The sequence below is a fragment of the Pongo abelii genome, chromosome 7, assembly GCF_028885655.2.
Source record: "Pongo abelii isolate AG06213 chromosome 7, NHGRI_mPonAbe1-v2.0_pri, whole genome shotgun sequence".
Lineage (NCBI taxonomy): Eukaryota > Metazoa > Chordata > Mammalia > Primates > Hominidae > Pongo > Pongo abelii.
In genome coordinates, this window is record NC_071992.2 from 68,089,893 (window position 1) to 68,161,981 (window position 72,089).

Sequence of the window (72,089 nt, forward strand, 5' to 3'; positions counted from 1 at the left end):
GAGCCCATCTGTACTAAGGCAGCAGACGAGCCTTCGGCAAATTCATTCTTCCAAGACCAGCTGCCAAAGCTAATTTCCTCAGTCCTCCGTCTGCTGGAAAGTGGCACTGACTTTGTAGATGTTGCTTATATTATAGACTCTCAGCTATCTATTCTTTTTCCTTTACTATGGCAAAACCTGCATGATTTCTAATTACTTTCTGAAGAAAACTCTCCAGTGAAAAATGAATCAAGTTGTTCGAGATGATATGTTGAGCTAGGGTGCTTTGGGTTTCACAGTCAGTACCTTCATAAAAGTGTAAATGATATACTCTTTCTCCCACTCCCCAAAGAGGCTAGAATAATAGCCTCCCTGGTAGACCTGGCCCGGATTCCTAATGAAGGCATAAAGCCTCATTTTTCTTCTTTGGGAAACCTACTGAATCTTTGAAGTAGCCCATAATGATCTTAATTGGCTACAAATCTTAATTATTTCTATACTTAAGTACATTCCATGATATTTTTCTCGTTGCTCTTAATGAAAGCTATTTTCCCCAATGGACTTCAGTTCCTCAAGTCTAGCTCCAAAAAAGTCAGTAAAACTGATCTTTTAGTTACCATTCCTTACATGGCAGCAAATGAGATATTAAAAAGCAATGTTAGGCTCATTATTTTTTATATTATAGTGTTTATAAGCAAACAGTTTTAAGTCTGTTTGCAGAATAAACCATTATTTTAAGTGGTCCCCAAATTTGCAAAAATGTCAGTCTGCCCTCAGCTCCTAGCTTTGCCACATTTACTAACTTTCTGAAATAAGCTTTGTATTGTTTATTTATAAAGAAAGCCAAGTACATGTGCAAATATCACCCTTGAATTATAGAAAATGGTTTCAAAAGGTTAAACAATTCACCATCAGTGTCAGCAAATACAGCTGCCAGATGATTGAAGAATATCTCAACAAAAGAAGGGGTATTGAATTATGTGATCCCAGGAGGCTCTTACAATAAAAGATTTGAGATTATTATTTACAATTAACCTCAACTAACCAGAACCTGAGGCCTTTAAATAATTGCAGGCTTATACCAACTCCACCATCTTTAGGAAGAAAATATTTTTCAATAACAACTGTTGACATAAAAATGGCTTTTTAACTGCTCTCAGCCATAAATTTCAATTAAACAGAATTACTATCACCAGTTAATTATGCTTCCTACTCATAGCAATGATGAATTCCTTTCAAATGAGTAACTGTGTGATAGTTAATTTTAGGTGTCAATTCGCCTGGGCTAAGGGATCCCCAGATAGCTGGTAAAACATTTCTGAGTGTGTCTGTGAGGGTGTTTCCAAAAGAGATTTGCATTCAAATTGGTACACTGAGACAAGAATATCCACCCTTGCCAACATAGACAGGCATCATCCAATCCACTGAGGGCCTAAATAGAAAAAAAAGGTGAAAGAAAGGGAAATTTGCACTCTCTGATTAAGTTGGGACATCCACCTTCTCCCATTCTCAGGCTTGGGCAGGAATGACAGCAGCAGCTTTGCTGGGCCTCCAGCTTGCAGAGGGCAGATTGTGGGATTTCTCGACTTCTATAACCACAGAGCCAATCCCTCCTGACACGCCTCTCTCTGTATATCTATATATGTCCTATGGGTTCTGTTTCTCTGGAGAACTCTAACAAAAAGTGCAATAATAAAAGTGTATTCATGATGACTGTCTTTCTCAAAAAATCTAGAAGACAGGTTTATCAGTTAGGCGCAAGTGACAAAAATCCCAATGCATAGTGTTAAGCAACAATGATAATTTATTGGTTCACATATTTAGCAAGTCTGGAAGCAAATATGCTGCTTCAGGTTAAGCTTCATCTGCAGCAGCTGAAATGATATCACCAATGGCCCTGGACTCACCATCCTATGTTGGGTCTATCCTCAGGCTGCTTAAGTGCTCCTCTGGCAGCCCTGGGGATCCCTCCACTGGCTGGGAATGGCTGCAGAGGCTTGGCCCCTCACACCTCACACCTACCTTCCAAAACAAGTGAGTTTCTTCTGATGGCTGCCCCAGAAGATGAGAAAGTTGTTCTTTCCCTGAAGCCAATATTTCTTCATACTCTATGATTCTGACTGGATCATATGCCCATCTCTGAGCCAATCCCTGTGACCAGAGAGACTGGTTATCTAGTAGGCTTAAGCCAATCTCAGACCAGCCTTGGAATTAATTAGACTAAGACATCATGGCTTTTGGGAGAAAGTAAAACAGGAGTTGATACTAGAGAGACAACAAACAAATGTCTACTATAACAACAAGCAAGGAAATCTCAAATTTCAAAAAACAGAAAGGGCACTGAAGTCAGAAGAAAGACAGGAGTGAGAGCAGAGTTAATGGCATTGGCTACTCTAGTTTTACAACTGATTGAGGCAGGAAGATACTTTTTGCCACATTTTCCCAAGCACTCCAGCTCAGTTAAAAAAGTCCCTGGATGCTTGAAGATTGAGTGGTTGTGGGTCCACATAGAAATACCTAAAAATAAACCAAACATCAAAAACTCTGGAAAATAACCACATTCACTTGAGAGGTCTTTGGAGGCAGACAGGTCTGAGATTGCCTCTAAACTGCACTACTTATTAGCTCTGTGGCTTTTGGAACATTACTTACACTCCTGAATACAGTTTTCTCATCTGTATAGTAAAAATAATAGGACTTCAAATAATACGTAATTCATACAGGTGTGAGAATGAAAATAAGAGTTTGTAAGCAAAGCATCTAGTAAGGGACTCAGTGCATGGCATGTTGGGGTATAGGATTCCCACCACTGAGGCTTTCTAAGGAGTGGTGGAACCATTTCTCTCCTTCCCAACATCACAAGGCCACATCAGTGCCTCTAGGGCCATTGGACAAAACTAGAACATTGCCAAGAGGTCTGTTTTCTTGTTATTTGGTCAGAAGCCATTTTCTGATTGTTGCTTGCTTTATACATTCTTAGATGGCAAATTTCTCATGCAAAGACACATGCCTAGGATTATTCCTTTTGTCTAAAATAGATCATTTTACACAAAAAACAATTTTTGTAATGATAAAGAGAAAATTGAGGAAAAGAAGGAGATGGAGTGGACAATTCTTATCACCTTCTTAGTTGAGAAAGTAACCAAACCACCCACTTCCATAAAATAATCACAGCATTTTTGAGAAATTAGTTCAGCTTCCTGGTTCTTCCATCACTCCTAGTAAAAACCTCATTTTATCAATTTTCTTTTCAAAGAAAGGTAAACATCCTCTTTCTTCTCAGGCCTTTATTTAACTATCATCACATAGCAATTAAGATCAAAGCACAGCAGCAATTTGCAAAGTGCGTTGAGATTTCGATGGGAAGTATTATGCATGGACTAGAAAACAGGAAAAATAAGAGAAAATGCAAAACCATGCAAGGCTATATATGGTGGTGGCCTTCGCACAATGGCATGAGTAGCACTGAGTGTAAGTGGTGAGTGTTTCCAACACGGCATTTTCTTTGTTCCCTGCTGCTATCAGAGATTATTCTAAGTGAACACTCCTGTTGGGTGACCAGTGACATGTATTTGACACTTCAGTGTCTAACAAAGTTGCAAAGGAGGTAACAATATTACCAAACTAATCAGTGCTGAAGGCTAAGAGTGAGCGGGGAAGGACCTTGTTCAGCATTCTTCTCCCCAGCCAAGAGTGTCCTGCCCTTTCCAGGAGACAAGTGTCTAATTTGACTGTGACTGTTTGGACCTTAATTAGAATTCTAGTATAAACATTTTTAAACCAATTGGAAGAGGAAGGTCATTAAAACGTCAATACCCCTCAAGCTTTGCTATAATATAGTTGACTGCTTACTCAGATGATAGATTGAATAGCAATTTATAATCCATTAAGAGTAGGTATGAAATTTTTCTGGTACAGGCACTCGCTACTCTGCTGCTAGATTATTCTGAATGTATTATTTTTTATGTACCTCTGACATATTCCAGTATGGTCTCTAGGAAAAAATTCATGTCTTATATATTGTTTATTTTCCCTTCTGTAATGCACAAATTTTTATCTCAAAGACATAAACTCAATTGAACAACATTTCATGATAGAATTACTAAACTAGATTCATTATTATCTACCCAGTACTTAAATGAACAGTCATGACTATGAATAAGTAGTGTGTACTGACTGGCCTGTGGTCCAGAAAAGCCACATTCAGAAACATAAGTTTAGACCAGATGCGGTGTCTCACACCTGTAATCCCAGCACTTTAGAAGGCTGAGGATTGCTTAGGCCATCCTCAAGTGAAGGAGGATTGCTTGAGGCCAGGAGTTCAAGGCCATCCTGGTGAACATGACAAAACCCCATCTCTATTAAAAATACAAAAATTAGCTGGGCATGATGGTGCGTGCCTGTAATCCCAGCTACTTGGGAAGCTGAGGCAGGAGAATTTCTTGAACATGGGAGGCAGAAGTTATAAGATCATGCCACTGTACTCCAGCCTGGGTGACAGAGTGGGGCTCCATCTCAAAAACAAAACAAAACAAACCCTAGAAGTTTATTGTGTTCTGATTACAAGAACCTCTAGTTTCATTTGATGTAAGTAAAAAACACCCATAACTTAAAAGATAGCTAACTCAAGCTCTTGCTATCTGAACTATATGTTCACTCTAATTGTTGAAACCTATATGATATGCACTGTTCCACATTATAAATGTCAAAATATAAATAAGACTGTAGGTGAAGGTGTTGAAAATCAATGTTGAAAAATTTTTTGAAACCAAAGTATTTTTTCTGTGAATATATCTTTCAAGGAATTAGATGTAAGGGTAAAAAAAGACCAAGCTGACAAATTCTGCCCTGTTCTCAGTATTTCATGGTAAAGTTCTTGTTTTTGTTTTTGTTTTTGTTTTTTGAGACAGAGTCTTGTTCTGTTGCCCAGGCTGGAGTGCAGTGGTGTGATCTTGGCTCATGGCAACCTCTGTCTCCTGGGCTCAAGAGATTCTCCTGCCTCAGCCTCCTGAGTAGCTGGGATTACAGGCACCTGCCACTGCATCCAGCTAATTTTTGTATTTTTAGTAGAGATGGGGTTTCACCATGTTGGCCAGGCTGGTCTCGAACTCCTGACCTCAGGTGATCCACCCGCCTTGGACTCCCAATGTGCTGGGAATACAGGCATGAGCCACCATGCCCAGCCTTCATGGTAAAGATGTTTATTTGCATCATCCTTGAAGAGTATACATCAAAAACAATCCAAAACTTCAATATTTTGATGCCGAATGTTGTCTAGAAAGATGCAGAAACATATTTTTCAAATTGTTAAAATTACTATAAAAATATCAACAATCAGACATTTCCCTGGTTCTGAAACAGGTTTTTCATAGTAAAAAGTAAAAACACTAAAATGTGGCTAAATATAGAAGTCAGATTACCAGTGTTTTTGTTTACAACAAAAACTAATATGAAGATAGGATCAACCAAGTACAACTGACATTGGAGGAAAATCAAAAGCATCAAGGAGCAGCCCAAATTAACAAGTGAAAAAAACAACCTTGGAAGAAGAGAAATAACCCAGAATTTAGAAAAAAAAATTAAACATCTTCTAATTAGTATACTGTGAGCGAGTCAAGAGAATATTATATCACAAAAATATTGTTCTGTGAAAAAGAGCTAGCTATCCCAGGAGCAGAAAAGTGCTCTTACTCCTTCAAAAATAACCATCAAAATTAAAATGTCAGTGGACATGTTGAATAATAGAATGAACATGGCTGAAGATCTAATAAGTGGTAAAGTGAATCTTCTAAAATATAGAATGAGTAGGCAGAGACTTTTGTTAAATGAGAGGAGAGTCAAAAAGCATGAGGACCAATGTATGTGACATTAAGTACATCCAAAGGGGATGTGAGAGGGAATAGAAGGAAAATTAAAAGTTCATTTTTGCAATGTGAAAACCAAGAAAATTAATTTTTTAAAAGCATGCACACACACACATACACATAAACACACACACATTAACAACACTCACGTCAACACATCCTAGAAAAAATTGGAGACTTCAATGTAAATGCAAATTCTAAACATTTGTCTCAGAAGCTGAAAATTAGACTGACAGCAAGTTTCTAGTATCCATTCTCTATTGAATACCAGAGTAATATATAGATAGTATATATAGAAAGAGTACTATATATACCCTACTGAATACCGAGTATCTAATGGACAGCCTGCTAGGATGTAGGATTTTAGGCTTGGTGATCAGCCCAAGATAGACAGAGATTATTGTCCGATTTGTTCACTGCTGTAATTCCAGCACCTAAAACAGCTCTTGATTTATTAAATTCTCATTTAGGATTTGTTGAACGACTAAAAGTTAGAAGAACGAAACAATTTTCAAAATAGAATGCTATTATGCTCAGCCAATAAAGCATTTAAATATGAAATTTTTGGAGCATGCAAGACTTTAAATATTATCACTCATATATTAATATCACCCTCTGGAAGAAAATTCAAGTAAGAACTACAAAGGAAGAAAAAGACTGGGGGGACAAGGAGGAGGGGGTAGAAAAGGAAGAGGAAGAAGTCAAGGAAGAGGAAGGCATGAAATACAAGAAAGAAGGATAAGTAAACACAACAGTAAAATGTAATCTTTCTTTTTCTTTTTTTCTTTTTCTTTTTCTTTTTTTTGAGATGGAGTTCCACTCTTGTTACCCAGGCTGGAGTGCAGTGGCACAATCTCAGCTCACTGCAACCTTCACCTCCCAGATTCAAGCAATTTTCCTGCCTCAGCCTCCCGAGTAGCTGCGATTACAGGCGCCTGCCACCACACCTGGCTAATTTTTGTATTTTTAATAGAGATGGGGTTTTACCATGTTGGTCAGGCTGGTCTCAAATTCCTGACCTCAGGTGATCCACTCACCTCAGCCTCCCAAAGTGCTGGTATTACAGGCATGAACCACCATGCCCAGCCTCTAAAATGCAATCTTAAAAGGGATCATACACATAATGAAGGGAATATCCCATCAAGAGAAGAGAATTAGAAAACACCTGATAACACGAAACTGGGAGAAACTCAGGAATAAATCAGCAAACCTACAACCATAATCACTGGTGGTAAGAAGAATTTTATTACTTTACCAGAAATTCATCAGTTAGGAATTAGTTGAAGTTTGGTTCTTCTAATTTCAATAAAGAAACGAATCTGAGCTGTTGGTGCCAAGGGAGCAAGCTATCCAGAACACATTGCAATATACCTAGTGCAGAACACGCAAGTGCACTTCAGTGCAAGAGGGCAATTCAATTTATTTTTTAAGGCTCTTGCACATTTTATGTAAGTTCACATAAATGTTTGGAATGACTTGCACCAACCTGCGAACCTCTGAGGCACAATGTGGCATTGCCAAGAGCAGGAGAAGAATATGATAAAGAGAAATTTATTTCTCACACACTGTATATTTCTGTTCTATTTGACATATTTACAAGCAGATGGTTTTATTCTACTACCTGTGTAAAACAAAATGAACAGATGTTTTTAAGTGTCATACATACACATAAGAAAAGAGAATTAACAAGCTCAGACGCAAAATCTTAGGTGATAGTAGGCTACAGGACAGTAAAATTAAAAGTTTACTTGTTTAAAAATTTTAGAGACAGGGTCTCTTTGTCCCTCAGGCTGGAATATAGTGATGTTGTGTCCAGAATTTGTTCCTTCCAGTGGGTTCTTGGTCTCACTGACTTCAAGGATGAAGCCAGGGACCCTCATGGTGAGTGTTACAGCTCTTAAAGATGGTGTGTCCAGAGTTTGTTCCTTCAGATGTTCAGATGTGTCGAGTTTATTCCTTCTGCTGGGTTCGTGGTCTTGCTGACTTTAGGAGTGAAGCTGCAGACTTTCACAGTGAGTGTTACAGCTCTTAAAGGTAGTGCATCTGGAGTTGTTTGTTCCTCCAGTTGGGTTTGTGGTCTCACTGAGTTCAGGAGTGAAGCCACAGACCCTCATGGTGAGTGTTACAGCTCATAAGGTAGTGCGGACCCAAAGAGTGAGCAGCAGCAAGATTTATTGTGAAGAGCGAAAGAACAAAGCTTCCACAGCATGGAAGGGGACCTGAGTGGGTTGCCACTGCTGGCTTGAGTGGCCAGCTTTTATTCCCTTATTTGGTCCCACCCACATCCTGCTGATTGGTCCATTTTATAGGGTGCTGATTGGTCCATTTTACAGAGTGCTGATTGGTCCGTTTTTACAGAGGGCTGATTAGTGTGTTTACAAACCTTTAGCTAGACACAGAGTGCTGATTGGTGTGTTTACAATCCTTTACCTAGACAGAAAAGTTCTCCAAGTCCCTTCCCGACCCAGAGGCCCAGCCGGCTTCACCTCTTAATCCCCCCTCTAAACAGGACACCTCAACTGCTGCTGGGAATTGGGCAATGACCACTCTAGCTACTTCCTGCTGGATAGGGGTGAAGAAGGGGCCCTGCAGTTTGTGTCCTCCAGAAGGGAACTCTCTAGGCCAGTGAAAGGGCCAGTGGGTCAGTCCAGGGGTCCTTGGTAGAAGTTGTTATTGAGCTCATTTGGGGTTCCATTTGTAAGACCATCTGTAGTTGATGGCCTTGATTCTAGAGGAAACAAATTTTACAAAGAGGTTAAAAATACAGGGCCTGAAGGCAAGTAATAGCAAGATGGCTGCCATGGGACCTAGAAAGGGGAGAAGCCATGTTGCCCAACTCCAGAGGTTGGTATAAGAGTTTGAAATGCATTGTCTGATTTCAGAAGTCTTTTCCTGTAAATGCCAGGCAGCATCTCATACTATCCCTGACTGGTTAGTGTAAAAACAACACTCTTCCCCTAAGAAGCTGCAGAGTCCTCCTTTCTCAGCAGTGAGGGGGTCTAGGCCTCAGTGGTTTTGGAGAGTCACTTCTGCCAAAGAGTCTATTTGGGATCGTAGAGTAAGGATAGATTTTGTTATTTCTTGTAAACTGTCTGAGAAATCCTTTGAGAGTGTGTGGTAGTAGGATAATGAAGTAGATAAACCTGCTATTCTGGTTCCTGTAGCAGTGGCCATTTCTAACCCTATAAGTAGGGGTATTAGTTGTATGGCCCTGGGCTAATGGACTTGAGCTTTAAGGGGCACTGATAGGGCCTGATTTCATGGGGCAATGTTAATGTTGGGACTTAGAAAGACTAAGGTGCAGGTGACTGTCCAGTTAGTGGGGAGGCAGATATATGTTGACATTCCACGTAAGAAGAATATGCCTTGGTGGGGTAGACATTTAGAAATTTACCCTGGCTTTTAAAGGAATATGGTACACTGTTTTTTCTTTATGACTTCTCTCTCTTTCTCTGTCTGACTCCCTCTTTGTCTCTGTCTCTTCCTCTCTCTCTCTGACTTTCTGTCTCTTTCTCTCTCTTTGACTTCTTCTTTGTCTGTCTGTCTCCTTCTCTCTGACTCCCTCTTTTTCTCTTCCTCTCTCTCTTTCTCCATCTGTTCCTTCCTCTCTCTCTTTCTCTTTCTGTCTCTTTCTCTCTTTCCTTTCTGCTGCCTCTGCCAGCTGCTTATGCTGCTGTTCTCCCCTCTCCTTCCCCTTTTGATGGCTTCAGCAGTGTAAGACTGCCACCACCTTGGGTTTTCACACTGTGTGCAATAACTCCATAATTTCCTTGTGATATTTAATGGGGGTTCCCCCGGAGGTTAGGAACTCACTTTCTTTCCATATTGCAGCATGGGTATGTAGGCTTAGATAAGCACCATACTATCTGTATACACATTTATTCTTCTTCCCTTTCCCACTTCTAAGGCTGAGGCAAGTGCCACTTATTCTGCTAACTGGGCACTGTTCGCTGGGGAAAGAGGCTTACTTTCAAGTACTGTTACTATGGCATAACCTGCCCTTCCTTTCTCATTCTCCACAAATGAACTTTCATTGGTATATAGGTTAAGGTCAGCATTAGCCAAGGGAACTTCTAACAGATCATCTCAGGCAGCATAAATCTGTTGGCAGTCAGGCTCAATTGGCTCCCCATCCTCTGGGAGAAAAGTGGCAGTGTTGAGGGCCATGCATGTATGTATTTGCAGAACCACTCCCTCAAGGAGTGGTGCCTGGTATCTAAGTAGTTGGTTGTCTGATAGCCATAAACTTCCTTTGGCACCTAGTATGCCATTTACATCATGAATAGTCCAGACAGTGAGATCCTTTCCTTGTATCATTTTGATAGCCTCTGAGACTAAGAAGGCCACGGCCACAACTGTCCTTAAACAGTGAGGCCAGCCTTTTTCTACTACATCAGTTTCCATACTTACATATGCCGCTGGTTGTGGGGTTGTCCCACAAGTCTCAGTAAGGACTACAAGAGCTATTCCTGCTCACTATGTGATATATAAAGAAAAGTTTCATCTTGTTTGAAGGCTTAAGGCTGGAGCTTGAGTTTGTTCTTTCCAATGCCCAGGCTTCAGGGTTGATTCCCTCCTCAAGCAGAGGACAACAAATGGGTAACTTGTTCCCCATATTCATGTAGATAATAGCTCCAGCTTTGGCTAATATATCCCTCCCTAATAAGGGTGTGGGACTTTCAGGCATAACAAGAAAGGCATGTGAAAAGGGCAAAATCTCCCAATTACAACTGAGGAGGTGGGAGAAATACCTGGTTACAGAATGTCCCAGGATTCATTAGATGGTAACAGACCTTGAGGACAGTCATCTGGGACAGGAGATTAACATTGAGAAGGCTGCACCAGTGTCTAGGAGGAAGTCAATTTCCTGGCCCTCAATGGTTAAACATACCCGGAGCTCAGTGAGGGTGATGATATGAGCTGCTGCTTGCCCTGGACATCCTTAGTCCTGTTGTTGGATCATCTGGTTGGGGGCTTCTGGCACAGAGAACCTTTGCCCTCTGGGGCAGTGTGCCTTCCAGTGATTACCTCAGCATAGTGGACATGGGCAAGGGGGCAGCTTGTTTCTCATTCGACAATCTTTTTCAAAGTGTCCTTGCACACCACACTGACAACAAGCCCTACAGGGTGATTGGCCTGCTCCATTTTCTGTCCCTTCTGAATCACCAAGGTTCATTTGTCTGAGGGCCATGACTAAGGCTGTGGCCTTTCTCTGATCTTGCTTTTCCTTTTGGGCATGTTCCTCTTGGTCCCTGTAATAGAACACTGAGGTTGCCAGGTTCAATAATGCCTCCAGATTTTTTTCAGGGCCCAGGGCTCACTTTTGGAGCTTTCTCCTGATATCTGTGGCTGACTGGGTAATAAACTTATTTTCTAGGATCAATTGACCCTCTAGTGGGTTGGGTGACAGGGGAGTATATTTTCTTAAGGCCTCCCATAGCCACTTGAGGAAGACAGAAGGATCTTCTTCCTTTACCTGAGTTATGGTGGACATCATTGAATAATTCATGGCTTTTTCCTAATTCTCCTTAGTCCTTCTAGAACATGGGTCAACAGATGTTTGTGACTCCAGTCCCCATGATCTCAGATGAGATTCCAGTGGGGATCCATACTGGTGATTGCTTGCTGACTGGTAGGGAATTTGTCCCTTTCTTCAGCTGTCATTCTATCATGTACTTGACTAAGATACCAGGTATCTCCAAACTCTTGGGCTGCAGCTAAAGCCTCATTCTTTTCATTAAAGGCCAGGATATGATCTAACAGTAGTATGACATCTCTCCAAGTGAGATCGAAGGTTTGCCCTAGACACTGTAGGACATCTGTGTACCTATCAGGATCATCTGAAAACTTCCCCAGGTCTGCCTTTATCTGCTTTAAATCAGAGAGTGAGAAAGGCACACGTACCCAGGTTGGGCCAAATTCCCCTCCTCCTACAGCTTGAAGGGGACATAACCAATAGCCCAGGGGTTTTTATGGTCCTTTGGAGATTTCTTTGCTTATTTCCTTCTGGGCTGGGGAGATTAGAGGAGGCTATCATTAATAGGAAGGAGAGCTATGGGGAGGCTAGGATATGGGGATAAGCTGAGAGGTCCTCCTGTGGGATGTAAATTGCAAGCTTTGCATAGTTGTGTATTCTCTTTCAATGAAAAGGAAGCTTTGACATAAGGTATTTCACTCCATTTGCCTTCCCTCTTACAGAAAAGGTCAAGCTGCAGTATAGTATTGTAATTTATACTTCCCTCAGGTGGCCATTTTTCCCCATCAGAGAGATAATGTTGGGGCCAAGCCATGGTGCAGAAAAAAATGAGCCACCTCTTTTTCAGGTTTGTGGGTCAAATTTGTCACAATGTCTTAGGATGCATTACAAGTGTGAGCCTGTTGATGCCTGAGTGTTTCCCATCTGAAAGACAAAACTGCCCATGGTTTTGGTTTGTTTCCTTCTCCCCCTGCCCAATAACCCATGATGGTCCCTGGGCCCTGCTGATTGGAATAGTTGCACTCAGCAATGCAGCAGCAGAAACACCACTTCCCAAGAACCCACAACAGTCCCTGGACCCTGCTGATTGGAATAGTTGCACTCACCGATGCATCAGCAGAAACACTAGTTTTCCTCCTAGACCAAAAAGATGAGCAAGAAAAATCAGATTTAGTGGCACTTCCTGATGCATTCTCAAAAAACCTGCACCCTCGCCTGTCCTCCTAGACCAGAAAGAGAATTGAGAAAAATTGGATTTAGTGGCCCTTACTGACACATTCTCAAAAACCTGTTAGAGTCCTAAGCATTCCATTCTTCTGTTAGTATTGGGACCTTACTACTGTGCTATAAAGATGTTATGCTCCAAAAATGAAGTGGAGGGTCATATCTTGAGGGAGGGAAGGGATCTCCAGAGTTGGAAGAGTGATGCTTTTTGTCCTCACTTATATGAATAGGAAAGATACCATTTACGAAGCTCCCCATATCCTAGCTTCAGGAATAGCTTTTGTTAGGCCTGCTAGTCTGAGGAGGGATCATAAAATTCCAGATAAAATAGTCCACCACCCCCGATGGGGCTTTGGGCAAAAATTATATATTTCTGATGGTGAGCCCAGGTTCCTAAAGAAGGGAATACAGTCCTGCAGTTTATACTAAAAATCATTCTTATAGGAGAAACTAGAAAAGCACCAGAGACAGGGAGTGGTTTTTAGAAGCGGGACTAGCCTCAGAGAAGAGGCAGGAGGAAGTTTGTCTAACAGGCATTAGGACCCAGGAGGCAAGGGTCAGGATATATAGGATAGATGGGTGAGACTTGCTTGGGCAACATGACTTTGAGAGTTCCGTTCATGGCCACAGGGTCAACCAACTTGTTGTTGGGACCCTGGAGCTGAATGGCTTTCCTCTCTGTCAACCCTCAGCTCAGCCCAGAAGTATAGGAAAAGCAGAAGCTGGTTCCAGGAAAACCAATGCTCCAAACTCCGAAGAGTCGGGTGTTGTTAGAGAGCCCTTTCCCAGAAAGCCTGACACCCATGTCTTTAATCTGACAGCCATGCTAGTCACTTTTAACTGGCCAACAGGTGCCTGGTATTTAGCCCCCAAATTCTAAGGAAAAATAGGACAGAATGGCAAGCAAAAGGGGTCCGATGGTACTCACCACTTGGTGACAGTCAATTGTCCCTTCGTGGTCACCAAAATGTGTCCAGAATTGGTTCCTTCTGGTGGGTTCTTGGTCTCACTGACTTCAAGAATGAAGCTGTGGACCTTTGCAGTGAGTGTAACAGCTCTTAAAGATGGTGTATCCAGAGTTTCTTCCTTCAGATGTGTCTGGAGTTTCTTCCTTCCACTGGGTGCATGGTCTCACTTGACTTCAGGAGTGAAGCTGCAGACCCTCACAGTGAGTGTTACAGCTCTTAAAGGTGGTGGGTCCGGAGTTGTTTGTTCCTCCCATTGGGTTCATGGTCTTGCTGACTTCAGAAGTAAAGCCACAGACCTTCGCAGCAAGTGTTGCAGCTCATAAAGGTAGTGTGGACCCAAAGAGTGAGCAGCAGCAAGATTTACTGTGAAGAGTGAAAGTTCAAAGCTTCCACAGCGTGGAAGCGGACCCAAGCAGGTTGCCACTGCTGGCTCATGTGGCCAGCTTTTTTTCCCTTATTTGGCCCCACCCACATCCTGCTGATTGGTCCATTTTACAGAGCACTGACTGGTCCATTTTACAGAACGTTGATTGGTGCATTTTTACAGAGTGCTGATTGGTGCATTTACAAACCTTTAGCTAGACACAGCATGCTGATTGGTGCATTTTTACAGAGTTCTGATGGGTGCATTTACAAACCTTTAGCTAAACACAGAGCACTGATTGGTTCATTTTTACAGAGTGCTGATTTGTGTGTTTACATTTACCTAGACACAGAGTGCTGATTGGTGTGTTTACAATCCTCTAGCTAGACAGAAAAGTCCTCCAAGTCCCCACCCAACCCAGAAGCCCAGCCAGCTTCACCTCTCAATGTCATCATAGCTCATGGTAGCCTCAAACTCCTGGCCTCAAACAACACTCCCACCTCAGCCTCCCAAGTAGCTGGGACTACAGGTACATGCCACCACACCTGGATAATTTTAGTTTTTGTAGAGATAAAGACTCAATATGTTGCCCAGGCCTGTCTTGAACTCCTGGCCCCAAGCAATCCTCTGACCTTGACCTCCCAAAGTGCTGGGATTATAGACGTGAACCACCATGTCCTGCCTACAGCTTACATTTTCAATTGTTTTCTCATCTGTTATTTTAAAACATAAATTTCAGGTAGATAAATAAAAAAAGATGTTTTAATATAAAAATAATTGCAGACACTTTGGAAAATCTAATTAGGAGAAAACCACTTACACTTATTTACTTATTTAATCACTATTAGCAATCTGAAGGCTTTTTTCTATACTACTTTCCCAACAATAATTTATATTGCTTGAATAACACTTTAACAAAATTTTATAATATTTTTGTCACTTCACATAGCATCTTTATAAACATCATGTTTAATAATCTAATTATACTCCATCATAAGGGTATACCATAGCTGCTTAATTATTCCCCTACTGTTGAATATTTTGATAGTTTCCTATTTTATTTTAGGTGGATTAAAAATCTTGCTGTATATAAATTTTCCCACAGTTTGGATTATTACCTGTTAATCAAAAACATAATTCTAAGCTCCCCAATCGTCTGAATGAGCCCCTTGTGTCAGCAAAGGCATTCCAAAGTTAACCTAAGAAACTAGTTCAGGCCATGATGGGAAAGGAGAGCCAGACATGCCTCATGATACTCTCCTCCCCTTTGGAATTACTGACAGAACAGACTCTTTAAGTCTGATAAGAAACATTTACAATCTATTTTCTCTGAAGCCTGCTACCTGGAAGCTTCAACTACATGATAAAACCTTGGTCTCCACAGCCCCTGTTGTAAGACATTCCTTTTTATTGATAATAACTCTTTCAACCAATTGCCAGTAAGAAAACTTTTAAATCTACCTGTGACCTGGAAGCCCCACTTCCAGTTATCCTGCCTTTCTGGACTGAACCAATGTACATCTTACATGTATTGATAGATGTCTCATGTCACCCTAAAATGTACAAAACTAAGCTGTACCCCAACCACCCTGGGCACATGTCGTCAGGACCTCCTTGGGCATTTAATCACTATTAGCAACCTGAAGGCTTTTTTCTATACTTGGCAAAGTACAGAAAACCTTGGCAAAATAAACGTTCTAAATTGATTGAGACCTGTCTCAGATACTTTTTGTTTACATACCTAAGGATAAATTCCCAGAGGTAAAACTGGAGTGACAATGGGCTTGAATATTTTAGTGACTTTTGATAGTATAAATTGCAAAACTGCTTTCCTAAAGGTTTGTATCACTTTATTAAATCTCTGTGTTGCTCTGCTCCGTACAGAAAACTTGAAATGCACACTGGCTAACAGCAATGTCCAAGGGATCCAAGTGTGGTTAAGATTATGCCAAGGTATTTTATGTATTGTAGCTACAATGAAGTGTATTTCTCTTAACTTCTACTGTGTTTTCTAGTTAGTCATTCCTGACATATGATAATAAATTTGATGTTTATATATTAATCATTTTGTTTACCTCTCATATTAACTTTTCATTTTCAATTGATTGCTTTGATGTTTCTAGTCATAAAATATTTTCAGCTAGAAAATAATTCTTTTCCTTCTAAAATGGTTATACTTATTTCTGTTCCATGTCTTATTGTAAAAGATAGAGCTTCCAAGCTAATGTTTGAAGAACAGAGATGAGTGACCATCTTTAGTTTGTTCCTGATTTTAATTGTAATTTCTCTGAAAACTCTGCCTTGCATTTAATTTTGATGTTGTTGTAGAAAGTATATTTCTGTTCAAACTTTCTCTTGTCATTTTTATCAGGATTGTGTGTTGAATTTTAGAAGTCATCTTTTCAGTGTTTATTGACATGATTATATGTTTTGCTTATATTGAGTAATCATTACAGTCTTCTGTTAGTCATGTTTATGCAGACAGTTTTGCCTTTGTATTTTAATATGCAATGGAATCATATTTACTAATAATTTATGTAGGTGTTTCCAGAATTTATTTGTGCATCAACATTTTTGTTTTTGTAGAATAAAAGTAATTTCTCATCTGTTTCTACATTATGAAACCGTTTTATAGCAGGAAATAATTTATCCCCTAAATACTTGAAATAATTTGCCAAGAAAATTTTCTGTGCCTAGAGACTTTTGAACAATAATTCCTTGCTAACTTGACTTCCTCTATGATGATTGGTTTATTTAGAGAGGTAAATAAAAAGGAAATCAAAAAATAATAAGTAGAATAAATGAAATCAAATCCTGGTTCTTTAAAAAAAGACTAAAAAATTAACCAAATTTCAGCCAGACTAAGAAAATAAGGAAAAGATGCAAATAAATAAAATTAGAAATAAAAGTAGATACATTACTACCAACTTTACAGAAATAAAAAGGGTTATAAGAGAACACTATGAAAAATTGTATGCCAACAAATAAGATAACCTAGATGAAATGGATATATTCCTAAAAAGACACAAATTACCTAAACTGACTCAAGAAGCAATAGAAAACCTGGACAAACTTAAAAGATTGAATAAAAGACCTCACAACAAATAAAAGACCATGAGCAGATGGCTTCACTTAGAAATTCTACCAAACATTAAAAAAATTGATTTTAATCTTTTCCAAGTTCTTACTTAAATAGAAGAGGAGGAAATATGACCTAATTCATTCTATGAGGTCACTATTACCCTGATGCCAAAACTAGACAGAGACATCACACAGACACATGAAAAAATGCTCATCATCACTGGCCATCAGAGAAATGCAAATCAAAACCACAATGAGATACCATCTCAAACCAGTTAGAATGGTGATCATTAAAAAGTCAGGAAACAACAGGTGCTGGAGAGGATGTGGAGAAATAGGAATGCTTTTACACTGTTGGTGGGACTGTAAACTCGTTCAACCATTGTGGAAGACAATGTGGCGATTCCTCAAGGATCTAGAACTAGAAACACCATTTGACTCAGCCATCCCATTACTGGGCATATACCCAAAGGATTATAAATCATGCTACTATAAAGACACAGGCACATGTACGTTTATTGTGGCACTATTCACAATAGCAAAGACTTGGAACCAACCCAAATGTCCATCAATGACACACTGGATTAAGAAAATGTGGCACATATACACCATGGAATACTATGCAGCCATAAAAAAGGATGAGTTCATGTCCTTTGCAGGGACATGGATGAAGCTGGGAACCATAATTCTGAATAAACTATCACAAGGACAGAAAACCAAATACCACATGTTCTTACTCATAGGTGGGAAGTGAACAATGAGAACACTTGGACACATGGTGGGGAACATCACACACTGGGGCCTGTCACGGAGTAGGGGGAGAGGGAAGGGATTGCATTAGGAGATATAACAGATGTAAATGATGAGTTAATGGGTGCAGCACACTAACGTGGCACATGTATACATATGTAACAAACCTGCACATTGTGCACATGTACCCTAGAACTTAAAGTATAAAAATAAAAAAAGAAATTCTACCAAACATTAAAAAGTTTGATTTTAATATTTTCCAAATTCTTACTTAAATAGAAGAGGAAATACTTCCTAATTCATTCTATGAGGTCACTATTACCCTAATGCCAAAACTAGACAGAGACATCACAAGAAAAGAAAACTTCAGACCAATATGTCTGATGAATATGAACATAAAACACTACAACAAAATACCAGAAAACTAAATCAAACAATATGCTAAAAGGCTTATATACCAGGATCATGTGGGATTTATCCCAGCAATGCAAGGGTGTATCAATATAAGAAAATCAATCAATGTAATACATCAAGTTGATAGACCAAGTAGAAAACACATGATCATCTCAATTGATGCAGAAAAATGTCTGACAAAATCAAATACCATTTCATGATTTTTAAAAAACATTCAGAAACTAGAAATAAAAGGGAAATTCCTCAACATGTCTAAGGGTATTTATGAAAAATCCACAGCTAACATCCTACTCATGATCAGACTGACAGTTTTTCCTCGAAAGATAAGGATGCTTGCTTTTACCCCAGCTATACAGCATTATACTGTAAGTTCTAGCCAGAGTAAATAGGCAGGAAAAATAAATAAAAGACATACAAATTGGAAAAGAAAAACTAAAACTATCTCTATTTGCAGATGACATTTCTATGTATAGAAAATACTAAAGAATCTACAAGAAAAACTGGAGTTAAGAAATTCAGCAAAGCTGCAGTGGGCATGAACAATACTCAAAAATTAATTGTGTTTCTATGCAGCAGAAATGAAAAATCCATAAGGAAACTAAGAAAACAATTACATTTACAATCACATCCAAAAGAATAGAATGTCTAAAAAATAAAAATAAACAAGGCTGTGAGAGACTTATACATTGAAAACAGCAAAAATGTCAAAGAAATAAAACGTGATTTTAATAAATGGAAAACATCCCAATCCAGGGGTTGGAATAGTAAATATTGTTAATATGGCAATACTTTCCAAAGTAATCTAGAGAATTAATGCAATTCTTATCAAAATTCCAACAGCCTTTTTTGCAAAAACAGAAAATTTGATCTTCAAATGCCTATGGAATTTCAGAGAGTTCCAAATAGCCAAAGCAATATTGTAAAAAAGAACAAAGTTGGAAAATTCACACTTCCTGATTTCAAAACATATTTCTAAGCTACAGTAATAAAAACAGTGGGATTTGGGCCTAAGGAAATAGAATCAAAAGTCCATAAATAAATTCATACATCTATGGTCAACTGGTTTTTTTACAAAAATGCCCAGACCACCTAATGGAGAAAGAAGAGTCTCTTCAACAAATATTGCTGAGTCCACTGCATATTCACACACAAAATAATGAAAGTGGACTCCTAACTCATACCATATGCAAAACTTAACTCAAAATGGATCAATGACCTAAATGTAAGAGCTAAAACCATAAGGGAAATAGAGGAGTAAATCTTCATAGCCTTGGATTTGGCAATAGATTCTTAGATATGACATCAAAAGAATTAGCAGCAAAAAAGTAAATTAATTAATTAAATTTCATTAAAATTAAAACCTTTCATGAAAGACATTACCAAGAAAGTGAGAAGAAAAACTACAGAATGGGTGAAAATGTTTGCAAATCATTTATCTAATAAGGGTCTAATATCCCAAGTATATAAAGAACTCCTACAACTCAGCAAGATAAAAAGACAACCTAAATTCAAAAATGTGTAAAGGGCTTGAAGACATCTATCCAAAGAAGATATACAAATGGCCAATAAGTACATGTAAAGATGCTCAACAACACTAATCATTAGTAAAATTCAAATTAAAACCACAACTTGATACCACTTCACACCAACTAGGATGACTATAATTTTTGTTAAATGGAAAATAATAGTGAGGATGTGGAGAAATTGAAACACTTGTAAATTGCTGATGCTGGAAATGTAAAATAGTACAGCTGTTTTGGAAAACAGTTTGAAAGTTCTTTTAAAAATTAAATGCAGAATTACTGTATGACCCAGAAATTGCAATCCTAAGTATACACTCCAAAAAATTGAAAGCAGAGACTCAAACAGATGTGTGTACATCCATGTTCATAGCAGCATTATTTACAATGGTCAAAAGAGAGAAACAACTCAACTATACATCAATAGGTAATGGATAAACATACTGCAATATATCCATACAATGGAATATTATTCAGCCATAAAGTAAATGATGTGATGCCATATGCTGCAATGTGGATGAACCTTGAAAACATTATGTGAAAAAATTGACTCAAAAGGTCACATATTATAGCATTATATTTCTATGAAATATCCAAAATAGGCAAATCCATAAAGACAGAAAGCTGATTGGTAGTAGCCAGCAGCTGGGAGGAGACAGAAATCTAGGGAGTCACTGCTTAATTAGCATAATGTTTTCATTGGAGATGATGAAAATTATTTTGAACTAGATAGTGGTGGTGGTTGCACAGGATTATGAATGCAGTAATGTCATTGAATTGTTTACTTTAAAATGTATCATTTTATATTATATGAATTTCAGCTTCATTGAATTTTAAAAATGTCTAGAACAATGACAGTTTTCAAAATAGAAGATTTGTTGTGGGGGGAACATTTTGAAACCAATACTTTTTTTAACCTATTACAGACATTTTCTCTTTTTTCACTGTCTTTTTCTGCCATGTTTGTAAAATATTAGAGATGTTTTTTGCAAATATTTCTCCAAGTTTTTGTCTTGTGTTCCTTAATTGTATCTTTAGAAAGAATTAAAGTTTTTAATTTGATGAGGTTTAATGTATTACTTGTTTTTGTTGTTGTATTTATGAAATATATGTCGAACACAAAATTACTTATATACTTTTAAATGTTTTCTTCTAGAAGTTTTATAGAATTAACTTTTACATTTAAGTCTATAATTCATTTTAGCTAGTTTTGTGTATGGATTGAAATAAGGGTATAAAATAAATTAGATGTCTAATTGTAGTGTACCATTTGTTTAAAATAATTACCTTGGCAACTTTGTTAAAACTCAGTTGACTATAAATATGTGAGTTTGTTTCTGTGTTCTCTATTCTGACTCACTGATCTTTATGTCTGTCCTTACATTTATGCCTACACACTGTTTTTCCCTAGCTTTATAGTAGGTTTTGAAATTAGGTCACATGAGAACTTCAAATTTGTTCTTTTATTCAAAATTTTTGGGTATTCTGGATCATTTACATTTCCAAATATGTTTGGGGATTAGGTTTCAAAGTCTACAAAGGCATGCTAAGATTTTGACAGAGATTGCATTGACTCTTTAGGTAAATTTGCAAAGAATTATCATCTTATAAATATTAAATCTTTTAACCCATGGCGTGGACAACTTCTTCATTAATACAGGTATTCTTCAATTTTTATCAGCAATGTTTCATTGTTTTCAGTGTACAAGTCTTACATTTCTTTGTTTAAATTTTTTTCTAAGTATTTCACTTTTTTAAATGCTATTGTGAATACAATTGTCCTCTTAATTTTAGTGTTCAGATTATTTTTTGCTAATACTATGAATACAATTGATTTTGCCTACTGATCTTGTATCCTACAACCTAGGTAAATTTGTTTTTTTTTATCTAATAGGGTTTTTTTTATCTAATAGGGTTTTGTTGTTGTTATTATAAATTCCTTTGGATTCTCTCCACACAAGATGATGTTGTCTGTGAAGAATGAGTTACTGATTCCTTTTCAACCTAGAAATTCCCTTTTTGTCCTTATTGTAATGGCTAAAACCTCCAATACAAAGTTAATAAATGTGGTTGATGCTGACATCATTTTCTTGTTCCCCAGTCTTAGAAGAAAGACTTTATTCTGCAACATTTCCTACCATCTTAGTTGTAGGCTTTTTGTAGCTACTTTGTCAGGCATCTCTCTTCTGTTTCTAGTTCACTGAGATTTTTTATCATAAATAGATATTCAATTATATACAGCTTTTTCTGCATCGATTGAAATAATCATTGGTTTTTAAATGATTAATTTATGTTTAATTTTTAGTTTAAATTAATATTTAGTTGGTGTTTGTTTTGTTTTAAATTATTTTTCTTAACTGATTTTTTGAATGTAAAGTCACCTTTCCATTCTCAGAACAAACTCCACTTTGTTGTGGTATATAATCATTTTAGTCTCCTTTGTGTTGCTATAACAGAATATCACAAACAGTAATATATAAAGAAAAAAATATTTCCCACAGTTCTGGAGGTGGAGAAGTCCAATATCAAGGTTTCAGCATCTGGCTAGGGCCTTTGTGCTATGTCATCCCATAGGAGAAGTCAGAAGGACAAGTGAGGGTAAGAGCAAGAGAAGGTTGAACTCATTTTTATAACAACCCACTCCCACAATAACTAACACACTCCCATGATAATGGCAATCCATGCATGAGGGCAGAGCATTCATGGACTAATCACCTCTTAACAGTCCCACTCTTAATACCATTACAGTGGCAATTCAATTTCAACATGAGTTTTCAAGGGGAAAGTCAAACCATAGCAATAATCTTTTTTTAATGTTGCTGAATTTGGTTTGCTAATAAAACAGAATCCAGAGTGGCTTCAATATACAAAATACAATATCCAGTTTTTAGCCAAAATCTGAGGCATGCAAAGAAATGGAAATATGACCATACTCAGGGAAAACCAGCAGCCAATAGAAAATTACTTTGAATTGGCCCAGATGTTTGATTTGGCAAACAGAGTCTGCAAAGCAACAGTTATTAAAATGTTTAAAGAATGAAAAATGAAACAGAATGATAATAACCCAACAAACAGCAATTCTTAATGAAGAACTAAACATTATAAAAGAGAACCAAATAGATATTCTAAGCTAAAAAGTTCAAAACCAAAATGAAAATTCACTAGTTGAGCTGAACTACAGATTTGAGATATCAGAATACGCTGAAATAAAGGTGGGCAGTGGAATATCTAATTCGAAAAATGGGAAGGAAAAAGACTGAAGAATAATGAACAGAGACTGGGAGACCTATGGATAACATCAAATTCATCAACATATATGTAATTGGTGTCCCAGGAGGAGAGAAGGGACAGTAAGGAGCAGAAAAATACTTGAAGAATTAAGAATTGAAAGTACCGAAAGTTAATGAAAAACATTAACAGAAAAATCTAAGAAGCTCAACAAACCACAAGCAAGATATACACAAACACAAATAGAATCACTCCTAATCGCATCCAATGAAGCTGGTGAAAGTCCAAAGAAAATTCTGACAGTAAGTAATTACATATAAGGTAAATACAATATGATTAACAGTTGACTTCTCATCAGAAACAGTGGGACCAAAAGGCAGTGAAATGACATATTCAAAGTGCAGAAAGAATGTCAATAAGTAATTCCAGATCCAGTACAACTATTTTTCAAAATAAAGGTGAAATAAAGGAATCCAAAGATAAACAACAAATGAGAGAATCCATTGCAAGTAGACTTTCCATACAAAATATATTAAAGTAAGTCCTTCAGACAGCAAGAAAATGTTACTAGACAGGAACTTGGCTGCAGTTTACCACCAGAAATCCTAAGTATATGGGTAAATATAAAATTATTCATGCTTCTGTGAGTGAGTGTGTGTGTGTGTGCATGCCTACTTTTGATCAATTCCCAATGCCCTGAGAATATTGTTTTTCACAATATTTTCCAGTTGACTTCCATATTACCAAATGTCCAGTTGACTTCCATATTACCAAATTCACTGGTCAATGATCAGCCTTCGTCTGATTTGACCTGTCAGCAGTGTTTCATACAGTTAATCACTCTATCCTTGGAACACTTTCTTTGCCTTGCATTCAGAACATGACTATTTCTTGATTCTCAGCCTATCTCAAAGCCACCCCATCTCAGCTTCCTTTGTTGAGTTGCTCTCATCCCTTTCAGATCCTGAGAGGTAAAATACCCCAGAATTCTGACTTTTCTCTGGTCTGTTGATAATCATTCCTTAGAGTAATAAATATATCTATTAATATATGCTGACAACACCCATTCTTATATCTTCAGTCCTAAACACTCCTCTTAAGCAAATTAACTAAGGCACATAATATATATTTTAAAAATTCTTTATTTTTCTTCCAAAATTTTTTTATCCCATATCTTTGCCAAATTGGCACGATCTCCATCCATAATTACTCGTAACTAAATCCTTGACCCATCTTCTTAGACAATATATCTAAATCTGATTTGTAGCCACCACTTACACTGCTTCCGACCTGATCCAAGCCACAGTCATATCTTACCTTCGCCATTACAACAATCTACCAGTTGGCCTTCTCAGTTTTAATTCCTGCCCTGTATAGTCTATTCTTTAGCAGCAAGAGTGGTTTTCTTCTATGTAAATCAAATCACATCACTCTTGCTTAAAATTAGACTCAAAGTAAAAACCAAAATTTTTAGAAAAACCTGTGGGTCCCTGCATAACCTGCACCAACTACACCCACTCATATCCTCCTCCCAGATTTTATGTGCTATCATGCCTTCCTTGATCTTTTGATTTCAGATCCACTGATCTTTCCTTTTCTCAACAAAGCATGCTCAAGATATACATATGGCTCATTTCATTCTGATCTCTGCTAAAATCCCACCTTATCAGGGAGGTTTCTCTGTATCTTAGAAAGCATACTCTACTTTTGTCACTCTCTACTCCTTTGAGATTTCTTCCGTTTTTTTCAATTAGCATAAACCACCATCAATAATCTACTTACCTGTTTGTTTATTGTATGTATCAAACACACATACACACACACACACACACACACACACACACACACAAATGTAAACCCCAACAGAGCTGGGATTTTTTTTTGTTTGTTTTATTTTCTGACTTGTCCCAAGTAACTAGATAAGACCCTAGCTCAAGGTAAACCCTCAATAGATATTTGTTCAATAAATAAAGAAAGCCAATTTTTCCCCAAGTATTTACTAAGTGTCTATTAGGTACCAAACACTGTCCTAAGTATAATAATATGTCCTATAATTTTATAAACAATCCTAACAATTTTTTAAATTAAATATAATTGTCCTTATTTTACTGATGAGATACCAAAAGATTAAGGACTTACTTAAGGTTACACAGCATGTTAGTGATAGAATTGGATTCTTTTTGTTCTTTTTAATTGATATTTTCAGTTATTGTGTTATGTCTATTACATCAGTTCTCAAGAATACTGGGTACATTTCATAACTACAGAAGAATCCATGGAGATAAGATTAGAATTAAGACACAGTGAGAACCATTTTAAGTAGCTTGTAACATCTAATTTTATAATCTTTTATCAAATTTCAATGACCAGTACTCAAATTATATTATTAAACTTCTGCAGAATGTTCTCACTCCTAAGTAGGAGTTGAACATTGAGAATGTGTGGACACAGAGAGGGGAACAACACATGCCAGGGCCTGTTGGGTTATGGGGGGGTGAGGGGAGGGAACGTAGAGGATGGGTCAATAGGTGCCAAAAACGACCATGGCACATGTATACCTATGTAACAAAGCTGCATGTTCTGCACATGTATCCAATTTTATTTTTATATAAGAAATAAGAAAAAATAAAAACAAACTCCTGCAGAAAATGCTTCTTTCTGATGTTCAGGGCTAGTACAGCAGCCTTTCCACCAGAAAGACATGCTCACAATCAGTCTAAACACTAGGGATTTCCAAACAGTTCTGTCACATGTATTGGAATATTTCTGGAGAATTATTTAAAGCAAAGTTATTGGTGTAAAAGCATTCATATGTGTCTGCAGATATTCACATAATTTCTTCCAACTATGCATTTTCTAATTGAGAAATAAATATCGTATATGATGAATGGCAGATATGATCTGCTTATTCCCTTTTGTTCTGCGTTTGGCAGGTCAATTTTCAGAGTGAACAAACAGAAAACACTTCTCTAAAGCAAGACTTTCTTCTTACTCTGCATCCAAGCCTTAAATAACTCAATTCTAAAGAATATTTTTGACAAGGCTAATCCTCTTGTGAGCTTAGCTTAGAAGTCGTTCCATAAAAGGAACAGTGAGTGTATAACAGAAGGTTAAGCATTGTTGGGAATGGTCAGTTTTGCTTCATTTCAGGAAAACCAGGTATACAAACCCAGTATGGAAAACAAAGTTCTTATTTGGCCAGATTGGAATACTCTGACCAAAAAAAACAATTTTTGATGGGGTTGTTTTTTTCTCGTAAATTTGTTTAAGTTCTTTGTAGATTCTGGATATTAGCTCTCTGTCAGATGGATAGATTGCAAAAATTTTGCTCTATTCTGTAGGTTGCCTGTTCACTCTGTTGATAGTTTGTTTTGCTGTGCAGAAGCTCTTTAGTTTAATTAGATCCCATTTGTCTGTTTTGGCTTTTGTTGCCATTGCTTTTGGTGTTTTAGTCATGAATTCTTTGCCCATACCTATGTCCTGAATGGTATTGCCTAGGTTTTCTTTTAGGGTTTTTAAGTTTTAGGTATTACATTTAAGTCTTTAAGCCATCTTGAGTTAATTTTTGTATAAGGTGTAAGGAAAGGGTCCAGTTTCAGTTTTCTGCATATGGCTAGCCAGTTTTCCCAACACCATTTATTAAATAAGGAATCCTTTCCCCATTGCTTATTTTTGTCAGGTTTGTCAAAGATCAGATGGTTGTAGATGTGTGGCATTATTTCTGAGGCCTCTGTTCTGTTCCATTGGTCTGTATATCTGTTTTGGTACCAGTACCATGCTGTTTTGGTTACTGTAGCCTTGTAGTATAGTTTGAAGTCAGGTAGCATGAGGCCTCCAGCTTTGTTCTTTTTGCTAGAATTGTCTTGGCTATACGGGCTCTTTTTTTTTTTTTTTTTTTTTTGGTCCCATATGAAACTTAAAATAGTTTTTTCTAATTCTGTGAAGAAAGTCCATGGTAGCTTGATGGGGATAGCATTGAATCTATAAATTACTTTGGCCAATATGGCCACTTTCATGATATTGATTCTTCCTATCCATGAGCATAGAATGTTTTTCCATTTCTTGTGTCCTCTCTTATTTCCTTGAGCAGTGGTTTGTAGTTCTCCTTGAAGAGGTCCTTCACACCCCTTGTAAGTTGGATTCCTAGGTATTTTATTCTCTTTGTAGCAATTGTGAATGGGAGTTCACTCATGATTTGGCTCTCTGTTTGTCTATTATTGGTGTATAGGAATGCTTGTGATTTTTGCACATTGATTTTGTGTCCTGAGACTTTGCTGAAGTTGCTTATCAGCTTTAGGAGAAGTTGCTTATCAGCCTTGGGGCTGAGGCAATGGGTTTTTCTAAATATATAATCATGTCATCTGCATACCAAGACAATTTGACTTCCTCTCTTCCTATTTGAATACCCTTGATTTCTTTCTCTTGCATGATTGCCCTGGCCATAACTTCCAATACTATATTGAATAGGAGTGGTGAGAGAGGGCATCCTTGTCTTGTGCTGGTTTTCAAAGGAAATGCTTCCAGCTTTTGCCTATTCAGTATGATATTGGCTGTGGGTTTGCCATAAATCGTTGTTGTTATTCTGAGATACATTCCATGAATACCTAGTTTATTGAGAGTTTTTAACATGAAGGGGTGTTGATTTTATCAAAGGTCTTGGCTGGTAGGCCATTAATTAGTGTCTCAATTTCAAAACTTGTTATTGGTATATTCATGGATTCGACTTCTTGCTGGTTTGGTCCTAGGGGGGTGTATGTGTCCAGGAATTTATCCATCTCTTCTAGATTTTCTAGTTTATTTGCATAGAGGTGTTTATAGTATTCCCTGATAGTAGTTTGCATTTCTTTGGGATCAGTGGTGATCTCCCCTTTATGATTTTTAATAGTGTCTCTTTGATTCCTCTCTCTTTTCTTCTTTATTAGTCTGGCTGGCTGTCTATTTTGTTAATCTTTTAAAAAAACCACCTCCTGTATTCATTCATTTTTGAAGGTTTTTCATGTCTCTGTCTCCTTCAGTTCTGCTCTGATCTTAGTTTTTTCTTGTCTTCTGTTAGCCTTTGAATTTGTTTGCTCTTGCTTCTCTAGTTCTTTTAATTCTGATGTTAGGGTGTTGATTTTAGATCATTCCCACTTTCTCCTGTGGGCAATTAGTGCTATAAATTTCCCTTTAAATACAGCTAAATGCTGGTACGTTGTGTCTCTGTTCTCATTGGTTTCAAGGAACTTATTTATTTCTGCCTTAATTTTGTTATTTACCCAGTAGTCATTCAGGAGTAGATTGTTCAGTTTCCATGTAGTTGTGCAATTTTGACTGAGTTTCTTAATCCTGAGTTTTAATTTGATTGGACTGTGATCTGAGCAACTGTGTGGCCAACAAACATGAAAAAAAAACTCATCATCACTGATCATTAGATAAATGCAAATCAAAACCACAATGAGATACCATCTTACACCAGTTAGAATGGTGATCATTAAAAAGTAAGGAAACAACAGATGCTGGAGAGGATGTGGAGAAATAGGAATGCTTTTACACTGTTGTTGGGAATGTAAATTAGTTCTTAACCATTGTGGAAAACAGTGTGGTGATTCCTCAAGGATCTAGAACCAGAAATACCATTTGACCCAGCCATCCCATTACTGGGTATACACCCAAAGACTATAAATCATTCTGCTATAAAGACACATGCATGCATACATTTATTGCAGCACTGTTCACAATAGCAAAGACTTGGAACCAACCCAAATGCCCATCAATGATAGACTGGATAAAGAAAATTTGGCACATATACACCATGGAATACTGTGCAGCCATAAAAAAGGATGAGTTCATGTCCTTTGCAGGGACATAGATGAAGCTGGGAACCATAATTCTCAGCAAACTAACTCAATAACAGAAAACCAAACACCTCGTGTTCTCACTCATAAGTGGAAGTTAACAATGAGAATACATGGACACAGGGAGGAGAACATCACACATCAGGGACTCTCGGGGGGTTAAGGGGGCTGGGGGAAGGGACAGCATTAGGAGAAATACCTAATGTAGCTGATAGGTTGATGGGTGTAGCAAACCACCATGGCACGTGTATACCTATGTAACAACTCTGCACATGTATCCCAGTACTTAAAGTATTAAAAAAAAAAAAAGAAGATTAGGAAGAAGGCAATGAAATAAAAGTAGGAAAGACATAATCGTCAAACAGTACACAGACTTGCAAGAGCCAAACTTTTCTACTTCTATTTCAGTGTGCAACTGCAAAGAGTCTGGGTGGGGTGGGGGAAGCAACCCTGTAAATGAAAAGAGAAAAGTGTGACATTTGCTTAACCAGAAGTGGCTTAAATTGGGAAGATTAAAGTTTAAAGAAGGTTTTGTTTAGTCTCATTATAATGAAGTCAAGGAAAGAAAGATAAAGATTAAGGATAAGCTTTAATCTCTCGTTATTAAAGATATAGTTGTGTTCATATTATTTTGATATATGATAAAAGTAATTTCAACTAAATTTGTATTGCTTACCAATCGATTAGAGTTGGCTTGGATTTCCCAGATTTTATTTCATGAGCTCATTTTTCTTTTGCTGAGTAAATTGTGCTTTTTATAGACTCTAAAATAGATAATTATCTTGCATGAATTATAACAAGGTATATTATGTAACAGCCAAAGATGAAACACAATTGAAATACAACTAGTCCATGACTAAATATGGATCAAAATATTTCTGAAGAAAAAAGCAAGACAAAAATTTATAGGAAGACAAAGGATTGAAATTCTACTTGGAACACATATTAACACAACTTTTTGCCCTAACTTTTTTATTAAAATTTAACAGAAAGTACTTGCTAGTAAAAGAAACAAACGTCAAATTTTGTTCTTAAGTTGACTTCCATCCCACCTGTTTTGGAGTTTTTCTTCCACCAAGATAGTCTTTTTCTGGAAAAAACATAAAATAATCTTATTTAGTTTTCTATCTCTAGTCCTTCATTCAAAGAAATCCTGCACTGTTGTGTGTAGAAATACAGTACAGGAATATTTTAAACAAAAATTAGAATAAGTAGTGTAGTATGAAACATATTTAGCATTTTTCCCCTCTTTCTGTCACGGAACTCCTAAAACCCTTGGAATTTCCAGGGTGATAGGAGTGTCATTATTCATAAGGGGCCAATTTTGATCTGAGTTTATGCTAAGAAAGCATTTTGGGGTGGGGCTCCTAGATAGCCATGGTATGGGGCTGGTCACCAGAAAGACTAGAGGATTGGGTTAGAGGATTGGAACTTTCAGCTTTACCCACTGACCTCTGGGAAAAGGGATAGGGGATAAACATTAAGCTCTATTAAACTCTATGTAAAAACTCTTGAACAACAAGATTTGGTGAGCTATTGGGTTGCTGAACATGTGGAGATGCTAGGAGGGTGATGTGCCCAGAAAGGACATGGAAGCTCTGTGCCCCTTCTCTGTGTAGCTTGCCCTATTTCCTCTTCCATTTATTCACTTGTATCATTTGTAATATTCTTTATAATAAATCAGTACACATAAGTAAGCATTTCTTTGAGTTCTGTGAGCTGTCCTAGTGAGAGGTGAAGATGGCTGGGCTTCTGGGTCAGGTAGGGACTTAGAGAACTTTTCTGTCTAGCTAAAGGATTGTAAATGCAACAATCAGCACTCTGTAAAAATGCACCAATCAGTGCTCTGTGTCTAGCTAAGGGTTTGTAAACACACCAATCAGCACTCTGTAAAAATGCACCAATCAGCGCTCTGTGTCTAGCTAAAGGTTTGTAAATGCACCAATCAGCACTCTGTAAAAATGCACCAATCAGCATTCTGTAAAATGTACCAATCAGTGCTCTGTAAAATGGACCAATCAGCAGGACATGGGAGGGGCCAAACAAGAGAATAAAAGCTGAACACCCGAGCAAGCAGTGGCAACCTGCTTGGGTCCCCTTCCACGCTGTGGAAGCTTTGTTCTTTCGCTCTTCACAATAAATCTTGCTGCTGCTCACTCTTCAGGTCCACATTATCTTTAAGAGCTTTAACACTCACTGCGAAGGTCTGCAGCTTCACTCCTGAAGTCAGAGAGACCACAAACCCACTGGGAGGAACAAACAACTCCGGACGTGCCACCTTTAAGAGCTGTAACACTCACTGTGAAGGTCTGCAGCTTCACTCCTGAAGTCAAGTGAGACCATGAACCCACTGGAAGGAAGAAACCCTGGACACATCTGAACATCTGAAGGAACAAACTCTGGACACACCATCTTTAAGAACTGTAACACGCAACACAAGGGTCTGTGGCTTCATTCTTGAAGTCAGCAAGACCAAGGACCCACCGGAAGGAACCAATTCCACACACATTTTGGCAACCACGAAGGGACTATCACCTATCACCAAGTGGTGAGTACCATCGGACCCCTTTCACTTGCTACCCTGTCCTATTTTTCCTTAGAATTTGGGGGCTAAATACCGGGTGCCTGTTGGCCAGTTAAAAGCGACTAGCATGGCCACCAGTCTAAAGACACTGGTGTCAGGCTTTCTGCGAAAGGGCTGTCTAACAACCCCTGATTCTTTGGAGTTGGGAGTGTTAGTTTGCCTGAAACCAGCTTCCGCTTTTCCTGTACTTCTGGGCTGAGCCAAGAGTCGACAGAGAGGAAAGCCATACAGTTCCGGGGTCCCAACTACAAGCTGGTTGACCCTGCAGCTATGAGTGGAACTCTCAAAGTCATGTCACCCAAGTGAGACTCGCCCATCTATCCTATCTATCCTGACTCTTGCCTCCTGGGTCCTAATGCCTGTCAGACAAACTTCCTCTTGCCTCTCTTCTCTGAGGCAAGTCCTGCTTCTAAAAACCACTCCCTGTCTCTGGTGCTTTTCTAGTTTCTCCTATAAGAATTATTTCTAATTTAAACTCCAGGTCTCTGTTACCTTCTTTAGGCACCCAGGCTCACCAATCAGAAAGACATAATTTTTGCCAAAAGCCCCATTGTAGGGGGGACTATCTGGAATTTTAGGATCCCTCCTCAGACAACCAGACCTAACAAAAGCTATTCCTGAAGCTAGGATATGGGAAGCCTCAGAAATTGTATCCTTCCTATTCATATAAGTGAGGACAAAAGGCATCACTCTTCCAACTCTGGAGATCCCTCCCTTCCCTCAGGATATGGCCCTTCACTTCATTTTCTAGGGCATAACATCTTTATAGGACACAGGTAAGGTCCCAATACTAACAGGAGAATGCTTAGGACTCTAACAGATTTTCAAGAATGTGCCGGTAAGGGCCACTAAATCTGATTTTTCTCTGTCCTTTTTGTGGTCTAGGAGAACAGGCAAGGGTGCAGATTTTTGAGAATGTATCAGTAAGGGCCACTAAATCTGACCTCCCTCAGTCCTCCTTGTGGTCTAGGAGGAAAACTAGTGTTTCTGCTGATGCATCGGTGAGCACAACTATTCCAATCAGCAGGGTCCAGGGACCATTGCGGGTTCTTGGGCAAGAGGTGTTTCTGCTGCTGCATTGGTGAGTGCAACTATTCCAATCAGCAGGGCCCAGGGACCATCATGGGTTATTGGGCAGGGGGAGAAAGAAACAAACCAAAACCATGGGCAGTTTTGTCTTTCAGATGGGAAACACTCAGGCATCAACAGGCTCACACCTGAAATGCATCCTAAGCCATTGGGACAAATTTGACCCACAAACCCTGAAAAAGAGGTGGCTCATTTTTTTCTGCACCATGGCTTGGCCCCAACATTATCTCTCTGATGGGGAAAAATGGCCACCTGAGGGAAGTATAAATTACAATACTATACTGCAGCTTGACCTTTTCTGTAAGAGGGAAGGCAAATGGAGTGAAATACCTTATGTCCAAGCTTCCTTTTCATTGAAGGAGAATACACAACTATGCAAAGCTTACAATTTACATCCCACAGGAGGACCTCTCAGCTTATCCCCATATCCTAGCCTCCCCATAGCTCTCCTTCCTGTTAATGATAAGCCTCCTCTAATCTCCCCAACCCAGAAGGAAATAAGCAAAGAAATCTCTAAAGGACCATAAAAACCCCTGGGCTATTGGTTATGTCCCCTTCAAGCTGTAGGAGGAGGGGAATTTGGCCCTACCTGGGTACACGTCCCTTTCTCACTCTCTGATTTAAAGCAGATAAAGGCAGACCTGGGGAAGTTTTCAGATGATCCTGATAGGTACACAGATGTCCTACAGTGTCTAGGGCAAACCTTTGATCTCACTTGGAGAGATGTCATGCTATTGTTAGATCAAACCCTGGCCTTTAATGAAAAGAATGCAGCTTTAGCTGCGGCCCAAGAGTTTGGAAATACCTGGTATCTTAGTCAAGTAAGTGATAGACAGCTGAAGAAAGGGACAAATTCCCTACCAGTCAGCAAGCCATCACCAGTATGGATCCCCACTGGGACCTCAGCTCAGATCATGGGGACTGGAGTTGCAAACATCTGTTGACCCATGTTCTAGAAGGACTAAGGAGAATTAGGAAAAAGCCATGAATTATTCAATGATGTCCACCATAACTCAGGGAAAGGAAAAAAATCCTTCTGTCTTCCTCAAGCAGCTATGGGAGGCCTTAAGAAAATATACTCCCCTGTCACTCTACTCACTCAAGGGTCAGTTGATCCTAAAATATAAGTTTATTACCCAATCAGCTGCAGAAATCAGGAGAAAGCTCCAAAAGTGAGCCTAGGCCCTGGACAAAATCTGGAGGCATTATCAAACCTGGCAACTTTGTTATTCTATAATAGGGACCAAGAGGAACAGGCCCAAAAGGAAAAGCGAGATCAGAGAAAGGCTGCAGCCTTAGTCATGGCCCTCAGACAAATGAACCTTGGTGGTTCAGAGAGGACAGAAAATGGAGCAGGTCAATCACCCGATAGGGTTTGTTATCAGTGTGGTTTACAAGGACACTTTAAAAAAGATTGTCCAACCAGACACAAGCTGCCCCCTCAGCCATGTCCACAATGCCAAAGTAATCACTGGAAGGTGCACTGCCCCAGAGGACAACATCCAGAGTCCCCAGGCCAGAAGCCCCCAACCAGATGATCCAACAACAGGACTGAGGGTGCCCAGGGCAAGTGCCAGCTCATGTCATCACCCTCACTGAGCCCCGGGTATGTTTAACCATTGAGGGCCAGGAAATTGACTTCCTCCTGGACATTGGCACAGCCTTCTCAGTGTTAATCTCCTGTCCCAGACAACTGTCCTCAAGGTCCATTACCAACTGAGGAATCCTGGGACAGCCTGTAGCCAGGTATTTCTCCCACCTACTCAGTTGTAATTGGGAGACTTTGCTCTTTTCACATGACTTTCTTGTTATGCCTGAAAGTTCCACACACTTATTAAGGAGGGATATATTAGCCAAAGCTGGAGCTATTATCTACATGAATATGGGGAACAAGTTACCCAATCTGTGTCCCCTACTTGAAGAGGGAATCAACCCTGAAGTCTGGGTATTGGAAGGACAATTTGGAAGGGCAAAAAATGCCCACCCAGTCCAAATCAGGCTAAAAGATCCCACCCCTTTTCCTTATCAAAGGCAATATCCCTTAAGGCCTGAAGCTCATAAAGGATTACAGGATATTGTTAAACATTTAAAAGCTCAAGGCTTAGTAAGGAAATGCAGCAGTCCCTGCAACACCCCAATTCTAGGAGTACAAAAACCAAATGGTCAGTGGAGACTAGTGCAAGATCTTAGACTCATCAATGGGGCAGTAATTCCTCTATATACAGTTGCACCCAACCCCTATACCCTGCTCTCTCAAATACCAGAGGAAGCAGAATGGTTCACAGTTCTGGACCTCAAGAATGACTTCTTCTGTAATCCCCTGCACTCTGACTTCCAGTTTCTCTTTGCCTTTGAGGATCCCACAGACCACACATCTGAACTTATGTGGACAGTCTTGCCCCAAGGGTTTAGGGATAGCCCTCACCTGTTTGTTCAGGTACTGGCCCAAGATCTGGGCCACTTCTCAAGTCCAGGCACTCTGGTCCTTCAGCATGTGGATGATTTACTTTTGGCTACCAGTTTAGAAGCCTCATGCCAGCAGGCTACTCTAGATCTCTTGAACTTTCTAGCTAATCAAGGGTATAAGTTGTCTGGATCAAAGGCCCAGCTTTGCCTACAGCAGGTCAAATATCTAGGCCTAATCTTAGACAGAGGGACCAGGGCCATCAGCAAGGAATGAATACAGCCAATACTGGCTTATCCTCACCCTAAGACATTAAAACAGTTGTGGGGGTTCCTTGGAATCACTGGCTTTTGCCGACTATGGATCCCCAGATACAGCAAGATAGCCAGGCCCCTCTATACTCTAATCAAGGAGACCCCGAGGGCAAATACTCATCTAGTAGAATGGGAACCAGGGGCAGAAACAGCCTTCAAAACCTTAAAGCAGGCCCTAGTACAAGCTCCAGCTTTAAGCCTTCCCACAGGACAAAACTTCTGTTTGTACATCACAGAGAGAGCAGGAATAGCTCTTGGAGTCCTTACACAGACTTGTGGGACAACCCCACAACCAGTGGCATACCTAAGGAAGGAAGTTAATGTAGTAGCAAAAGGCTGGCCTCACTGTTTAAGGGTAGTTGCAGCAGTGGCCATCTTAGTGTCAGAGGCTATCAAAATAATACAAGGAAAGGATCTCACTGTCTGGACTACTCATGATGTAAATGGCATACTAGGTGCCAAAGTAAGTTTATGGCTATCAGACAACTGCCTACTTAAATACCAGGTGCTACTCCTTGAGGGACCAGTGCTTCAAATACATATGTGCATGGCCCTCAACCCTGCCACTTTTCTCCCAGAGGATGGGGAACCAATTGAGCATAACTACCAACAAATTATAGCCCAAACCTATGCCACCCAAGATGATCTCTTAGAAGTCCCCTCAGCTAATCCTGACCTTAAGTTATATATTGATGGAAGTTCATTTGTGGAGAATGGGATATGAAGGGTAGGTTATGCCATAGTTAGTAATGTAACTGTTCTTGAAAGTAAGCCTCTTCCCCCAGGGACCAGCACCCAGTCAGCAGAACTGGTGGCACTTACCCGAGACTTAGAACTGGGAAAGGGAAAAAGAGTAAATGTGTATACAGATAGCAAGTATGCTTATCTGATCCTATGTGCCCATGCTGCAATATGGAAAGAAAGGGAGTTCCTAACCTCTGGGGGAACCCCCATTAAATACCACAAGGAAATTATGGTGTTATTGCAAGCAGTGCAAAAACCCAAGGAGGTGGCAGTCTCATACTGCAAAAGCCATCAGAAAGGTGAAGGAGAAAAGGCAGAAGGAAACTGTCAGGCAGATGCTGAGGCAAAAATTGCTGCCAGGCAGAACATCCCATTACAAATACCTATGGAAGGACCCTTGGTATGGAACAACCCCCTCCAAGAGATTAAGCCCCAGTATACCCCAACTGAAACAGAATGGGGACTTACACAGGGGCACAGTTTTCTCCCCTCGGGGTAGTTAATGACAGAAGAAGGAAAGGTACTTATACCCAAAGCCAGCCAGTGGAAAATACCTAAAACCCTCCACCAAACTTTTCATATGGTTATTGAAAACATTCATCAAATGGCCAAATCCCTATTTACAGGGCCAAATCTCCTCCAGACCGTCTGACAGGTAGTCAAAGCCTGTGAGGTGTGCCAAAGGAATAATCCCTTGGTCCATCATAAGGCTCTTTTGGGGGAACAAAGAATAGGTCACTATCCCAGAGAGGACTGGCAGTTAGACTTCACCCATATGCCTAAGTCAAAGGGATTTCAATACTTGTTGGTCTGTGTTGATACCTTTACAAATTGGATAGAAGCTTTCCCCTGTAAGACAGAGAAGACTCAGGAAGCGATTAAAGTCCTAATTCATGAAATAATTCCTAGATTTGGGCTTCCCCAAAGCTTACAGGTGACAATGGTCTGGCTTTTAAAGCCATGATAACTCAGGGAATTTCCAGGGTGCTAGGGATACAATATCATCTTTACTGCACCTGGAGGCCACAATCCTCAGGGAAGGTTGAGAAGGCAAATGGAACACTGAAGAGGCACTTAAGGAAACTAACACAAGAAACTCATCTCCCTTGGCTTACTCTTTTGCCCATGGCCATGTTGAGAATCTGGAATTCTCCTCACAATATGAGGCTCAGTCCATATGAAATGCTGTAGGGATGACCTTTTCTCACAAATGACCTCCCACTTGATCAGGAAACGGCCAACTTGGTCAAAGATATAACTTCTTTGGCAAAATATCAACAAAACCTTAAAAACCTACCTGAAGGATGTCACAGAGAAAAGGGAACAGAGTTGTTTCAACCAGGAGATCTAGTGTTGGTCAAATTTCTCCCTCTACGCCCCATCTATGGACTCTTTGTGGGAAGGACCATACTCAGTAATCCTCTCTATCCCCACTGCAGTTAAGGTGGCAGGAGTGGAATCTTGGATTCACCACACCCAAGTTAAATTTTGGACACCCCCTGTGGAACCTGTGGGGCCATCAGCTCAGGAGTCCCAAGATCAGCCAGAGCTGCCTCAATATACCTGCAAACTGTTGGAGGACTTGCATCTCCTATTTTGGAAGGAAACATCCCAGACTGAAAAGGCTCCTACCACTGATCCTGAAGAAAAACCCCTTCCTCCTTAAAAAAGATAAGTGAAAACCTGCATAATCTTTAACACCTCTCCTTGCCCCTTTAATGGAATCGTTTTACTATTTCATCACATTATTAAGTAGCATACTAACCATACTCTTTGCAATAGGACTATATACTGTAGCTCCTGCCAGGATGAAAATCCTAATCACATCAACCTTTCTATCTTCATTCCTTCTGACAGCAATTTACTCCTACCTTTAACTCAGACTGGATAAAATGATCTCATCTTCCAGAGCACCCTCTTTACCTTCCCATTTACTCTTTGCCTATCTATCCCTCCCACTTCCTTGGGTACCTCATACAATCACCCCTCCCCTTCCACTAGCTCCTAATTACCTCTTCAAGACTCTCAACTTAACCCAATCTCTGTTAAACCAGTCCAATCATTCCTTGGCAAATGACTGTTGGCTTTGAATCTCTCTATCAACATCTGCTTATGTTGCCACTCCCATTCCTGCAAAAAAATTGGGTCTTTACCAACTTAACCTACCATCCTTATTATGAAGGAAAAGACCCTTTCTGACTTCTAAATATGCAATCATTAGCCAACTTCCCCATCTCTGATAGGACCAAGAATACCCTAACAGGACGTGCAATCCAACTTCTACTTCTTACATTTCCAACCACACCTATTACACAAGCAATGAAAAGCCCATACATGGCCCTGTAACTATGAATACCATCTTAACTTTCCAAGCCCCTTTATGCATCCAACGCAACCTGTGATCAGGCCTGCCCCTGGGGCAGCTACTACATCAGTGTAATTACACCCTACAACTTCAAGCCTCAACTAATCATAGTAACTTCTGAGTCACCCAAACAGCCCCATTCAGATGGCTTGTCTGCTTCTCAGGGCCCCCAAATATCATCACCTCCTTCCTGCTTAACAAAAAGTCCAGGTTTTGTAATGCTCCCTGCATGACCATTCACCCCCTGGACCCCCTGCAGCAGCACGCCCACCACTAGTGAATGCCTTCTCATCCCCTCTTTCAATCACTCTCTCAAATGCTTCCTAGTAGATACAAAATGGTTTTTTCTCCAATGGGAAAATAGAACACAGGGAGCCACTCAGTTGGCTCCCAACACCCCTTTCCAGGCACTCACTGGAGCTACCTTGGCAAGTACTCTAGGAGTATGGAAAAATGAAAACAACAAACTCACACACCTTTTTAATATACACAACCAGTTCTGTCTACCCAGCCAAGGTATATTCTTATGTGGCATGTGGACCTATAGCTGCCTCCCTACAAACTGGACAGGCACCTGCACCTTAGTCTTTCTAAGTCCCAACATTAACATTACCCCAGGAAATCAGAATCTATCAGTACCCCTCAAAGCTCAAGTCTGTCAGTGCAGAGCCATACAACTAATACCCCTACTTATAGGGTTAGGAATGGCTACTGCTACAGGAACCAGAATAGCCAGTTTATCTACTTCATTATCCTACTACCACACACTCTCAAAGGATTTCTCAGACAGTTTGCAAGAAATAACGAAATCTATCCTTACTCTACAATCCCAAATAGACTCTTTGGCAGCAGTGACTCTCCAAAACCGCTGAGGCCTAGACCCCCTCAATGCTGAGAAAAGAGGATTCTGCATCTTCTTAGGGGAAGAGTATTGTTTTCACACTAACCAGTCAGGGATAGTATGAGATGCTGCCCGGCATTTACAGGAAAAGGCTTCTGAAATGAGACAATGCCTTTCAAACTCTTATACCAACCTCTGGAGCTGGGCAACATGGCTTCTCCCCCTTCTAGGTCCCGTGGCAGCCATCTTGCTATTACTTGCCTTCAGGCCCTGTATTTTTAACCTCCTTGTCAAATTTGTTTCTTCTAGAATCGAGGCCATCAACTACAGATGGTCTTACAAATGGAACCCCAAATGAGCTCAACTAATAACTTCTACCAAGGACCCCTGGACTGACCCACTGGCCCTTTCCCTGGCCTAGAGAGCTCCCCTCTGGAGGATACTACAACTGCAGGGCCCCTTCTTAACCCCATCCAGCAGGAAGTAGCTACAGCAGTTATTGCCCAATTCCCAACAGCAGTTGGGGTGTCCTGTTTAGAGGGGGGATTGAGAGGTGAAGCTACCTGGGCTTCTGGGTCAGGAGGGGACTTGGAGAACTTTTCTGTCTAGCTAAAGGATTATAAACCCACCAATCAGCACTCTGTGTCTAGCTAAATGTTTGTAAATGCACCAATCAGCACTCTGTAAAAATGCACCAATCAGCACTCTGTGTTTAGCTAAATTTTGTAAATGCACCAATCAGCACTCTGTAAAAATGGACCAATCAGCATTCTGTAAAATGGACCAATCAGTACTCTGTAAAATGGACCAATCAGCAGGACATAGGTGAGGCCAAATAAGGGAATAAAAGCTGACCACCCAAGCCAGCAGCAGCAACCTGCTTGGATCCCCTTCCATGCTGTGGAAACTTTGTTCTTTCACTCTTCACAATAAATCTTGCTACTGCTCACTCTTTGGTCTGCACTACCTTTATGAGCTATAACACTCACCATGAGGGTCTGTGGCTTCACTCCTGAAGTCAGCGAGACCACGAACCCACCAGGAGGAACAAACAACTCCAGACGCGCCACCTTTAAGAGCTGTAACATTCACTGCGAAGGTCTGTGACTTCACTCCTGAAGTCAGCGAGACCACAAACCCACCAGAAGGAACAAACAACTCCAGATATGCCACCTTTAAGAGCTGTAACATTCACTGCGAAGGTCTGTGGCTTCACTCCTGAAGTCAGCAAGACCACGAACCCACCAGAAGGAAGAAACTCTGGACACATCTGAACATCTGAACATCTGAAGGAACAAACTCTAGACACCATCTTTAAGAACTGTAACACTCACCGTAAGGGTCTGTGGCTTCATTCTTGAAGTCAGTGAGACCAAGCACCCACCAGAAGGAACCAATTCCAGACACACTAGCAAATTAATCAAACCCAAGAAGGAAGTGGTGGGAACTTTGATTAATAGCTTGTCAGTCAGAAGTATAGATGACAGAGCCTACTTGTGATTGGTGTCTGAAATGGGGAGAAGTCTGGTGGGACTGAGTCCTTAACCTGTGGGATCTGATGCTATTTCCATGTAGTGTCAGAACAGAAACAAATTATAAGGCCGGGTGCGGTAGCTCACACCTGTAATCCTGACACTTTGGGAGGCTGAGGTGATCAGATCACGAGGTCAGGAGATTGAGACCATCCTGGCTAACACAGTGAAACTCCATCTCTACTAAAAAATACAAAAAATTAGCCAGGCATGGTGGCAGGTAACTGTAGTCCCAGCTACTCAGGAGGCTGAGGCGGGAGAATGGCCTGAACCCAGGAGGTGGAGCTTTCAGTGAGCCAAGATCGCGCCACTGCACTCCAGCCTGGGTGACAGAACGAGACTCTGTCTCAAAAAATAAAATAAAATAAAAATTATAAAACACCCAGTTGGTGTCTGCTAGAGAACTGCTTGGTGTGTTGGGTGTGAAAGCTGTCAGAATCAAGATGGAGTCACTTATGCCACACCCTAACAAAATGGATTCAGTAGGGGCTCTCACATGCACACATCTGTGATAAAAAGTATTACAAGAATGGTCTAAAAATCACAATCTTGCACAAAGACCACCACAACCACAGTAATCATTTTGGAACAACTTATATAACCTTTTCCATTTTGTCTTTAAAAGTTTCAGCTTGCCTCAACTTCCCTGAATATGCCTGTGATCCATCATAGCACACACTTCCTGGTTTGTAATCTCCTGTCATTCATTCCCAAGTAAACTCATTTATTTTGAGATCCACTCTCCCTGTTGTTATTTTAGGCCAACATAATCTGGTGTCAGAAGTAGGATCTGAAGTAAGATCACCTTTGGAAGAAGTTGGTACTTCTTGGACTAGTGTACAGTACCCACTTGAGCCCTTTTGAGGACTGTTTTCACAGCTCACCTTTTCTGCCCTGGGGAGTCTTCTCTCAGTTTGAGCTCCCTCTTTTTGATAGGAGCTCTTTGACTGTATTTGAGATCAAGCTTGAATGAGACCACCTTAATAAAGGACCTTGCATCCCTCCTAGGGCTATAAAAGACTTTTTGTCTTTTCTGGCAAGTCATTTCTGGTATAAAGGCAGTTTGTCTTTCTGTTTCTGTTGAGTACCCTGGTTTTGTTTTTTTAGGAATTGTCTGTAAGTAAATTGGGTCTTTTTTTTTTTCCTTGTTTGTTTCTGAACAACTTTGCAGAGCAAAAGTGAACATACCAATGGTGGACACAGGTTGATGAGTTAAAACCCATTAGGATGGTAATCACCATTCTATGAGGGAAAAAAGTCTCTCATGTGAGGATACACTGGGTCACAGACAGGCAAGATCACCACTAAGCCATGTGCCAGTCTTGAGAAAATCTATGTGCAACAGGGAAAACTTGGTCACAGGTTGGAAAACTAGGGCAAAGGCTGTCAACCAAGCAGAAAAAGCATCCCATGCCATGTCAAAACAAAACACTTTACTCAAACTCTTAAAGTTCCTTGACCGTGATTAAAAGATTTTCTTTTGCTCTTGAGAAATTAATGAGAAATGAAATGAATCCTCAAATTCTAAAGCATGCCAGATTTTCAGGGGCTCCAGGTGGTTATATGTTCAAATACTATGACCCTTCTTTATGCACACTTTTGAACCAATGGACATGTTACACCAAGGATAATTTAAAGCTCTCATGATCATTATGAGGATTACTCAAACTCCCCAAGCTTATGTGTGTTAGAACTAAAATTACAAGATCATGTTACAGTATTAAACAGTTCAAATGAGACACACATTTCTAATTGGTATCTTAAGATTTCAGAGAGCACATTCAGGACTTTTAAAAAAAGCCTCACTGCAAAGTACTGCCTGAAAGCTGGCTGAATTTCCTTCTCCGGAGTCTGCCCCTCCCCTTCCTATAATTCCTCCTTGTCTTTATCCTTGTCTTTATCCTTGTCTAGCTGAATTCCCCTTTTTCCCAAAATTTGTTAACTACTTGCCTGTTTCATCTCTCCACAGCCACCAATTCCGATTTTTTTTTTTTTTTTTTTTTGAGATGGAGTCTCACTCTGTAGCCCAGGCTGGAGTGCAGTGGCACTGATCTCGGCTCACTGCAAGCTCCGCCTCCGGGTTCACGCCATTCTCCTGCCTCAGCCTGCCAAGTAGCCGGGACTACAGGTGCCCGCCAACACGCCTGGCTAATTTTTTGTATTTTTAGTAGAGACAGGGTTTCACCGTGTTAGCCAGGGTGGTCTTGATCTCCTGACCTCGTGATCTGCCCGCCTCCGCCGGAAAGGCAAGATTTTTATCTTCTTGGACATGAACTTGAAACTGAAAGAACACTTGTAAACCTTGTAGAGTAACTTGTCTTTTAAGCCTCCTTGGTCACATTTTCAGTTTACTCTTCCCTGTGCAGTTCAGATATTGGTTAACTGACTACCTCTTTTGAGTCTCCACTTTCTTATGAGGGCTCATCGGCCATGTAAAACTTGTATTATACTTCTGTTCTATTAATCTATATTACGTTGATTTCATTCCCTGATCCAGGCAGGACCATATAGACTGTGGCACCCCACTGGCTTCATAGTCTACAGATGGGATCCTCAGAGATCTGACAAAAGCCAGCAAAAGGTAAAAATTCTTACCAAAATCAGCTTTCCCGGATCTCTAGCTGTAGTGCCTGGTTGAGAAGGGAAGGTAAACAACTTCCCTTGTCCCTTCATTGTTTCTTTCCCCTGCTAAATGGAGATTGGCAGGAGAAATAACTATTTGTAAGAATTCGTAATTTGAATTGTGACTTTTTTTTTTTTGAGATGGAGTCTCACACTGTTGCCCAGGCTGGAGTGCAGTGGCATGATCTCAGCTCACTGCAAGCTCTGCCTCCTGGGTTCATGCCATTCTCCTGCCTCAGCCTCCCAAGTAGCTGGAACTACAGGTGTCCACCACCACGCCTGGCTAATTTTTTGTATTTTTAGTAGAGATGGAGTTTCACCATGTTAGCCAGGGTGGTCTCGATCTCCTGACCTCGTGATCCACCTGCCTTGGCCTCCCCAAGTACTGGCATTACAGAGAATTGTGACTCTTTTGAATATGGTTCCAGGTTCCCATTGGTTATTGATCCACAGCCTCTCAAAAACAGTCCTTGTCTTTTTCTTTTGTGTGATTTGTCATAAGGAGAAAAATCACTGAGATCTTGGCTTTGTGACCAAAGAGGATATTCTCTCTGGTATCTGCCAGCCAGAGAAACACAAGTTGTCAGGTTGGCTTCAGACAACCAGCCATCTTGGCTAGGAGTTCAACAGGCAAAAGTGCCTCTGTCCAGCTGTGGTTCTCAGGGAAATCTACATTTAATTGTCTCCGCCTTCATTGCCTTGTTAACACTTAGAATGTTCACTTTTTTAGGGTATCTTCGAGAGAAACTTTGGATCTTGACTGTTGCACCCTCTTTGGGGATGCTTCTTTTGCAGCCTCTTTGGGGATGCCTTTTGCACCCATGGTTAAGCCATAAAAGCCTTATTAATTTTGAATCACAATTGAAAACATTTGGTTTGAAACTTTGGTTTATATTTGGAGCATGATAGAAACTTTTGGTTTGTTTCTTCGACCTTCTCTTCTAAGCAAAAATGAAATTACACACTCAGAAAGAAAGGGAGTTGAATACTGCCAGGAATATTTGTTGTTGTCCCAGCTGAAACCTAATAACAAGATATTTTTGAATAATTTTTTAAGCACTGTGTGGTGAGAAGTCAACTTAATTGGAAGCTGATGTTCAAGCTACAATTTTTTAAAGCCTCTCTGTTTTCTCTGTTAGATCCTGCTTCTCTCATGGGAATTTCTCAGTCAACTGAAACTCCTTTTCTTAGAACCCGACTAACTATATGTTCTGCTCCTCTGCCCACTTTCTTGTTGGCATGATTTTTGACTATTTAAAAACTGAGCAAATGAAAAATTGTAAAGCTCTTTTCTACTAATATTAATAAAAGGCATCATTCAAATTGACATAGAGGGCCAGGCACGGTGGCTCACACCTGTAATCCTAACACTTTGGGAGGTCGAGGCAGGTGGATCACGTGAGGTCAGGAGTTCGAGACCAGCCTGGCTAACATGGTGAAGCCCTGTCTCTATTAAAAATACAAAAATTAGCCAGGCATGGTGGTGGGTTCCTGTAGTCCCAGCTACTCAGAAGGCTGGGGCAGGAGAATCACTCAAATCTGGGAGGCGGAGGTAGCAATGAGCAGAGATCGTGCCACTGCACTCCAGCCTGGGTGACAGAGCAAGACTCTATCTCAAAAAAAAAAAATTGACATAGAAATAAGTGAGCATATCTAAAACTGTCAGAAAAGTAGAAACTAACCCAAATTTTTTAAGGCTTATGTAATCTGAGACAATTTTTGGTGGATAAAATTATAATTAAAGATTTGTTGACAGTTGTTAATATTAAATATAATGCAGACACAACTTTTATCTCTATTAGATATTTAAGATCATAAGAATATGAGTGTGACCTAAGAAACATGTGCAAATGAGAGTACAATGCTGTGTCCATTACTTCATATATATCAACCACAGCAGTAAAATAAGATATTCATATATTTAACTCTTCAGGTTCTTGTTTTTGTGATGCCTGCCTGATATTCACCTCCTATAAAAGTGGTTAATACAGAAATAACTTGAAATGATGGCTAGCTTTATCTAACGCCTCAGGAAATTTTTCATGAGTAATCCAAATAAGCTAAAATATCGAAACATTAATTGCTAAATATTAGTTTAAGTTTATTCTTGGCTTCTTAAATTTTATAAAAAATATATATTTGTATTTGTTCATAAATATGTCCTCATCCACATTGAAAAAGTGTTCCCTGAAAAAAAAATGCTCCTAAAAATCATGAAATGTGTATTTATCAAATCTTGATATGTGTCAAGACAGTTCAAAAATTGCTTACTTTCTGGATTTTTTCTAAAAATTAAGGCTACTAAGAGTCAATATTTTTAATTAATATAGGTAAATCCTTATACAAAGTGTATAAGAAAAACCAAGATGTGTTTTTGATGAGAAAAATTGTAAAAAGGCATGAGGATATATTTTTTGTTTAAAAAGAGTGATTTTGTATGTCTGAGGTTACTTAAAGGTCATTTCATAATGTGAATTTATAAAGAAAATAAGGAACCAGTGAGTAAGACAGACAAATGCAAAGAAAGTTATAAGTCTGGGAATATGTTTTTGGTAAGGAAAATAGAAAAGAGAAAGGTGGAAAATTATTCTTTCTAGGACAGACAATCTTGTATGGTCAAAATGATGAGGGAAAAAGAAAAGTAAAATTTTTGTAGAATGACTGGTCGCTTCAATATAAAAACAGGGACAGTATGGGAAAAAAAACTAGATTTGAGCAAGTTATAGAAGGTCGGAGCAATTTGTAAAAGGTTTGTGAAAAATGAATCTTATAAAAGGAATGTTGCATGTGATCAGGGTGGCTAAAACTAAAAGGGAATTGTTTGTATGTTTTTCTAAAGGTTAAACATTGATATCAAAATAATACTGACATAAAACTAAAAATTCATCCTGTGTTAAAACAACAAGGTTTTTTTGGAGTACTGATCTACTCTTAATTTTAAAAATAGTAAAAATTCTCTACCTTTTTGATAATTGGCCTAGGAAATAAGGGTTCTATGGTTTATCAAGAGAATTTCTTGTGTTTTGTACTGTCTTTTTAGGTCCTTGATTACTTAAGAAAACTAAACCTTCAAGGAGTTAAGATTCTTTTTCTTTCTGCTTTGTAGAAAGTACTATGTACTTGTCTGTATTTGATTTTCAAGTCTTTTAATTATCACTCTGGTTAAATGAATTACTTTCTCACAGTGACCTGTGATCCTATATTGATCAAGTGTTTTAAACTTTTTGACATTTTACAAATTCTAAAATCAAATTCTAAATTGAGTCTACTCGATCTCTCTCATTTTGTAAAAATAGAGATACTAAACTAATTAGGCTTATTTACTATATTAAATCATATGAGAAGCATTCTCGAAATAAGAAATGATGCTTAATCTTTTAAAGTTATATTTGTATGAAAATGTTATTGAATTGACTGTTCCAAAAATTATGTAAATTTTTAGAATCTAATAGTTATCAGTCACAATTTTAGTTATTATGTTAAAATGTTATATGACACAAAATGAAACAAGTTTTCTCATCAATTTCTGGTTATAATACATTCTCATTAGATTCTTAATACTGGCTATTCTAAGTCTTTGTCCATAGACATTTATTGTCTTGGTTTTTCTCTAAAAGCACTTCCAATTAGATACAGTCTAAAACTACTTCTCATGGGAAAAACTCTGATGAGTACTATTGAATGCAGGTTTCTAATAACTTTAAGATCATACCATTGGACTGGGTAAAAAATTTCCAAAACTCTAATGAAGAAATGGATAAATTCATGAAATTGTTAACCAAGATCAAGCAGCACAAGAATTTATTATGAGATAATAACTAATAAAAATAATGTTTATAACTTTTTACTTAAAATTTTGTTGGTTCTTTACTTTAATACTTTGTTTTCCAGATTTAAGGAAGCTTTCCTCTTAAGCTCTCTATAGCTTATGGCAATTTGGTAAAGTATATTTTCATAAACAAAATTCAAAATATTCACTTTTTTTCTTCTGATCCCTCCAGAATTCAGAAACTATTCATGGGTATCTTTATGACAATATATAGTTATGTGCATAAGTTCAATAAGAATCTATTTCCTTTATAACAGGATACAATTGAAAACATTGATTATATCACTGAGGTTTTGACTAGGATGTCATATTTCAATTGTTTAAACATACTGCAGGTGAAATCTAAAGTTTGCCTTGATTCAGCTTTTTAGTCTCAAGAGTTTTTAACCTATGAAATCAATCATCATTTTTTCTGGACTTATATAAATAATCAGGTCAAGTTTGCAAACAAATTAGTCTTGCTTTGATTATCTATTTTGGTAAAAATAGAGATAGCTTTTTAAAAAAGTTGTAATACACCTGTTATTAGATTGTAACCCTGTTCATTGTATTTTAAAATTTTTTATTATCTATCTGTAGACTGGACTCAATCCTAAATTCTTCTAGTTTCCTCTAATATCTGGCTATACAGCAGGTCTCACTCCCTTCCCCATGGTCAGTTTATTTGTTTTGTTGGTTGCCTTCAGGCCTAGATTCATGGTCCAAAACCATTATACAAACTTGGGACATCATATTGCTGTCATTTTTACTCTGTATTATTCTTTTTAAACATTGTGCCTGTTTCCTATCAAATTTCTATAGAAGTACAACACCTAATCGAATAATGCTGGTCCAATGCTTCAGAATAATACCTCCCATACCTATGGAACTGGTAAAATTTAACCTGACAACGAACTTGGGCAAACTTAACCTGGGAGCCCATCCTTCTAAACCTCCTTGTTGCCCAAATGCAGCCAAAGCGTCTTGATATTGATTCATAATTGCTGGCTATTTCCTCCACACAGGATGAAACCAACCAGAACAGGTCCATCCAGTATGAAGGGACAATCAAACCTAACTCCTAGTTAATTAATCAACAATCATTTCAGAGAAAAGATCTTGATCAAACAGGAAAATGTGAAAGTTGTCAGAATCAAAATGGAGTCACTTGTGCCAAACCGTACAAAATGAAGTCAGAAGGTCATGATAGAGGGGCTCTCATACACACGTGCCTATGATAAAAATTATTACAAGAATTATCTGAAAACCACAATCTTGCACAAAGACCACTGCAATCTTACACAAAGAACACTTCCACATTGACATCTGCCTGGAACCTATTTAACCTCCTATTGATGCCACCCTTGTTATTAATCCTTATTGCCAATGATAATTATTTCAAAACAACTTGTGTGCATTTCTTCATTTTGCCTTTAAAAGTTTCCCCTTGCCTCACCCTCCCTGAATATGCCTACAGCTCCTCATAGCATACAAATTCTGGATTATGCTCCCTTGTCATTTATTACCACGTAAGCTCCTTTATTTTGTGAGCCACTCTCTTTGTTGTTATTTTAGGCTGACAGAGGTAACACCCCACGTCCACTTTGGTAACCAGAGGTGAAGTATTATGGTAAGTGTTACGTGTGAGAGTAGAAAAAACATTTTGGTCTTTCTTCTCTCTTAAAGAAGGTAAATAATAAACTAAGTGAAATGTCTGTAATATATATGAGGCTTAATGTCCTACAAAACAATAAAAAGAAGAAAAGATACCACAGAAATGTGGGTAAAGGACACCAGATAATTCAAAAAGAAAAGGAATAGTAAGTGTATTTAAATATGAAACAGTTTAGTTTAAAAATGCAATGCTATTTTTGCCTACTAAATAGGCAAAGATATTTATCTTTCCAGGAGAGAAATTGGCAATGTAATTTTTAAAAAACAAAATGTTATATGGTATTCAATTTCTAGAAACTTATGCTGAGAATAGTTATACATATATTCAAAAATAAGCTATCAGAATGTTCTTTGCATTGTTTTAAGTAACAAAATATTACAAATAACCTAAATATCAAACTGCACAATACTTGACAAAAATTATAAAGCATATATACTATAGGATCTTATGAAGTCATTAAAATATTCTGGAGAAGATTATTTAGTGATTTTTTAAAATATGAATTCTATTTTATTGAGCAGAAAAGTAGATTGCCAAACAGTATAGTAAATAATTCCTTATTTAATAAAATAGATGAGAGTTTTCTAAAGTTTCTCTAATAAATACTTACCAATAGTACGAAAAATATGCTTAAAATTAGGGAGAATTTATATATATATTATGTAAACAAAAAGTCTTTGTCTCTCCATTTTCCCCCACAATGGAGACACTGACAATTTCACTTGTACTTGACATAAAATTTTTTTTTCATGTAGCAAATAAAACATTTTAATCCGTAATTAGGAAAATGTTTTTTTTAAATCATGACCTTTGAGGTTTCTGTTGCTTTCTGGACATTCTCAATATTTCTTTTTTTTTAATTTTTTTTTAATTTTATTATTATTATACTTTAAGTTTTAGGGTATATGTGCACAACGTGCAGGTTTGTTACATATGTATACATGTGCCATTTGGTGTGCTGCACCCATTAACTCGTCATTTAGCATTAGGTATATCTCCTAATGCTATCCCTCCCCGCTCCCCCCATCCCACAACAGTCCCCAGTGTGTGATGTTCCCCTTCCTGTGTCCATGTGTTCTCATCGTTCAGTTCCCACCTATGAGTGAGAACATGTGGTGTTTGGTTTTTTGTCCTTGCGATAGTTTGCTGAGAATGATGTCTATGCTCATAAATGTTCTCTATACACATATATTATAATACGAAATATAAATATGCTTTTAGAGGAGTCATTTTAACTTAATTTATCATTCAGAGTAGCTTCCTACATGAATATGAAATTAATTTTTTGTCTATATGACTTAGATGATTAAACAAGGACATGAAGCTAGCCTCTTAAAATAAATGTTCAGAAGTTAACTTTTTCTCAAGCCAGCTGCCCTCTACCCCAACACTACCACTTTTCATGTGTCAGAAACACTCAAAAACTTAATCATCTTTACCCCAGAATCCCCCATTACACTCTGTTATGGTTTGGTTTGGCCCTCTCAAAACTCATGTTGAATTTTGATCACCAATGTGACAGTGTTAGGAGGTGGGGCCTAGTGGGATGTGTTTGGGTCATAGTGGGAGATTTCTTATGAATGGTTTGGTGTCATTCTCATGGCAGTCAAAGAGTTCTCACTCTGGTGAAACTGGATTTGTTCTCCTAGAAATTGATTAATTTCCATGAGAAAGCCAGGATGCCCTTCAGGTTTTATCTCTTTCAAGTGTCCACTTCCCCTTGGACTTTCTGCATCATGTTATAATGCAACATAAAAGCCCTCACCAGAAGCCAGGGGCGTGCTCTTGAGCTTCTCAGCCTGTGGAACTGCAAACTAAATAAACCTCTTTTCTTTAGAAATTACCCAACCTCAAGTATCCTGTTATAGCAACACAAAATAGACTAAGACATATCCTATATAAGTAGTTACCACATCCCACCCATGTCACCAATAGCGTGCCTCCCTCTTCATGTCCACTGCCACTGCCTTGTTCTAAGCACTCATACCCTAAATTCCAGATCATCTGAATTTCCTAATAGTTGACCTTCCTAGCTTTAGGCTATACCTATCCAAATATTCTTTTATAAACATCCCTTCACTCAGGTCATTTATTTGCATTATAACATTAAAGAGCTTTCGAATTCTTCCCAGTGAAAGCTAACAGTATACTAAACTGTTGTTTATTTCATAAGCTCTTTTTTGTTTCAGTGCTGCACATTTTGATTTCTAAATTCTGCAATATATGCCTAGCCTTCTGGTCCAAATAATAGTCTATCTATTCACAAACTTACCATGTTCCCTCGTACTTCTGGGCTCTCTGTCAGGATACTTGTTTCACCTCCTTCCTTTCTCGCTGCTTTTCAAAGCATACCCATTTCTTCAGCCTCAGCTTGTTACAGTTTCTCCTGTCTCTTTTAACATCTCTTGTTGATTTCTTTCTTCAAATTATTTTACTACTGAGTCTGGATTACAAAATTTAGTATGTAAGATTCTTTATATTATTTGGGTTCTGTCTCAGATATGTTATTCATGTTTCTTAAACTTGAATATAAACTTTAATCATAGAGACTGTGTTTTATATTTTCTTATTATTGCATGTAATACCTGACACAATGGAGATCACAAAAAATATGCGAAGCACCTTTTTGACTGGTAATAAAACGCAACAGATTTAGTATAAAATAAACTTGCTACAGTCCTGCTTTTTTCTTTCTTTCTCTTTTGTTTTTTTTTAAGATGGAGTCTCACTCTGTCACCAGGCTCTGCCTCCTGGGTTCAAGCGATTATCCTGCCTCAGCCTCCTGAGTATCTAGGACTACAGGCACACACCACCATGTCCCGCTAATTTTTGTATTTTTAGTAGAGATGGGGTTTCCCCATGTTGGCCAGGATGGTCTTGATCTCTTGACCTCATGATCCACCCGCCTCAGCCTCCCAAAGTGCTGAGATTACAGGCATGAGCCACCACACCTGGCCAAGACCTGCTTTTAAAATGTGCCCTCCTTAAATAGCAAATTCAAATCAACTTGGTTTTCAGAATCCTAGGAAACTAGGCTGCATGTCACCTGCCATGAAGCAATGGCTCAAATCCAAATGAGAAGAGTATATTTTCACATCAGATTCTGCATTCCTCTTTATCCCACTATCTGCCATCCTTCTGTTATTTCAATGTTCACATCAGAGATACGTCCCATATTCTAGTGCACTGGGGGTTGACTTAATCACCTTCGAAGTCTACCTCCTACTTACCCCACCTATCCACTTCTAAGATCATACCCTAGATTGTATTATTTAGTGAAAGGTTTTTATCTTCAAAGTAATATTTCAGATATTCCTCACCACAACCTTCTATCTTTATAGCTTCCCTGTTTAACAAGTCTCACTATCTTTGTCTTTGTTCTCTTTAGGGATCCCACCCTCTAGTTTATAATTTCTCATCAAATTGCCTCACTGTATTCATTTTTCTCCTTATCTGTTATAAGATTAACTGTTCTCCCAAAATTCATGTGTTGAAGTTCCAAACCCCAGTGCCTCAAAATGTGACTGACTTGGAAATGGGCATTTAAAGATGTGGTTAAGTTAATAAAGCCATTAGGGAGGACCCTAATCCAAGCTGCTGGTGTCTTTATAATGGGGGAAATTTGGACACACCAGGAAACACCAGGAATGTGTGCACAAAGGGGAGACCCTGCAACGAGACAGGGGAAAGGCAGCCATCTGAAAACCAAGGAGAGAGGCCTTAGAAGCAACCAGCATTGCCCACATCTATACCTAGGACTTCTAGCCTTCAAAACAGTGATAAAATAAATTTCTGTTACCTAGTCTGTGGTATTTTGTTATGGCAGCCAAAGCAAAAGCATGCCCATCTTGGATCTATCATTTCACCTTACTTTCTGCCAATATGCTCTACTCCCTTGGCCCTTTATCCTTTAGTGCCCAGCTAAACCCTACAAATATTTCACAGTGTAAGCCAAAACATGCCTGGCAAATTACATACTGATTCTGGGACTCTCAGCTTTGCCTGGAAAGGAGTACTTGTTCCAGGAATGGCTGGACAGAGCAGGAATTGTGTTCCCGGAGAAGTACTCCCATCCCCCTGCTGCTCATCCTTTATGCAGGGACTTTGAGATCACCCAATCAATTAACAACATAGGGAGCTCTTGTGGTTGTGAAAGTGCCATTGATAGTAGATATGGCAGCTGGTTTGCAATTTCTCAGGAGAACCTCATGCTACTGCTGATAGCACCTGAAAGACTTTGCAGTAAGTTGAAATTCTACAGAGTCCCTCCCAAGTGGGGTTGAGAGTGGCTCCAGTCTCAGTTAACTTGTTGCCAGGCAACCCAAGTCACTCAACAGCCAATTTGGTTTTATCTCTTTTTGCTTTCACTGCAAATGGCTAGCAAATCTTCATTCTTGGATGAATACATGCATCTTCATCATGACTGCAGTAGACATCTGAATTCTGTTGTAGAAAAAAAGAAAAGAAAGGAAGAAAAGGGTGTAGCCTAGAGTTAGGAACGTCACCTATTAGGCAGTGCAGGTGATCCAGAATTGAGGCTATAAAGGCTTAGAATAAGGCAGTGGCAGTAGAAATGGACAGGGAGGCAGGCACACTATGGGTGACATAGGTGGGTTATGGTAATTGATTACAGAGGGTATGTCTTTGTCCATTTTGTATGGCTATAACACAACTGTACAAATCAGTATCAAAAATTCTCAGATGTCAATCTGCATGGAGATGTTGGCAGTGACTACAAAGCCTATTAGGATTCCTAGTCCTCTCATATTCACCATTGGCATATGCCCCTTATCTAATGGACAAAAATAGGACGCATAGAATAAAAAGTAATAGTGCTCTGCACAAGCAGATGGCACATGGTCTCTCCTCCTTTCCCCTCCTTATATCTGAAGTGAGCCTCCTCCTGTCAAAGCCCCTCCACCTGGCACTATCCACTTTCCTCTCAGTTACAGTGACTTCAAGTGCTCTATCAAGTTCTTCTAACCTCTTCAAATTAGTGATTAAATATGCTCAGGTGTTTTCCATGTTAAACAAGTGCCAAGAATTTAAGCTTTATTATCAAGGCTTCTGCTGAGCTTCAGAGTGGGAAATGGGATTAAAGTACATTAAACACCACAAAGTTTACTGTTGTTGCCAAGATTTAGCTTTTTTCTTGAATAAGCATTCCCTGGGTTGCTGCAAGCATTTGGTTATTTCCAGAGTCCCAAAAATGTTGATTCTTAGACTTTTTGCCAGTTTTTTATTGCTTGTATGGAGAGCGGAATTTCAGATTTCCTCCTTCACCATTTTTGTTGACATAACCTTCCTTTGTGCCTGAGCCCTTCCATCTACCATCCAAACTCTGTCCTCTTCAATCATAATTTGATTATTTGAGACACCATAGTAAGGAACATGGCTGTGCTTTGGTCAAAGATAGGCCAAGGTAAACATCCCAGAGTGACTCTGAGTTTAGAGCACAGGTGTATAACTCCATTTGTTATCATAGCCATGTAGACATAACATAGGGAAGCTCACCACCACAGCCATAACATAGAAAAGGCTCATCATCTCTAAGCCACTATTGCCTGTAAAAGGTATAATTGCCCTGTTGACACTGTACAGGCACTGGCGCCCAGAGAAAGAGAGAGTCAGAGCTGTCCATCTTTGCAGACAGACAGACAGAGGGGAGCCAGAACACAGCTCAGCTCGCTCATGCCCAGAGAGAGAGTTAAGCTGCTGACCCTGAGGGCAGGGGAGAGCCAGCTGTGCAGCTGTATGTGGGAGCTGCTTGCTCAAGCAGCCAAGACAGGGCAGACAGTGTGAGAAAGCTGTTGATAAGAGTTGCTGCCGATGAATAAAATCATCTTTCACCTGCCTACAGCCCCCTGAGTTCTTTCTGCTCATCCACCCACTCCCTTCGGACCTCAACATGACATTCGGCATAGTCGTGAGCTTGACAACTAGCGTAGTTGGCAGGATGAGGCAAGTGGGTCTTCAGCCTTTGGGGATCCCGGGGTTGGCTTTCTGGCAGCAGCATGGGCTGTGATACCCGGTGGCAGTAGTGCTGCTTGGATGAGCCCCAGTGGAAACATGGGAACCAGAGGACAGGTCTCCTTCGAGTGTGGAGAAAGCACTGAAGCAGCTGGAAGCTCACAGCACAGAGAAAGAACGTATCTTTGCAAGCAGAGTCGGATGGGCATTTCTAACTGTACTGCAGAAAGTACATGCTCAGTGCCACAGGTAAGGGACCTTCCGGCACAAGCCGCATGCCTGGGGGCCCAAGTGCACAGCTTTGAGCAGGACCTGGGGGTGAGAGACCTCCAGGCGCAAGCAGGGTACTTGGAGGCCCAGATAAACAGCCTGGAACAGGAGTTAGCAACAGCTGTGAGTGCGACCTTGAGCCCGTCCTTCAGGCAGGACACTCCCTTTAGATCTGATGCTGAGGAGGAGGAGGCTCCTCCGCTGCAGGCTCCTCCTGTGATCCGTCAGAAGGTAGAACATAAGCAGCTGATGGGACCCTAGGGGAGAGCCCAGGGACCCCGTCCACAGTGGTGCAACACACCTCTTATTATGCCTATAACCCCAATGAGTTGTGAGAATTAGGTAAATAGTGCCGGCAGCATCTGAGGGAGCTGATAGCATTTTTTGTTCCGCCTCTGAAATGGAGAAGCTGACTTCTATCACAACTCACCCCTCCCTTCGTCAGCAGCTGCAGCTGTGCCAACGGTTGGCACAAGAGCAAGGTGGCCACACATTAATCAAGTGGCTAATGACAGTCATATGGACTGTTTTCAATGATGCCAGAGAGATACTAGAAATCGTGAGTAAATGGCAATCATATACTAATTTGGTGCAGATACTCTTGGAGATAGGTATGCGGCAGGCTATGTTTGGTCTGATTACCGTGGGGCCAGATGATGAACGCTTTACCTCCCATATGAGGGATCTTGCGCTGAGTTCAGCATCCCGAACCCTTATGGCTTTCTAGCCGCTGTTCTCACCCCTTTTGTGGGGTGCCGCATACATGAAGTGACTACTGCTCTGGCAAGGCCATTCGCAGGACCGGGGAATCCGCACTGTAAGGAAGGAGAAAATGCCTCATCCGCAGTCAACCACCCCACTAGATAAAAAGGGGCTCCAGGAGGTGACCTGCATGCAGATGTGGATTGATTTACTTGCAGCCGGGGTTGCTCAGGAGAAAATTGACGGGCAACTCAATGGAATGTTGTTGGCTCTGTGAAGGCAATTGTCCCCAGAGCAGCAATTCCAGAAAATGCCTAAGGTGTGGGGGGCAAAACAATGTTGTTCAACCTAATCCCTCCCAGAAGCTACAACTCAAGGACTATTTGCAGACAGGCAGAGATACAGAGCCTTTCTTGTTTGATTAGGGAACTGGCCGAGGTCCCCAGCTTGGCAGGGGGAACCAGACAACCAGAGGCTATATGTGGAGCTGGCAATCCACTGGTCCCCCACTAAGGTACAGGGGGTCCTAGCACTGGTAGATACTGGTGCAGACTGCAGTCTAGTTTATGGGAACCCAGATAAATTTCTAGGCAAAGCTGCATTTATGGACGGTTATGGGAGCCAGTCGGTGAAGGTGAAGCCTGTGTCTCTGCATCTTGGCATTGGCCACTTGGCTCCCCACCTGTACACTGTGTATGTTTCTCCTATACCTGAATATATTCTAGGGGTGGACATTTTGCATGGTCTGGGCTTGCACACCACGGCCAGAGAATTCAGATTCTGAGTCCATGCAGTAAAGCCGGTACTGGGTGAACATACACATCACCAGCCCCAAGTTCTGCCACAACCCTGACAGGTTACTTCCACTCATCAATACCATTTGCCAGGGGGAATACAGAGGTAACTGAGACCACTAAGAAGTTAGAGGAGGTGCAAATAGTGTGTGGCATCCATAGCCCCTACCATTTTCCATTATGGCCAGTCAGAAAGCCTGATGGGATTTGGCAGATAACGGTGGATTATCGGAAACTGAATAAAGTAATACCCCTTCTGCATGTATCTGTACCTTCCATCATGGATTTGATGAACTTCTTGACAACAGAACTGAGACAATGCCACTATGTGGTGGAATTGACCAATGCATTCCTCTCAGTCGACATTGTTCCAGAGAGCCAGGAACAGTTTGCTTTCATGGGAGGGTGACAATGGACTTTCACAGTGTTGCTGCAGGGCTATATTCATAGCCCCACTATGTGTCGTGATTTTCATGATGTCATGTTAACCTCTGATTCTCATGCAGATTTAGAAGTGGCAACGTTCTTCTTGCCTAGGATTGGTATGATGCTCCTGAGACAGTCTTTCTGGTAGCCTGGCAGGCTATTTAGCAGGCACAAGCCATACAGGTAGTTGGCCAGAGGTGCCCATTTAAACTAGATGTGCCTGTGACCACAGAGTTTCAGTTAGGGCCTATAGCAGTGCATAGAGTACCTGAGTATGCCAACAGGCTTTTGGTCCCAGCTGTGGAAGGGAGCTGAGCCCCAGTATTCCTTGATAAAGAAGCAGTTAGTAATAGTGAGATTGGTGCATTCATAGGTAACAGCCCCCTGGATAGGGAAGGCACAGACATCCACTTTAGCTAAGTGGAGCACCTACTTAGAGCAGCAGAGTACACTGAGTACTGGTCCCTTAGGAGTAAAATTATGATAGGTCTTGAAGCCTATAGTCCTAATGCAAGATAAAGTCATGCGGTCTGAGGCACCTCTAGACCCTGAGCCTTTACCATAAGGAAGGGCATCCTCCCATTCCTAATGAGGCATAGTATACAGGTAGTTATAGCCAGAGTACTGCTGCTGCCTGGATTGCTGCTGCAGTCCAGCCTAGTACTGACACGATATGGTTTAAAACCAGGTGTAAATAAAGTAGCTAATAAGTTGAACTCAAGGCAATATGGACAGTGATCACCAAGGAGATGACACCTGTGGTAATCTGTACTAGTAGCTAGGCAATTTATCAAGGCTTAACTTTGTGGTTAATTACCTAGAAGTTACAGAATTAGCTAGTTAGTCATCGACCCATGTAGGGCCAGGCCATGTGGCCAGATCTAGGAGAGGAAGAACAACCTTCTCCAACCAGGTACAGGGTTGAACGGTAATCTGTTATTGCCTGCCCCAGTGCCCCTAAAGGCAGGGGAACAGAAAAACCTAGTGTTAGCCATGGACCCTGCAAGCACCTCATTGCAGATGGTTGGCTATCATAGCCCCCTGGGGGGAGGGGCTGCAGTATAACTTACATGTTACTCCTTGGGTATTTAATGTGTGGCCTCCACAATTAACCATGCATAGGGGAATGGCCAGGGAAGAGACTCTCCTCCAGAGGACATGTGTACTGTCTGTGTGGCTTAGCATAAGCTCCCCTGTGTGTCTGGCATGGGTACAGCACCCAAAAGAACCATAGGGAGCTGATAAGGTGTGGTATCATCACCCAGGGCAGATGCCCTTGGTGGCTGCATTATTATCCAGAGGTGAAAAGTTGGCCTGTATTTTGCCTGAGGGACATGATTTACCTCTGTTAGTACCTGTGCTTGCTTTGTCGTTCCAGCCATAGGTTGGCATGCTCCAACAGCATCATGTTCTGGGCCCACACCTATGCTGAGGTGACCAATGTCTTCAACTGTTGGATCTGCACCACCCTTCCAGCAGCAGCTACAGGCAGCTTGCCCTGGAACATGCATCCAGCTTCTGTGCAGAACTGGACATGGCTAGAGACTTGGTGTTCAATGGACAATGCAATGGGCGGGCTTTGGATAGCGAGGCATCCCAAAACCCATGGCAAGCCTGCCCCTGGCTGACTTACAGTGTCCATGATGGATGGGGCTGACTAACAGGAAAACACGTGGTGCCCCCATTGCAGGTACCATGATGTATAGAGGAGCATTGGGGTAAAGTCACTGAGAGATGGTTGCTGAGGTTTGTGCAAACATAACACATGCCGCGACACCAAGGGTGTGGTGGAATAAGTGGCCTTACCAAGGCTGGACCTTCATGGACTTTATGCCCCCAGGGAGTTTATGGGTCCATGGGGACACAGGATGGCCATATCTACCAGCCAATTGGACTGGACGTTGTACCTGGGGGTGGCTTTCTGTGCCTGCCACTGTGTTTCCCACATTGCCTAGTCATCCACCTAACTGGAAGGTGCTATGTTCCTGGTTTTTACGAGTTCAGCAAGCCCCCTGGTGACTCTACCCCTAAGCGATAACTATCCCTAGAGCAGGTGTCGCTACTGTAGAAATGCAAGCTACAGCCCTTGCAGAGCACACAGTTTGGGCCCTGAATTACACCCGAGTTGCTCTCCTTTTTGTTAACTGATGAAATCAATCAGATCAGGAATGTGGTGCTGCAAAACCGGATAGCCTTAGACATGGTCAGAGCTGCCCAATGTGGCACCTGTGCCCTTGTAGAGACACAATGTTGTACATTTATTCCTGACAACCACCAGAACATAACAGCAGCCTTATAAGGGGTGTCACAGGATATTAAGATGATTGAGCGCCTTACTGATGACCCCCTGCAGAGATGGTGGGCTTCTCTAGGCTCTGGCCTATGTTGGGCTCTAATAATCACAGGTAGCATAACAGGAACATTAGTGGTAGTCTATTGTTCCCTGTATTGTTGCTGTGGCCTATGGGTCCAAGGTGCTGCCCTATGTGCATGGGTCCCCACTAAGGACTCCCTCAGCCTAGGGGATAGAATGTAAGGCCTGTGTACCAAACCTGTTTATCAAGCCTATGTGCCCCAAACTTATGTATAAAGCCCATGCCTGTGTATATTGAGTCTATATACCCAAAGTTTATGCATATAACCTGTGTATCAAGCCCTACGTCCTCCTCAGCCCAGGGGGTGGAGTGTAAGGAACATGGCTGTGCTTTGGTCAAGGATAGGCCAAGGTAAACATCCAGAGTGACTCAATGAATTTAGAGCACAGGTGTACAACTCCACTTGTTATCACAGCCATGTAGACATAACATAGAGAAGCTCACCACCATAGCCATAACATAGGAAAGGCTCATCACCTGGCTCTAAGCCACTATTGTCTGTGAAAGGTATAATTGCCCTGTTGACACTGTATAGGCACTGGCACCCAGAGAAAGAGAGAGTGAGTCAGAGCTGTCCATCTTTGCAGATGGACCAAGGGCAGCCAGAACATAGCTCAGCTCATTCACGCCCAGAGAGAGAAAGAGTTAAGCTGTTGACCCTGAAAGCAGGGGAGAGCCAGCTGCGCAGCTGTATGTGGGAGCCACTGGCTCAAGCAACCAAGACAGGGCAGGCAGTGTGAGAAAGCTGTTGATGACAGTTGCTGCTGAATAAAATCATCTTTCACCTGCCTACGGGCCCCTGAGTTCTTTCTGCTCATCCACCCACACCCTTCGGACCTCAACATGACATTTGGTGTAGTCGTGAACCTGACAACTGTTCACCTTCACTCTCACCCTTGCTTACCTCTCTCTCCATCCTCAAGCCTCTGCCATCTGGCTCCCACTCTCACCACTCCACTGAAACTTCTCTTCCTAAAGTCACCAATGACCTCATGTCTAAAATACATTTCTTGACCATTTTCTAGTTTTAAAAACACTCTTTATTTTGTGCTTCTGTGATGCCACTCTCCAAATACTTAGCTCTTAATGCATAGTAGTCTCTAGCACATAGTAGGGACTCAAAAATATGTGTTGAATGAATGAATAAAAGACTTGCTTCACTTATCTTTTTGTCACTCTCACTCTGCTGTAGATGCCTCTTTCTTGGTCCATCTCTTTGCCGCCTGTGGGTGCTCCTCAAGATGTAGCGACAGGCAATCTTCTCTTCTTATTTTACATTGTATACCTAGATGCCCTTACCCATTTGCAAGGCTTCATTTGTCCCCTGTGGGCAAACTCAAGACATCAAAACCTAAATCATGGAATAAATAGATGGAGCCCAGAGGATTTTAAGAGCAGTGAAACTACTCTGCATGATACTACAAGGGTGGATACATGTTATTATAAACATACCCAAATCCATAGCATGTACAAAATCAAGACTGAACCCTAATATAAACCGCAAACCTTGGGTGATGGTGATGTGTCAGTGTAAGTTCATCGATTGTAACAAATGCACTAGTCTGGTGGGATATGTTGAGGGAAGGTGAGGCATGTGCAGAAACTAGAGATATATGGGAAAATTCCATATCTAATGCTCAATATTGCCATGAACCTAAAACTGCTCTAGAAAATCAAATCCATTAAAAAAAAAAAAAAAAAAACACTAAATCACCATCTTCCCCAATAAATACTAAAACCACTCACCAGGCTTCTTAGCCAGAAGCCTAGGAGCCTCTCTCAACTGACATCATTCTTTCCGCTAATAATGTTTCTACCAATAACACTGGTAGGAATGTTATTAAAGAAATCAATATTATTGGTAGAGAAGATACACGCATGTATTGGCCATCTACTAAAGTTTGTATAGTATAGACTAGCTTCCCTAGGGAACTCCAGAAAGGTAAAACAAAAAGCAAGTGAAATTGCAAACTCCCACTGGAGCCAACTAGAAGAAAAAAAGTAAACTGGATTCAGACTGGAGACATTTCAGACACTGGCTGACTGGGCACAAAAGTGGCTTGTATGCCGCAGGATTAAAGATGAATCTTACATTAAGAGAGAAAAGGCATTTTGACCTTTGTTATCAGGAGAAAACTCACTGCCCTCTGTGAGAGCTTCTCTAGGCAGAGGATGATGAACCCCTGATAGATATGTAGCCTTTGCAATACTGGACAGAGCCTGGACACTGAATATAAACTAAAGTCTACAAAGAGACCAACACAGATCCCTGCTAATGGGGATGTTGTGGAAAAGCAGGCTGTATAAAATTTTATATTAAGAGAAATGCAATGAATCAAAATTATGTTAGTAACTTTCACTAAAATATTTCATACTGACATTATATCTCTTGAAGCTATATTTCTCTGTCAATTTTTATATTCTATATAATCTGTGGCCAAATTGTATTGTTTAAAATGGAAAAAAAATATATATGTTCTGCCTTCTTAACTGCCAGCTTGTTATATAAGACATTTATTTTTCAGGGAAAAAAATCTCAAATGTGCTCTAGCAGTTACCTAGGAGACAAGAAAGGACAGGACATGATTTGGACATATCTGCGAATCTAACCCCCAAAATTCTAACATTTAATACCTAAATAATTAGATGATGTATGCTACTATCCTTTCTCTAAGTTCATTTCACATTTAAGAATCAGGTTTTTATTAAGATTTTAGAAGCTTCTGATCACCTTGTTTGGGTAGATTTTTAAAAATAAAATGAAAAAACTGTCAGTGGCCTCTTAATAAATTAACTGACAAAAAATAAAGCAGGAAAATACTACACAAAACAAAATGTTAATATCTTCACCGGGATTGAATAAGATTTCATTAGAAATCCACTTTACATATTCTTTACCTTCAAAGGTCATCCTATTGAATTCAAAAATTCTCTTGAAGTATCTTTTCCAGTCCTAACTCAATAGAGAAAGAAATGCAATCCCTGTGTAATGATAGAACATAAATCTCAAAGACTCCCTTCACTTTTATCTAAGTAACATGGACTGGCAAGTATGAGAATGGACTAAGAACAACAGGAGTTGAAGTATCCTAATTATCTGGGGGGTGTAGGTCTACCTAAACACACCTGTGCTCTTCCTCTCATCTAACCTTACCTAAGTCACTTACATGAGGACAGAAAATGAAGCCAAGTCATCGCATTTCTCGAAGAATCCAAGAAGAATTATTGGAAAGGAACTCCAACAGACCACCAAATCTAGTTTCTACTATCCAGCCACTACAGGACATGACCAGGGAGTCTCTCTTTTTAGAATTCTCCAGAGAGAAATACCCATCAATTTCCCTCGGAAACTATCGGTTTCCTGAGTCACCTGTAACAAATTATGACACAGGTAGGAACTTAAAACAACAGAGATTTATTCTCATAGTTTTTGAGACCAGAAACCCAAAACCCAGGTGTCATCAGGACCCTGCTCCCTCTGAAGGCTCTGCAGAAAAATTCCTTGTCAAGCTTCCATAGTGGTGGACACAACACTCCAATCTCTGGCTCCTGCTCATGCTGCCTCCTCTGCCTCCATGCATGTCATCTCACTCTGCATCTCTCACAGATGCTTGTGATTGGATTTAGGGTCCCCCAAATAATCTAGGATAATCTCCCCATCTCAAGATTCTTAATCACATCTGCAAAGACCCTTTCTGCCATATAAAGTAATACACACAGTTTCCAGGAATTTGAATGTGGATAACTTTCAGGAGGAATGATTATTCAGCCTACCACAGAAACCCATGAAGTTTGTTACACTCAACCCATATAAACCTTTGGATGAGTTTGAAACAACCTGATTTAGTAGTTGGATGGTTTATTCATTCATTCATTTAGTTAACTGATATCTAGCCTGCACTAACTATGCCAGATGTGCTAAGCCTGGGAATACAGCTGTGAAACAGACAAACATGGTCGTGGTTTGCAGAAAGTGAATTTGAACTCAAACACTTGCAATGTCATGGAAGTCGCAAATGGCAGATCCATGGTGAAGGGTCTATTTATAATTGGGAAATGAAGTAATGTGGCTTTTTTTTGAAATAATATGTCATATTACTTCATTTCCCAATGAAGTAATCCCCATTTTCCCAATTAAAAATTCCACTGCTATTGAGGATGCCCAGAGGAAGGACTGGAAATGCCCAAGCAAGACAGGTAGGCAAAGAGCTCCCATGCAATGTCAAAGGTACATCCATACACCCCCAGCTGGATTTCTTTCTGTCATTCCACACCATTTATCACTAGAATATCATGCGGGGGGGGAAGCTCAGGGCTAGGAGCTAGAAAAAACTGTCAGGGTCTCTCATCTTGCAGGCATCAGATCCTCTGCCTCGCAGCCTGTATTTTGATAGGTTTCATTATTTTTTCAGGTATGGTGAAGACAACAGATCAGGGGACAACTACCATTGAAAAGATTGTGCATTAAACTCACAGATCCCAAGAGAGGGAGCGTGCATCACACCACAGGGCCACATGGGGACTCCCCGGGGTCGCTGAGAAGGCGGGGGAAGAGGTCACTGTGGGCAAGAGCCTTTATTATGGTTTCCAAGGGAAGCAATGGGAGGCAGGGCAAACAAGCTCAGAATGGGCTAGTTTAAATAATTCCAGGGGCTATCTGGTATCTGGTACAGTGATAAGGGCAGGGGGATGGTGGTTCAGAGCGTGAGAGCCAGATAAGGGAGGTGGATGGGCGTGCAGACTCTGGATTAGGTGGTTTGCCTTTGAAAAGCACACCTCAGGAGAAGGACACCTCTTGATGTGGAGGGTGATGATGAGGGAGGCGGGAGGCCAAGACAAGGTGACTCAGGCTGTCCAGAACAAGGCATCGGGTATCATCACAGAGGCAGATGTTAAAGTATGAAGTTTATAGGCACTACAGACATGGTTAAACACCACGCCTATCAGTTCAAAGGACCATGACATATATTCCTGAGAGGGCTTCAGCAATGTTAACTGCTATACAAATTCACAATATGTGTGGTTGTAAGAAGGACAAGTACCCTGCTGGCCTGAGTGCAGCTGGTCCCACGTCCGTGTTTCCTTCTGAAATCGGAAGAGAGGCAGCCTATGTCCTCACCATCGCATGATCTGCTTCTGGTCAATGCACTCCCGCTTTGTCAAAGTTGTGTTGGTAACAGTATTTCACCATCTCATGGGCTAACATTTAAATGATTATTATTACATAATTTCGACATTTATTTTAGATTATGGGGGTACATGTGCAGGTTTGTTACATGGTTATATAGCATGATGCTGAAGTTTGGGAGTACAGATCCTGTCACCCAGGTGCTGAGCAAAGTACCCAATAGTTAGTGTTTCAATGCATTCCCCTCCCTCCTTCCCTGCTGTAGGAGTCCCCAGTATCTGTTGTTGCCAGCTTTACGTCCATGAGCACCCAGTTAGAGCATGCAGCACTTTTCTGTTTCTGCGTTAGTTAGCTTAGGATTAAATATATATAAATCCCCAAAGTAATGACATCTTATTTGACTGATTACATGGCTTTTTTTTTTTTTTTTTTTTGGTGCTTTTTTTTCTTTTTTTTTGAGAAGGAGTCTCGCTCTGTGGCCCAGGCTGGAGTGCAGTGGCGTGATCTTGTCTCATTGCAAGCTCCACCTCCCGGGTTCACACCATTCTCCTGCCTCAGCCTCCCAAGTAGCTGGGACTACAGGCGCCTGCCACCACACCCAGCTAATTTTTTGTACTTTTTTTAGTAGAGACGGGGTTTTACCGTGTTAGCCAGGATGGTCTCGATCTCCTGATCTTGTGATCTGTCTGCCTTGGCCTCCCAAAGTTCTGGGATTACAGGCGTAAGCCACCACGCCTGGCCATGGCTTTTGTTTTTAATGACGATTTGGTTTGGGGTATATTGTGAACAATATCTATGCTTCCCTTCGTTCCAAGTTGACACAGTGCCAATGTGCACAACTCATTCCTCTTCTCTGCTAATTTGTCCTTTGAGTAATAGTGCTGTTTTTTAAGATGGTGACGTAATTCAAAAGAAGAACCTCTCTCTGGTCTGCAGAGATAAAAATAAGAAAGTGATCTGCAGCCCTGGATAATGCCAAGGATAATATTTTTTAACATTGTTTAAAGTCCTGCTGCTGTGAAATGTCTCATGAACAGCATGATGTGAAAACTGACATCTGTCAATCCTTGGAAAGCCGACCCTGTGGAGCTCCCTTTACAGCTCAGCTGGCAGGTGTTAGAAAGGATAAATGGCACACGAAGAGAGCCTCCTCTTCAACAGAGACAGAAACATACTTTCCATTCCAACCACAGAAACATCAACCCTAATTTCTAAAGTGAAACAGCTCCAGCAAAACTCTAAACAGCTAAAGAAGGTATTATCCAATTTCCAATTCCTAGTCTCCAACCCCAGCTACTTACCACCCAGTTATACACATTCTTACACAATGAAGCACAGAATGTGAGAGCTAGGAAAGTCTTCAGTGTCCTCCAGTGTAGATGTAATTACCTCTTCATCTGAGACAAGATCACTAAACCTAGAAAATAAGAACTGGGGCCAGGCACGATGGCTCACACCTATAATCCCAGTACTCTGGGAGGCCGAGGCTGGTGGATCACCTGAGGTCAGGAGTTCGAGACCAGCCTGACCAATATGGTGAAACCCCATCTCTACTAAAAATACAAAAATTAGCCGGGCATGGTGGTGCACACCTGTAGTCCCAGCAACTCAAGAGGCTAAGACAGGAGAATTGCTTGAACCCAGGAGGTGGAGATTGCAGTGAGCCGAGATTGCGCCATTGCACTCCAGCCTGGGTGACAGAGCGAGACTCCATCTCAGAAAAAAAAAAAAAAAAGAAAAGGAAACTGACTTGGATAAAGTCATATAGCTAGATAAAGCTTAAGATGAGAATAAACTTACAAATGGTAGTCACCTTCATCGTATACAGACTTGAATCTACCCCTAACATATTCAGAATATTTTATGTTCTACTTTTGCTGTGATCTGCAGCTCTTAATTTGTCATTTGTATACACATCATTTATTTATAGTAAAAGGTTGTCTAGTTTAGACTATTTTTTTAGAAGCAGGAAAATTTTCAAAATTGCTCAATTTTCTCAGCATCCAATATTGTTCTCCTTAATGCACGTTTTTAATGATATCTTACTCAACCAATTCTATCCTGCTGCATTTGAATATAAGCCCATTTTAGGAGGAACAGCGAATTGAGAGAATTTAGGAAGAAACAGGAAGCTATACTTAAATCTCCAGTTCTAGAATATATCTTGGTAACAGCTTGGTTTAGTACTAAGAGTCAGCATTAGTCCTTTAATCAAAACTATAGCAATCTATAGTTTTGACTTCAGATGGTAAGGCAGTTTCAGTAAAGCCCTGGAGCTGAGTGACAGGGCTGACCTGGGGACAGGGAATGACCCTGCTCTTCTCTACCAGTGAATAGAATGCTATGTCTGATTCGAGGGTCACACTCACAGAGTGGCGCTGATGGACAGGCGGGAGTGGACCGGCGGGAAGGAGGCTGGCGTCCAGCGCAGGAAGGCCTAGAGGAGGGAGGAGGGGCTGAGCTGGCTCTGCTGTTCGCTGCAAACTTGAACAAGTCAGCCACCTCCCTGGGCCAGGGTCCTCATAGATTAAGTTAAGATGTTGTAACTGGATGTATAAATACACAAGAAAATCACAGTAATAATAATTGGATGGGTGAAATAATGTCTATGACACTGCAGGAATAGACTCTTGGCAGGGCCTGCTGAAACTGATGACCTCCCCAGCCACAAAGTCTCAGCAAGACCATGGGCTGCATTCCGGTCTTCATTTGTCCCCTGAGCACCTATCAGAGCCCCCACTACACCCACGTGGAAAATCAAGCCATAGGCACAAACCTCCTGGAGGCCTCCACTGTGGGGAGAATCCTGATGATGTGCCTCTTGTACCTGGACCACAACTTGATCCAAAGGACCACCATCCCCACGGGGGGTCCTTTGGCAAGCCTGCAGCCCTGCCATCATCTGGAACATCCCAGACCAATCCCTGCTTTATCCAGACATTCCCTGCTTTATCCAGACATTCCCTGAGTTTCCTGTCCTTGTTATTTAAAAAAATGCACATCTTCCACCGTCTTCTGCCATCTTCCTGACACATCATGGTTCTGTGGCAATGACCACATGATACCTGCATTCTCCAGGTCTCTGGGAGTCTATGGGTCCCATTGGATCCCCTATGGGTCCACTGGGGAAAGAAGAGAGAAGGTTCAATATGCAACACTATAGCAAGCTACATCGATTTCATGTGTAAAGAAAATTAACCTCTTATGAGAATAAAAAGTGACTCAGTTTAAGAAAGCCATTTCAAGCCTTCAGACAAGTTCACTCGGAACTAAATTGTTCTGCATTGCCACAGAATCTGCAGCAGAGACTGATGAACTCCTGGGGGTGAGACTGGAGGAAGGAAGAAGCATTGGCTGGGAGAGAATGAGGAGGAGAGGGGCCAGAGACATCCAGATAGCTTCCAAATGTTTGAGTCTTGGAGTCTGTTAGAAAAAAATGAAAAGGAAAGAAAGAAAAAGAAAGCCAATAATTAACCATAAAAACGAGCCAATAGCCACCAAGGAGAAAGCAAAGTTTGCCAAAAAAGCTAGCTGAATAGATTGTATATATCTGCTTGTCACCAGCTTTTGGGAGCAGGAGTGGTGACACAGAGCAGCCTGGAACTGCAAAGCGTATCCCCACCAAAAGGAGAATTGACTGCCAGCAGCTTCTCATGTCCTCTTTGCCAAGAACATTGTCAAGGTCAGGGCTCAGCAATCTTTCCCACTTAAAAAATTTTAGTACGCCATGTTTTTGCCAAGCCAGCATCTCTTTCCATGAAAACTCAAAAGAATGAAGTTGGCAGCACAAAACCCTGGGCCTGGACTGGCCCACCAGCCACTAGTTTGGGTTTTTGTTAGAGAAACAATTAGTGACTCTTATGCTTGGACCTGGAGAATCCTCAACACATTTGTTTAGGCTAACAAGCTGCACACATCAGCAGTGTGCATTCTGGAGTGAGACTAGCCTGGAGCAGATGCATGGGAACCAGTCCTCCCGCCCACACAGAAGGAAGGCCAGGTTGTGGGTATTTGCCACTTACCAGCCCACAACTGCCCTCCACCCACCTAGTGCAGAAAGCAGTAGAGTTTGGTGGCTGAGACCAGGCGCTGGATTCATGCATTCTGCAAATAGCTATGCAACCCCAGTGTGTGTCAGAGGCTGCACTAAGCCGTGAGATTCCAGTGGGGAACAATACATGCATGGCTTCATCCCAGTGAGTTAGGGAGACAAACACTTAAAACCAATCACAGGGCTGTACTCAAGGGTTGCAAGCTGCCGTGAGTGTTAGAAAGGACACACCTACAAGAGCTGCAAGGGACTTGCACATGAAAGAAGGCCAGCTACTGAGTGAGGAAAGGAGGGAGGAGGGAAACTGTCCAAGGGGTGGTGCCACCACCCCTCTGCAGAGCCTTGGAAGCTTCCTTTGCTCCTGGAACAAGAACAAGAACAGCATGTGCTTCCCACGGTGTGGCCCCAAGCTTCGGGCATGGCAGTACGTGGACACTGAGCACCTGCCTTCTGAGAGCACCAGGGGTGGGTTAGCACCAGGAAGTGCCCTTCCAACTCCAAGATCTGATGCATCAGTACACAAAGATGTTTCTTCACTTTGCATACTTAATAGGCAAATCACTCTCAGCTATAAGATGCACTGAAATCTTTAAAGAAAACAAAACCAAAATTTAAAAAAAAAAAAAAACCTTGAGACTAAAATGCTGTTTATTTCCCTCTATCATTATGGTAAGTCATGTAGAATGGCAGGACGCTTGAAATGGTAACCTTGAAGCAGCCCAGGACAATGAGACAGGGCATGGGCCTGGGCTTGATTTGGCCACTGGGTCTCCTGGTACCTCGGCAAGTCCCTTTGCCCTGCAGAGCCTCAGCTTCCTCTCCAGGCAAAGACAGCTGAAGGGGGTCTTCTCAGGGCCTCTGTGAGGTACTTCTCAGGCTTCTCTTTCTGAGACACGGTTTCCTCCTCAGTAAAATGTAGATAGGCCCCATGCCTTGCTCCCGGGGCTCTTGTGGGGATTAAGTCCGGGGACCCATCGTGCCCCGTGACAGTACAGTTAATGCCGATAATGAAGGTGAGCTGAGAGCAGTGCTGAGACCCCATGCCTAGGACCTTCGAGACGGCAGGAGTGTGAGGCATACAGGAACACACCTGGAGTGGGTGGACACCCGTTCCTACAGGGCCAGCCCTGCCCAGGAGCCTGCTTCTTGGGCCTCAGTGCCCAACTTAATAGAGGGAGTAAAAATCAGCCCTGTGCATGGCAAAGTAAATCAAGCGTAGTTTATCATAAGGGTAAAATGCAGACATATATATGTAGAGGCACCTAAACTAAAATAGTAATAAAGGACATGATATAAAAACAAGAAAAGAAAAAACAGGCCAAGTGTGGTGGCTATGTCTGTAATCCCAATACTTTGGGAGGCTGAGGCAGGTGGATCAGTTGAGGCCAGGAGTTCAAGGCCAGCCTGACCAACATGGCAAAATCCCATCTCTACTAAAAATACAAAAATTATCCAGGCATGCACCTGTAATCTCAGCTACTTGGGAGGCTGAGGCAGGAGAATCGCTTGAACCTGCAAGGGGGAGGTTGCAGTGAGCCAAGATTGCATCATTGCACTTCAGCCTGGGTGACAGAGCAGGACTCTATCTCAAAAAAAAAGAAAAAAAAGGAAAAAAAGAAAGAAAGAAAGAGAAGAAAAGAAGAAATGCACACAAGTACCCGGCTTTTTTTCTCAGAAATTCAAGTTGAAATGCTATCCTCTGGCTAAAACATGAACTGGACAGCCCTCCAGACTCTAGGACAGCCCTCCAGACTCTAGCACACCCTTCACCAAGGCCTGTCTGCTCCTGGCTCTTGCATGGGGTGATTTCTGCTTTTTATAAGCCCGCTCTCTGTGCACACTATAAATTCCTCCTCCTGGAAGCCCTCCTTGGTTCTCCCAGGCAGAGGGTATTACTTGCTTCTTTCCCCAGGGCACTTTGCTCCTATCTGTCTTACAAAAATTGACTATGATTACTTGTTGATACTTCTGTTCAATGTGCTAGAACTTTGCAAAGGTGTGCTGAATAAATGCTTAATAAATACTATTTGTTATGGGTTGAGTTGTGTCCCCACAAATCTTTATGTTGAATCCTAATTCCCAGGACCTCAGCATGTGACCTCATTTGGAATAGATATAATTAAATTAAGACAAAGTCACTAAGGTGAGCCCTAATCCAGTATGACCAATGTCCTTATAAAAAGGGCAACTCAAACACAGCTACACTCATGGGAAGAACCCCATGTGAAGATGAAGACAGAGATCAGGGCACTAGACCTCTACAAGCCAAGGAACATCAAAGATGTTCAGCAAACCACCAGCAGCTAATGTGTGCTGCTCATTAGCCTAAACAGGAGAGGCATGGAACAGAGTCTGCCCCAGAGCCTCAGAAGGACCCAACCCTGCCGACACCTTGATTGCTGGCATCCAGCCTCCAGCACTGGGAGGCAATACGCTTCTGTGGTTTAAGCTATCCAGTTTGTAGTACTTTGTTATGACAGCCCCAGTAAACCAATACACTTAATAAGCAAACTGGATCAGTATGGGAGTCTTAAGGGCTCTTTTGTTCCAACTCACAAATGAAAAAAGATAAATTCTGAAAGATTTTTTTAAGACTTTCAGGCTCTATCCATGCAATAATTTTTACTCTAAATATTTAGGGAAACACTTGTGCCTGGCAAATGTGCCATTTGCATAAGTACATATTTTTATAAGAACGTGAATACTGTTTGCAAGAATGCATCCATACCTCCACAGCATACATGAGGCATCTCAGAACAGGAAGAGCAAGGACCCAGGAGCCAAATGGCTCAGGCTGGTTCTGCAAAGATGCCCCTGAGAGTTTACTGGTCGTCACTGGTGCACTTCTACCTGGGTCTCCATGTAGCTTCTCCAGGTGGTATGGTGCCCCCAGTATAGAGCTCTCCTCTAAGAGAGAGGTACTGCAGGGCCTCTTATGACCTAGTCTCAGGAGGCACCTGACATCACCTCCACTATATTCTTTTTTGTTTGTTTGTTTGTTTGTTTTGAGAGGAGTCTCGCTCTCTCCTGCAGGCTGGAGTGCAGTGGCGCGATCTCGGCTTACTGCAAGCTCCGCCTCCCAGGTTCACGCCATTCTCCTGCCTCAGCCTCCCAAGTAGCTGGGACTACAGGTGCCCACCACCATGCCCGGCTAATTTTTTGTATTTTTAGTAGAGATGGGGTTTCACCGTGGTTAGCCAGAATGGTCTCGATCTCCTGACCTCGTGATCCGCCTGCCTCAGCCTCCCAAAGTGCTGGAATTACAGGTGTGAGCCACCACACCCGGCCTCCTCCACTATATTCTAACAGTCAATGTGGTGGAGATGATAGCCCAGATTCAACACTCTGCCCTGCCTGAGAAGACCCAGCCTCAGCTTCCAAAAATGGAAGGTGTTGATTGATTGATTGATTGTGGCCATTTCAGAGACTATCTGACACACACTGTCATCCTGTTTCCTTCCCTGTTGATAGGGAAAACTTTGAGGATTAAATAAATTAACAAAAAGGAAGGTCATTACTAAGTATTGCTAAAGACAATGTCGTACTTTCTCCTCTGGTGTCTGTTGCTCCTCAGTGTCATTTGTGCTTTCTCCACATCCCTCTGGCTTAGTGATTGCTTCTCCTCCCTCCTCTAAATGCTTGCTGGAAGAGACTATCCACTTCTGCAGATGAAGAATCAGTTCCACAGAGCTG